Source organism: Anastrepha ludens, chromosome 2 (genome assembly GCF_028408465.1).
Source record: "Anastrepha ludens isolate Willacy chromosome 2, idAnaLude1.1, whole genome shotgun sequence".
NCBI classification, from domain to species: domain Eukaryota; kingdom Metazoa; phylum Arthropoda; class Insecta; order Diptera; family Tephritidae; genus Anastrepha; species Anastrepha ludens.
The window spans coordinates 55,267,018-55,339,106 of record NC_071498.1 but is presented as its reverse complement, the minus strand read 5'-3'; the positions used below and the strand labels follow the sequence as shown (position 1 = coordinate 55,339,106).

The 72,089-nt window shown below is 38.2% G+C and overlaps 1 protein-coding gene across 1 annotated transcript; it reads left to right on the top strand.

The window, feature by feature from the left end:
• Window positions 1-30,874: 30,874 nt before the first annotated feature.
• On the top strand, window positions 30,875-38,944 carry LOC128857688 (uncharacterized). Its single transcript, XM_054093437.1, has 2 exons — window positions 30,875-30,964; window positions 38,029-38,944. The coding sequence occupies exons 1-2, from the start codon at window positions 30,950-30,952 to the stop codon at window positions 38,848-38,850; spliced, it is 837 nt and encodes a 278-aa protein (XP_053949412.1). The 5' UTR covers window positions 30,875-30,949; the 3' UTR covers window positions 38,851-38,944.
• The last annotated feature ends 33,145 nt before the right edge of the window (window positions 38,945-72,089 follow it).

Here is a 72,089-nt window from a genome sequence, read left to right as displayed (position 1 = left end):
CCGGCATAATTTCAAAATCAATAAATTTTTGTTTCAACGTTCCAAAGAATACAAGGTGAAGTTCCAAATAATCAAGACAGGCGTCATAAAATTGTTTTTAATGGCGCCATCTTTTTAATGAGTTAATGCGTTGAAAATTACATCCCTAGCTGACTTCCAGTGAAAGCTTGAATACATTGAGTGAAAGCGAAGTTATTGGGTCTAAAGTGTCAGTATGTTTGAGTCATTGGGATAAAAATGAGTTTCGAACAAAGAGCTAATATCAAATTTTGTTTTACAATCGGCAAAACGTTTACCAAAATAAATATTTGAATTGATAAAAAAAGTTTACGGCGATGATTGTCTATCTCGTGACAGGGTTCATGAGAGGCTGACACATTTCAGAAATGGTTGTGAGGACATAAGTCCGAGTTGAATATCTCCAAAACAACGATTTTTCGCATTTCAACTGATCATTTGGGCTTACGAAAGGTCTGTGCACGTTTCATGTTTCATTCCGCACGAGTTAAGAGAGGACCAAAAATTGATCAGAATTCAACATTCGCAGGACCTCATAAAAAGGCGATATAGGACGAGAACTTCCTTTACAACATTGCAACTGATGGTGGAACATGAACCTGAAACTAAGCGTCAAACTGCCGAATGGAACGCCCAAGATGAGCCGCTGCCCAAAAAATTGCGTTTGTAGAAGTCAAAAACCAAGTCGATGCTCATTAGTTTTTACGATTCCAAGGGAATCGTTCACAAGGAGTTCGTGCCAGCGCGCCAAAGTGTCAATGCAATTTTTTATCTTGGCATTTTGAAGCCCTGAATACCGCGAAGGAGGAAGCTGGCGCTTATTGCATGATAATGCACCATCTTATGGATCCACTCTTTTGACTGATTATTTGACTAGAAATCGCATTTTGACCATCAATCACTCACCGTATTCCCCTGATATGACCCCCTGTGACTTCTACTCATTCGGAAAATTCCATTTGGCCATGAAAGAAAAACATTTTGCGTCCGTAGAGGCCATCGGAAAGGCTTGTATCGACATCTTGGAGGGCACTCCGGTCAATGATCTGAAACACTCTTTCGAAAAGCTTTTACTGGAACTTATCACAACAAAGCTTCTGTCGTTTCCGTGTTAGCTCAGTCTAGTTTATTTTGGACTTCACCTTGTATGTTATACTTTTTCTTCATACCCTCTGGTGCACCGCGTGACTTGTGCCCTTGGGCAAAACTTTTCCTCAGCCTTAACTTTGCTTGTTTCAACAGTACTTATATAATCGACGCCGTAGGCAGCTCTCACTGCCGCTATGTTCTTCAACAGCAAGGGCTCTTGATGACTTAAAAAAATAGATCTTGATAAGAATCAGAATAAAATTTTCAGTGGTGGAAGTTTCTTCTTGCCACCACATCGTTCTGTGGATTTTTAAAGGTATTTACAACAATTTTTTTTGAATTTTTTTATATCAAAATGCTTAGAATGATAGGAAGAGTCGATTTAGCCATGCCTGTGCGACCGTTCGTCTTCCTGGACGCTCTATAAAATTAATATAATATATTTCAATGGGATGCATGGGGTTGTATATATTTTACTGTTTTTTCAAAATAATTTGGTATTGAAAAGGGACGAAATCAACCAGTAATTACGCCCTGTATCCGACGAAAATATTATTGATATCGGATAAAATCATGCGCACTTTTTTTAAGTTAACACTAACGTTCCGTGATACCATCTGGTTTTAAGCTATAAGTCTCACTAAATATGACTTTGTTTGATTCCAAAAATTAATAGGTAGCACATATTAAATTTTAAAATGTGAGTGAGTATAGGTATCAAATTCGATTTGGAATGAATTTAGCACTTCTTTCATATTCGGATTTTTTGTTCTAGCCCTAGTGTTGTATATATGGTGGCCTGCTAAAAATGGTGTTAGAATGATCACAGAAATGCACATTGCAGAGTGACGTATCATTTTAAAAAAGTGTGAATATACTCCAATGGAACTTGTACATTCTGGCATCGCGCCCAGCATTGAGGCATAAGCAGCACTAACGCCCGAACAAACATATTTTATCAGGGACGAAAATAAAACTCCAAAAAATAAGACAAACACTATTACTTATTAAGCAAGTTGGGCTAAAAGAAATGTTCTGAATCCACAAAAGAGGGGAGCACAATAGATCTGTCAGATGGCTATGGTAAATCACCTCATAACAATAATATGCTGAAAAAATTAATGCTTATTACTTGGACTCATGAAAGGGTGTCAATATGAAAAATAACTTTCCTATGCATCACTGGGCAATCAAATCATAATGCGCAGTAGGAACTCTGAAATTTAACATTCCTGCCCCACTGATAAATCATTCATCAAAGTAACAGCATTTCAACAGCTTAAGGGGGTAGTATGGTTAATTCGGTGTAAAACAAGCATATTTTTCGAAATTTTTTTTGTCGACACAGTTGATTTATTCAAAATTTTAAAATTACTTCATTATAAAGTCATATTTAAAGAATATTGTGTGAAATTTTCATTGATTTGTATGAAGAAATGAGTTGGTGGCAGCGAATCTTCGCGGACGTCTCATAAAAAAGTTTTATTGCGGTGTCCCTCAGAACTCATTACTGGATCAACTAAAATCAAAAAACCAAATTGATTTCATCAGCTAATAAAGTTTCGCAGGTAACAACGTCGAATTTTTTTTTTTTTTTTTTTTTTTTAAATTTTTTAAAGCGCTATGAAGTCAAAACACCGATATTTCATAAAAAAAACTTGAAAACTTTGTTGTTTTAAAATATGACAAAATTAAAAAAAAAAAAAAAAACTCGACGTTGTTACCTGCGAAACTTTATTAGCTGATGAAATCAATTTGGTTTTTTGATTTTAGTTGATCCAGTAATGAGTTCTGAGGGACACCGCAATAAAACTTTTTTATGAGACGTCCGCGAAGATTCGCTGCCACCAACTCATTTCTTCATAAAAATCAATGAAAATTTCACACAATATTCTTTAAATATGACTTTATAATGAAGTAATTTTAAAATTTTGAATAAATCAACTGTGTCGACAAAAAAAATTTCGAAAAATATGCTTGTTTTACACCGAATTAACCATACTACCCCCTTAAGTGCAGACAACCACAGTGAAACAGCAGGCTACCAATTACGTGAATGCAAATCTTAAGACACATTCAAGTATCAACTACATTTGGTACGAACTTAAATCAGCTAATAAAGAGTAATCAATTTCGAAATTTAAATTGAAATAAAACAAGGAAAATCCAAATTGATTGGGCAATCTTTGTTATTTTTTTGTAGAGCCATTCATGACATTTATTTTTTAAAGATAGTCCCTTTCAAATATTGGCTGCAGCTGCACCAAAATTCGGCCATCTGTAAACACCAATGGCCTCAGGTTGCTCTTCACGCCATAGCTTCCTTTGGCTACTCCAATATGACAAAAATGGCCCTCCTACTAAGTACTAAAACAAGTTATGTATTTATCAGGCCAGTCCATAATTTCACTTTTGTACAATTTTGGTATACAAAAAATTATTCGCGGAATATAACGGAACTATTTATATTTTCTTTGATATATTGTGCATTCAACAAGGGATTTTAATCGCAGGTAGAAGCACGTGTTGTTAAAAAATAAAATGAAATATTCAAAGGCGTATAAGAGGCATATTTTGTATTTTTTTATAAAAGTGGTAAAAATGCAACAACTGCTGCTGCACAAATAAACACTGTTCACGGAGAGTGGTAACTGCGACGTGGAGGATGCCCCGAGCGCTGGTCGTCCTGAAGTCTTTAACTCCGACGCCTTGCTCGAACTCGTGGAAGTTGAGCCAAATTTGAAAGTCGATATGATAGCTCAGAGGTTAAATTGTGGCATGGTAAAGTTCACAGGCATTTGGTTCAGTTGGGAGAGGTTTAAAAGCTGGGAAAATGGGTTCCGCATAGACTTTCCGTCGCCAACCTTCAGCAGAGAGTGAATGTGTGTTCTCAGCTGCTGCAACGACTTGAAAATGAAAGGTTTTTGAACCGTATCGATACTGGTGATGAGAACTGGATCCTTTACAATAATTCTGTTCGCAAACGCCAATGGTTAAATAAAGATGAAAGACCAGAACCGACCCCTAGAGACGGCCTTCACCCCAAGAAGATTCTCCTGTCTATTTGGTGGGATATGGCCGGTATTGTTTATTATGAACTTTTGGAACCAAACCAGACGATAACTGCTGATTATTATTCCCATCAGCTATCAAACCTGGATGAGGCACTTAACAAAAACCGACCGTCTTTAGTGAATAGACGCAGAGTTTTGTTTCACCACGACAACGCAAGACCTCATACCGCAAGGCAAACATTAGGCAAGCTGAACGAGCTCAGATGGGAGCTAATGCCGCGTCCACCATACTTTCCGGAGATTGCACCTTGTAATTATCACCTTTTTCGTGGACTTCAATCCCATATGAGTAAGAAGAACTACTTCTCAAAAGAAGCTATAAAAAGGGATATCGAAGCGTATTTTGGCTCCAAGGACAAACAATTTTTTGTGCGGGGCATTAAAAATGTGCCTAAACGTTGGGAAGGCATTGTAAATAATGAAGGAAAATTTATTATTGATTAATAAATACTTAAAACATCTTTTTTATTAATTTTAAAACCACCTTTAAAAAACTTGTGGACTGACTTGATAGTTTGACAGTAGTCACGCGTGATTTTACAAAAAATAATAATAAAAAGTACTTCCAATCTGATCAGCATTTATTTACTTATCACATTTAAAGAATTTTGATTAAATTTTGTGTATAAATCAGTTTGACTACTATATGTCTTTGTTATGGCTGTCATGCGGGTTGAATCTTATATATAAAAATGGAGACGTTTTTTTGTGTTCGTTAGTCGCCGATTCACGCCTAAACGCATTTACCGATTTCAATCAAACTTTCAAAAGGAACTTACGTATACGGAATGAGAATACACGCAAATGAATAGAATATACACAGGCATGAATAACATTGTATAGATGTCGAGTGACGTATGCGACTGTATTATTCGTAACGCAATAGTTGTCCTCTCTTTTCTTTCCTTTTTATGCATGCGTGACACGGCATCAAAGCACATTGTTTCTTTTAAACTGGAAAAATATTTTGAGCTTCATTTGAACGTTTTATGATTTAGATAAAATAAAAATTCGTTAAATATATTATATTTGATTCCATTAATAACCATAAGCCTGTATTTTTCGAAGTTCAAAGTTTTTGGAAAAATATTGAAACGTTTACTTAAATTAAATGTTAAATACATATATATAAATGCGCAAATGTAAAAGTTCAGATGGATTTAAAATATACGAAATTATTCAGCGGTTGAATCCATACATTTTTTGAAATCCATCAATATGGATCGACAGTCGCCATAAATGTTCTTTTAAAAAATAAAATGTGTTAATTTGATGGTAGCTCGAGTATTAAGATCAAGTTTCTATTAGTATAACTTTGTTCATGGGTTTGAGTAATTTTTTTGTGGTGAAAGTCTAAAACCAAGAAAAGAAAACGCGAAAGCCGACGAGCAAATTAATTGTGTGGGATGAATGTACAATGGGGCATAAAAAATCAGTAGAAGCATTGGATAGAACTTTGAAAGGTTTACGTAATAATCAAGAAATATTTGGTGGCGCTTTAATATTATTATCTGGTAATTTTCTTCAAACTTTGCCAGTAATTCCCCGTTCAACACCAGCAGATGAATTAAAAGCATGTTTAAAGACATCCCATTTATGGAGGCACGTAAAAACTTTGACTTTGAAAACAAATCTGCGAGTTTATTTGCAAAATTATGCATCGGCTGACGAATTTTCAAGACAACTTCTGAAGATAGGAAATGGACAAATTCCTATTGATGGCTAATCTCTTTGCCAGATAATTTTTGTAATTTCGCACACACAAAACAAGAATTAGTTTTAAGTGTTTTTCCAAATATTGCGCAAAATTATCAAAATCACAATTGGTTAGCTGAAAGGCAATACTGGCTGCGAAAAATAAGGATGTTGGTCAATTGAATGCGAATATTTTAAATGATGTGCTGGTGAGATTGTAACATTTAAACCAATTGATACAGTTAAAAATCAAGATGACGCTGTAAATTATCCAACAGAATTTTTAAATTTCTTGAATTTACCTGGACTGCCCGCTCATCGCTTACAATTGAAAGTTGGTGCACCAATTATTTTACTTAGAAATTTAAATCAGCCTCGATTGTGTAACGGAACAAGATTAGCAGTCAAAAAGGTCATGAAGAATCTTATTGAAGCAACAATTTTAAAAGGAAAATTCAAAGGTGAAGACGTATTGATTCCGCGTATTCCGCTGACTCCACCAGATTTAGCTTTTGACTTCAAAAGATTGCAATTTCCAATACGTCTTGCATTTGCAATGACAATAAACAAAACACAAGGAATTGACTTAGAATATCCGTGCTTCTCCCACGGACAATTATATGTATCATGTTCACGCGTAGGTAAGCCATCAGTTCTGTTTATTTATACCACAACTCAGGGCAAAACAAAAAATGTAGTTTACGCAAAGGCTTTGTGTTAGTTTGAGTTTAAAATTGACATTAATTTTATATTGTAAAAAAAGAATAAATACACATAGAGTGAATTTAAATCGAGTGTGCATTATTCATTTCTAATTTTGAAATGCCTAGCGAAGCAGGCAGAGGGTCCGCTAGTGTAGTATAAAATGCTTTCACATAAGAAGTTTACTAATTTGCATTTGCTCAATTTACATAACTTTAATATGGGGATATACCAATTTCACTACGATTAATCGCTGATGTTAGTTGAAGCATTTGGTTTTTACTTTTTTACCACGGGTTTGCCAAGCTTTTTCTTTAATTACAATAATTAAATGTTTTCTTTATAAAGTAAGCTTGGCCTTCTGAAAATTAACCAGCGCGAAAAAGCCATTACGACATGCGCCAGTTAATTTAAGCCCGCACTGATGTGAACTTTATATCGCAGCCTAAGTTGAATGTCATGCTTTCGAGAAAGCTAGCATAGCATAACATAATATAACTTAACAAACATAATATTAATACAATATAGCTTAACATAATGTGACATAACATGATATAAAATAACATAAAAAAAGATAACATATTTATATATTTAATTATTTAATTATTTGGAACAACATCAAGACGCACACCACAAATAGGAGGAGGAGCTCGGCCAAACACCTAACAGAAGTGTACGCGCCAATTATTATTTTTTTTTTTTTTAATTATAAATTATTATAAATAAATAAATAAAAGATAACATATAACATAGTATAAACATAATATTAATATAATATGACTTAACTTAACTTAACATAGTATAAAGCAACATAACCTAACATAACATAGCATAACATAACATAACATAACATAACATAACATAACATTACCTAACATAACATAACATAACATAACATAACATAACATAACATAACATAACATAACATAACATAACATAACATAACATAACATAACATAACATAACATAACATAACATAACATAACATAACATAACATAACATAACATAACATAACATAACAAAACATAACATAACATAACATAACATAACATAACATAACATAACAACATAACATAACATAACATAACATAACATAACATAACATAACATAACACAACACAACACAACACAACACAACACAACACAACATAACATAACATAACATAACATAACATAACATAACATAACATAACATAACATAACATAACATAAAATAACAAAACTTAACACAAGATAGCATATCATATAATCACGTAATGTTATATATAATAACATAACAAGCATTATATATTACGTGGGAGTCATTTATGGTATTTACATATTTATGTATTGTATTTAATTATTGAACCTAAAAATTACAATCTATATTATATAAGTATATACACATATTATAATATCTACAGAAACCTGTACGACAAGGCTTTACAATTCTATTAGTACCTACCAAAAAAAGTATTGGCAGAACTTAGAAATTTCACGCGAATATCTATTTTGTGACTGGAATAAGGTAGCATATACATATATTTATATATATTTACAAATACATCACTGAATATTTTCCTAAATCGACTTAAACGGTTGTTGCTTTCGGCGGTAGATTTTATATTAAGAAGCCAACCAGTCCGAATTGTTGTGAACGATATAATATTTAATTAAAATACTTAACTACTAAATAAATAATAGAAAAACTAGCCAAAAATCCGAACATTTACACCAACAAATGTGGGTAAATAATTGGAATGTTCGCGTATATCCAGAGCTACGAGCATCAGCTTTGCAATTTGCAAACACTGCTGCTGATATCTACTTGTAGCAGAATAAGTTGAAATCAGTGAGTGACTTCAGAGGAGCTGTTGAAGAGAATAGTGTGCACAAGTGCGCCAGTCTATCAATCAACTTACCTTGGTAGTAATTATAAAAACAATCAGCACTTGTGATTTGGATTGTGCTTTCAAATTTAGTTTACAGATGCGAAATGACTTTGAAAGGGATTTTTAATTAAATTAAATTAAAAGTGGCGAAGAACATCTCTATTTTTCGCTGGTTTTAAAATTAAATAACGTCATTTTGAATTACCCTCTAGGCTTGTCTCTCTGTATTCATTTAAATGTTTGCAATCGCTGTGATATCAAAAAAACTTCGCGAGGGTCACATGCGAAAAAATATCATTCACCAATGCACTCGAATATCTAAATTCCACTCACTATGCTCCATATCACCAGTAGTATTTAGTATGTAGCTTAAAAAGTATGGAAATACACCAACAATATAAGCTTTAAGCATTCTAGCTGGAATACAAGCTGGTGCTGATAATCAAACGATCGATGACGTGATTGTCAACCGAAAGAGGTTTGGTAGGTGTCCGCTTAGAAAGAAATTTCATCTTTCGCTTCACTCCAACACTATTTGTTGTTGTAGGCTTGCGTGTTCTTGTATTCGTATAATGAATTTGATTGCTGTTTCATTTATTTTTTATTTCCGTTCTCTACGTTCTGCATACAATTAATTTTCTATTAGGCCTCGGCGTGCCTGCTGGAAAAAAAAAATACTCCGTGTGGCTGGTAGGTTTGTCATTGCCAGATTTCAAATCATTTTCATGAAAATTTTTCATTAAACTCTGAATGTGTTTTCAACATAAAATTAAACATGCAAAATTGATTAAAATTAATTACGGAATACTAACGCCCACCATCCAGCAGCTGACTGAGCCCCATCGGCGTGGTTTCATACCTGGAAAATCAAGCATCAGCCAGGTATTGCCTTGACACACGCACCATCAATTTGTCAACTTTGAAGCCGCCTTTGGTAGCAATGAATTTAATATCCCCGCAGAACTAATAATTTCTATAAATGGCGCAAAAGCTTGAACGACGACTCTTGGAATATTTAAAAAGGAAAACTAATAGACTTTTTGAAGAATTAGCTGTACGAGCTTTACGGCGACATCGACATAGTGCATAATAATAAAGTCCAGTAGCTCTCTGACTAGGTTATGTTCTTTGGAATTGATACAGCCTGAAGACTTCCTTTGCGTTGGAAAGGTCAGGGGGAGAAGTACTTGATTTCAATTAGTGTATCCAACTGGCGTCGGTTAGCAGAAGGAAGAAATGACTGACGCGCTTTGTTAAGCTCGAACATTTTCGTTACTATAGGGCCATTCATGTAATAAAAGAATTCACTACATAGTAAATACATAGATCCAACATTAACAACTCGTCTCAAAGAACTTCTCTCTATCTCTTTAATTCCGATTTTTCTACTTAGCTAAACAAAACTAAAAACAAAATTAAATGACCTTTTTGAGTCTAAAAATATAGTTAAATAACTACTGGCTATCCAAAAGTTCACTGGCATTCTAATCTGAGGCAATCATTACTCACATATTTATTTAGAACGTATTAAATAGTTTTACTTAAAAACCCAAAATCTAAGCAAATGTGTGTGCGTTTAACCTAAAAAGATTAGTTTAAATAAATAAAATGATAAAATATACCACAATTTGCATTTTCCTACAGCTGCTGCTTTATGCTTTGGCTATTAAATTTTGTTATTGCCTTAGTTTTGTTTGTTTCGCCTTTCATTATCTCTTCATTTGCATTGTGTTGCCTGAGAATTATTTTGGGAAAGTTTTTTGTATCTTAAGTGTTTTTTTTTATTTATGGCTTCCATTTGCTCGCTTTGGCATTTTAACAGTCTTTTGTTGTTGTGTTATGCATGCATATATAAGTAATAATGGAAATGGCAAATAAAATGTTTGAACGTTGGCGAATGCAGATTGGGAGTTTCCGCTCTATCCAAACAAAAACTAGAATATTCAATTCTATCATTAAATCCATTTGTTCTTCTTTTCTTATTCTTTTGTGCCGATTTGCGGCATTTAAGGTAAAATGCTGTAGAATCAAACCAAAGAAATTGGGCTGTTAAAAAACCGGTCAATAAACTTAAAATAGGTGGCATATTTTCAATCCATATTTTTAACACAATTGCTAAATTTTCAAAAATACTGCATAAAAAACATTTACATTTCGTCAGCTACAAGTGAATAAATAAAACAAATTAAATCCTAATAATCCAGTTCCTCCCAAGCAAGTGTTAGTTTCCGCTAAAATCGTTCAATATTTATTTTTAAACTGTTAGTTGCTTAAATTATTGTTTTTTCCTATTCTAGACTTGAAAAACCAGTCGTTTTAACAGGTATGGGCCGAAACACCGGAACTCTGACGTATTTCATTAAAATGCAAACAATTTTGAAACAGTTGGCGTAACCATCAACCAAACTGGCCATTTACTTTAACACAACCAAATATTGTGGGGTAAGAATTCACCCAGCACTGAAAATTATTGTAAAAGAAAATTTTGTATGCGCAATCGAGAAATAAATTATTTTTCTATATCTACAGGTGTATACCTATGAAATGAGACCCTTTTTTCACTTTCAAACGTTTATTAACAAAAAATGTTTACAAATTTCATCTTCAAAATAAAAGCCATCGCTAGCGACTCATTTTTCCCATCTCTCAGGCAATTTGTGGATGCCGCGAAAATAAGTTGGCCGTCTTTGGCTGCAAACCAATCATCGAGCCATTTTTGGCTTCTTCGTGAGAATTGAAGCGCTGCTCGGAAAGTGCGTGGCCCATCGAAGCAAACAAGTGATAATCGAAAGGCGCCAAGTCTGCACTAGCGGATGCCAATCGTACGTCTCCACCAATTCCCGGGTCGCTCTTGTTCGATGTGGCGGTGCATTGTCATCAAGAAAAATTACTTTGTGACGCCGATCGGCATATTCTGGGGATTTTCGGTGTATAGCGCTGTTCAAATCGGCCAACTGTCGTTGGTAGCGTGCACCGTCAACTGCTTCACCTGGTTTTAATAGCTCGTACCAAATCACACCACGCTGGTCCCAGAAACACACACAGCATTGCATTGCGCCCGAAGCGATTTGGCTTAGCCGTGGTTTTTGACTTGTGGCCGGGCGGACCATACGATCGTTTACGCTTGGGATTGGAGAAATACACCAATTTTTCATCACCCGTAGCGATTCGATGCAACAAAAACAGCATCTCACAAGTGGTTTCACGATGTCGGCAAATCGTAGTTTGAAGGCACGAAATTCGACATTTTTAAGAACGACAAAAATGTATTGTTGTATGAAACGTAACAAACAATGAACTGAATATTGTTGACAGATGACAGACGAAAAAACAAGTCATTTGGGAATGTTTAAAAATACTCCTAGCAACATCTATGGACTAATAGCTGAAAGTCCCACTTCATAGGTATATACCGGTAATTTCATAGTAGTGCAATCGAGTGTCGCTAAATGGCGTTGAAAAATTAAAATTTTGCTTTGAGAAAATTTCTGGCATTTGTACCAAAATTTACAGCATTGAATAAACCTGAAAATGACTAACTTTTTTTTTAATTTTTTTCAGTTTACTTGTTTCTATACTCAAGCCAACAAACAAGCCAATGTCCAAAATACTTGGCTCCCTTAACAAGTAATCGCTCATGGTAGTCCACACCATAGTTTTTGGCTACGGCGGTGACCCAAAGAGCTATCAATAATGCGTTTTTTATTTATTTTGTAAATCAAAAACATAAATTCGTTTTGAATCGACACAATTTTTTGAAATATCATTTGAATTTAAATTACAAGATTTTTATTATCAGCAAATCTAGCCTTCGGCATTTTTGGAGGGAAGTGTTGTAATTTCTTTAATTTATTCGGACTACTTGAATATCATTAAGAATTTAGAACAAAGCGTCAAGAGAAGCCGCAATTCTTAATGTTATTTTTATGCTTTCAAACCTTTTACGCCCTCCATACATTCAATTCATATGTGGCTGAAGATCGCCCACTGCTTGTAAACAAGATTAGATGATAGCAACAGCATAGATGTATACTCGTATAAATAATTTATTTTGTCGCCTTGCTCGCTCTGCCCTTGAATTTCTTCTTCGTTACACAAGGTATCATCTAAAATGAATGAGGTGAAACCTTTTCAAAGCAAAACAATGACGTCAATATTACAAAAAATTATAATAAAAAGAGTTTGAGAGATAATCCGAAGTCAACGTATGATTGATTATTGTAGCGTAACTGTAATTTAATGCAGCTGCTGTAATTTAGTACGTAAACAAAACTCCAAAGCCAAAGAACTGGAATCGGAACCACTAACCTCATGACTAGCGACAGCCAAGATATGCACAGCGAAAAATTGAGAGCTCAAATACTAAACACTAAATAAAATTAAGATAATTTTACTAAAGTTAACTCTTAACTATACAAAATGAATAATTAAATATTCACTGGAGCTTATGAGACTTTATTATGATTAGTAGCTGACTTCGAGTGAAAGCTTGGTGACACTCAGTTCAGTGGAAGCGAAGTTATTGCGTCTAAAGGGTCAGTATATTTGTGTCATCGGTACAAAAATGAGTTTCGCATAAAGAGCTTATATACAATTTTGTTTCAATCACCGAAAACTCCATCAAAATTGTTCGTAAATTTATCAATAATGAACCGAAATCATCGTTGAAAGTCATGGAATCGGAGTTGAATATTTTCAAAACATAGAATTATAGCATTTTAACCAATCATTTGGCTTACGAAAGGTCTGCGCACGTTTCATGATTCATTCCGCACGAGTTAAGTGAGGACCAAAACTTGCTCAGAACTCAACATTTGAAAGACCTCATTAAAGAGGCGAGAAAAGACGAGAACTTCCTTTACAACGTTGCAAATGGTGATGAAACGTAGTGTTTCCAACATGAACCTGAAACTATGCGTCGAATTGCCGCATGGAAGGCTCCAGATGAGTCACCACCCAAAAAATCGCGTTTGGAGAAGTCAAAAATCAAGTCGATGCTCATTTGTTTATACGATTCCAAAGGAATCATACACAAGGAATTCGTGCCAGCGCGCCAAAGTGTCAATGCAATTTTTTATCTTGGCATTTTGAAGCCCTGAATACCGCGAAGGAGGAAGCTGGCGCTTATTGCATGATAATGCACCATCTCATCGATCCACTCTTTTGGGTGATTATTTGACTAGAAATCGCATTTTGACCATCAATCACTCACCGTATTCCCCTAATATGACCCCTGTGACTTGTACTCATTCGGAAAATTGCATTTGGCCATGAAAGAAAAATATTTAGGGTCCGTAGAGGCCATCGAAAAGGCTTGTATCGACATCTTGAAGGACATTCCGGTTAATGACCTGAAACACTCTTTCGAAAAGCTTTTACATCGCGCAAAATAGTGTATCGAGGCCAGAGGGAACTATTTTGAATAAATAAACTCGTAGCTATTGGAACAAAGCTTCTGTCGTTTCCGTTTTAGCTCAGTCTTGCTTATTTTGGACTTCACCTTGTAGTATATATATAATTGGCACCTACACCCTTTTTGGGTGTTTGACCGAGCTTTTCCTCTTATTTGTGCCGTGCGCCTTGATGTTGTTCAAGCAGACTCCGCACCGAGGATATTTTTTATGAGGAGCTTTTTCATGGCAGAAATTCACTCGGAGGTTTGCCATTGCCTGCCGAGGGGTGGCCGCTGATTCGAATCTACGTTCTCTCTGAATTCCGAATGATAGTCACCATTCGGCTACGGTGGCCGCCGTACATAAATACATAAATAAATAAAACTGGTCACTGACTCCGAAAATCTATACAATTTTGTTTCTGTGATGTATTTTTTGAAATATCGCCAAATAAGGGGTTTGGATTCAAGAAAAAAAGCTAGATCACAAAAATGTCTCTTGGATGTCCGACTTTAATATTTTTTTTACTGTAAATTAGTACAGCCCTTTTATTGGTATCACATCCACAATGTTTTCGCAATATGATATTTCTTCACATCAGGGATTGTCAATTGCTTATGATGCGAAATAGAATTGTTTATTTTCCATTAGTACAGAAATGTATTTCAGTGATATCTTCTCTTGTTTCGAAAAAATTGCTATTTTATTTTCTTGCACGGTTAAAAAGAAACTACTATTTGGACCACATTGCATTTCATAATAAAAATAAAATAAATGTGAAACTATTTTGAATCTCAATACTAATACAGAGCTTTAAAGATTGCATGAGTTTATCAAATGACAGTTCTTCTGTGCTGACATTGCGTGCTGAACTGTCTTGAAACAAACTTTAAATTTATTATTGCGAAATCTGCATATTCTTTCGAGTAGGGAACGCAATTAGAATACTTGAAGGCCTATTATCAATTCCGGCGTAATCGCGAAACTCAGCTCTGACAGTTTTGCGTGACAAGTTCATGCGAATGCTGCAGTTTGTCGAAGGAAGATATATTTACAAGAAAAATAAATCAGAATAATTAAAACGTGTTATTCTCTAAAGTGAACAAAATGTAAAGAAATTGATTTACTGGCAAATGGTGCATACTTTCCAAGCCATTTTTTTATAAACCCCGACTAGCTGCACCAAGCGGCAATACCAGATGATTGATTAATATGCTGACAGGAGAGCCAGAATGAACTAAAATTCATTTATTTACGTATTCTCATAAAACTAAATGAATTTATTTACAGATTCTTATGAAAAAGAAATTATGAGAATGATAATCATTTCCACTAGAAGTCGCAGAATATTCACTACGAGGGCAAGCGCCGTGAATCTGCATTTATCCCCTACCACCACAAGTTTTTAATGAAACTTAAACCAAAAAATATGAACTCGATATTATTATTTTTTTCTCCGTAAACAACTTACGCTCGATTGCCCAAAATTAAAGGGATTACGGGCATATTTTAACATTTTGCCTTCTACTCGTAAACGCCTGTTTTCTTTGTCTTCCTCTTCTTCCAATAAAATTGCTGTTGCAATGGAATCCGTTTTAATTGTAAATATCACTGTCATATGTAATTATCTCTTTTGAAACAGTACTTTTTATGTCAATAATTATTTGACCATTCCCCAATAATAATGATATATCAGAGCTCATACACGAAGGAATCCTCGAGTAGAAACATATATAACAATAAAACTTGCTGGGATACATTTAGAGAAATAGTCATCCGTCTACTTGGCAATAAAATAAGCTTAAAGACCTTTGACGAAATCGGCAGTGCGATAGCCTATTTTATGAAATAATAATGAATACCACTGTAAAATCCACTCCACAAGAAACTATCTGTTTCTCGAGCTACAACATACTTGCACACATCCAAGAAAAAATTAAAAACCGCTTACGTAAACCCTGGCAAATAACAAAGCTGGCACTTGACAAAAGCAAGCTGAACGCAGCTACAAAGGAAATAAACCAAATACTATTCGACCATAAAAATAAGAAACTTAAGAGAAGCATCGAAAATCTTGTACCCGGTACAACGACAAACTATTTACTACGGAAAGCTACAAACAGTATCGAAAATAAAATTTTATACAAACCACCTATCAGAAAACTTGATGATAGCTGAACTAGAACAAATCTTGACAAAGCTGAACTTCTCGCAAAACACTTCATGAATAAAATAATACCTTGCCACCAATTCAGATTCAGGCAAAAATATTTCACCATTCAGCAAACTCACAGAGTTACAAACAAAATTCTTGAAGGCATCGATAAAAAACGAACGTGTGAAACAGTATATCTCGACGTAGCCAAAGCCATTGACACTGTATGGCATGCAGAACTCCTACAAAAACTCTTAACTTCTTTACCAACAGACTAGTATATACAAATTAATGAAAAGCTATATAACTGGAAGATAATTTTATGTAAAATTCGAAGATAAGTAATCTGAAATACTAAGAATGGAAGCAGGTGTACCGCAAGATAGTGTCCTTGGCTGCTTCTTTACCTTCTTTATACAGCTGATATCCCTACACCGGTAACGAAGAACTCTTTAGTCGCAACATTTACAGACGACACTGTCTTGTTAGCATCAGACAGAAATCCAAGGACGGTTGCTCGTAAACTTCAGGAATTACTTAACAACACCATTCAATGGTTCGCGAAATGTGGAATTAAAAAAATTCAAGATAAAACCGCCCACGTTTAGGACACACAAAGCGACCACTAGAAAATTCTAACAGGGAAATTCGATAACTTCCGTTAAAAGAGGAAACCGAGACGAGGAGACTTAAGCGCAAACGACCAATGACAACAGATATAAATGGTGTCAGACTTTTGTGAATAAGAATGAATAAGTATGCAATTGAATAACGAGTTAATTTTTTTAAATCTAGGTATACAGTGGTACTGGCTTCTAAATATAGGGTTGGCCATGTAAAATTTGCTTTTTGATTCGGCTATAAAAAAAAACTTATCAATATTTTTTCAAACCTTTATTTTATTTTGAAGATTGAACATTGTCATTTATGAATGAAAAATAATACAATATCTTTCAAATGACTGCCACGACTGGCTTTACAGTAGGCCATTCGATCAACCCAATTTTTAAGCACATTTTCGATTGTTTAGGCTCCAATTTCATGAATGGCAACTTCGATTTCGAGTTTTAAAGCATCAATCGTCTCTGGATGGTTCGCATAGCATTTGTCCTTAACGGCTCCCCACAAAAAATAGTCCAACGGGCTTAAATCACAGCTCCGAGGCGGCCAATTGATATCGAAATTCAAAAACGGTAGCCAAAAGTTCGAGTGTAACTGTGGCAGTGTGACAAGTTGCACCGTCCTGTTGAAACCAAATGTCGTCCATGTCATCCTCTTCAACAACAAAAACAAAATTCGTTGAGCATGTCACGGTAACGCTCCCCATTTACTGTAACCGCGGAAGAAGAAGAAGACTCACCACTTTGGAAATAGGTTTTCAATATTTCCCAATTTTATTCAAGCGTATAGCTTCCCATTTCGTAAATGTCAAACCTTTAAGTAAATTATGAACACATTTGACATGTCATTTCTGTTACCATTCTCAAAAAAATAGGTGGTTCAAAAAGCAAACGCTATATGGCCCACCCGTTACTATTGAAACCCAAAAAGAAAGAAAAACTGTAAATATTTTAAGTTTAAATAGAAACAATAAAGGGTTAAAAAAAAATTGTCAACGAAATATTGGATTTGAATTTGTTCTCTAACCTATGAACGCTAGGCGAATACGGTAACGGAATTCAATACAGGTTAAATATTGCTCTACGACATTGTTACAAGTGAGTCCATATACATGGAGGAGAAAATATGTATTCTAATGGGTACTAAAATGAATTATTTAGGTACGTCTTGGGGATACATATTCATCTATCGGGTGTTTTTTTTAGCTGCATGAGAACTACCGATATCCATAACTATGGGTGGGCAGTTGAGAATGGCAAACTGCGTTGAGGAAATGAGGAAGTAGCTGTCGTAACGGTGAATGACGAGCGCCATGCTGACTGAATGTTTTTTTCCAAAGTTAATCAGCTAAATATCGACGACATTTGGTTGGTGCAACTTGCCATACAGTGCGCCTAACCTACGATTTATTGCAGCTGTCAAGCCACCACTGACGACATACGGCCAGATTTAATGGAACAAGTAATCAAAGATTGTACCGATCGAATGGACCATATAACTCGTAGGCGTGGCGGACATACCCTATGATTTGAAAATACCGGCAATGTTTAAATAAAACAAAAAAAGTTAAATTTCACGCAAATTTATTTTATATCCTTCAAAATATGACCCGTCTGAAGCAACACATATGTGCCAACGTTTAACCCAGTTCTCCGTGCCCCCCTGGTAGGCCGACTCTTTGATCTCGTCTATCGACAGAAATCTCCTTCCATGAAGTGTTAACTTCAACTTGGGAAACAAAAATAAGTCGCACAGGGCCATATCAGGTGAATACGGTGCTTGCACGATGGTATTTACTTGGTGTTTGGTCAAATAATCCAGCACAATTTGGACTCTCGAATAAGCATCTCTCGAACACTTCAATAGGGATAAATAATATTCTTTATTGACTCTCTGGCGCGATGGAAGTACGAATAAATAATATTCTTTATTGACTGTCTGGCCCGATGGAAGGTATTCTGGTGCACTACGCCTTCGCAATCGAAGAAAACAGTTAACATCACCTTGACTTTTGAGCGGTTTTGGCGCGATTTTTTCGGTTTCCGCTCGTCTTTGAAGCGCCACTCAGACGATTGCTGCTTGATTTCTATATCAAACTCATATACCTATGTCTCGTCGCCAGTAATTACCCGTTTCATGAAGGTTGGATCACTTTGAGTTTTAGAAATCATCTCCTCAGCAACTGTCTTTCGGTGGTGTTTTTGCACGAAATTCAGCTCCTTCGGAACGAGCCTCGCTGTAACGCGTCCCATACATCAAAACATCAACCACAATGTATTGTGCCGTTCCATATGAAATGCCAAGTTCACTAGAAATCTCTCTTAAACTGGTATGACGATTTTCAAGCACGATTTCTTTCACTTTCTTCACGTTTTCATTGGTGTTTGACGTCGATGGGCGTCCGGAACGAGGCAAATCTTCTACCACTGTATGACATCTTTAAAACTTAAACTTTATACCACTTCTATGCTCTTGTTCTTGATAGAGCAGATTCGCCAAATGCTTTTAGCAATAATTTCAGTGCATCGGAACACGAAATTTCGTTCGCAACACACAATTTCAAACAAACTCTTTGGTCAACAAAATTATCCATGGTAAAATTCGACAAATTGAAAAAAGCTGACTGATGTAAAAAAACGCCAGGCAGACACTAATGATCCGATGGCCCTAAAAAAGGACAGATGTATGTTTTACAGTCCTACCAACATAAGAAAAAAGTATCGACCGGTTCCCAAGTGCGTGGTTCGTTTAAATTATATATTCCCGGTACTTTCTGGTCACAGGGTATGCCAGCTATTATATTAAAAAAATAAATGCCATGAAATTATCTAGCAGATTGTAATAAGAGAAAATTCATTCCAAAAATATTCCAATATTATCTTTTTAAGCTCTCGAGCTCTTAAAAACAATCGATACTTAGAAATAAAGAAAATTAAGAATAACTTGGAACAATTCAATGATTATTTACGAATACGCAACAGACGGCACGATGAATTGGGGTCCATATTAAGGTTTCTCTCGAAAGTGGAATTAAATAGCATTCGCTAAATTTTTGAAGGCACACAATAAATCTCTGAGTTGCAGTGCTCTACGCCCAGCAATAATTAATTAATACTTATAATGTTCTCCGAAAATATTTCATTTCCGTCAGGCAAACATTGTGAACGAGTTGAAGTAAAAAAAAAAAACAAAAAATAATAAAATAAAAACGTCATAAACTTCATGTGCTTACCACTTCCGCATACGCAATAAATGTCACACTTTTCTTTTTTCCAAAACTAAAATTATCGCTCCAGCGTCCACGCTTTAAGTCTATTGAGACCATAAAACAAAAATAGCTGACAGCCTGAAGGCAATACGGGAAGTTGATACAAAAAAAATATTTCAATAGATGGGAAAAATCTTGGAAAATATGTATTGAATTTAAAGAGGAGTATTTTGAAAGCAATAAAACAAATTCTGATAGTTGAATGAAAAATGTGTGTTTTATTGTGTTACATACAGACATACGAAAGTATTCATATTGGGCGAAAATTTTAAACTCTGACCGAAAGGCAGTTTAGATTACTATTGTGGGTTGTTTTTTTTTTTTAATTTTCATTATATATGTATTAACGCATAGCAAACAACATATAAATCTAATAATAAAATATTAGTTGAAGGAAAAGAAACACATTAGTTTCTCGGTAGATAGTTGAAGTAAAGTATCGATCGTCGATTTCGTTCAGACACTTATGATGTTAAAAATGCAACTCGCACAGGAAAGCCCGTCGTCGAAAATGTCGATAAAATCACAGAAATAATCGAAGTTGACGGACATGTTAGTAGTCGTAGCATCGCCCGGGAGCTAAAGATCGACCATAAAATAGTTTAAAATCAGTTGTGCAAAGCTGGATTCAAAAAGATGCTCGATGTTTGGATGCCCCACCAATCAACACCATAAAACATGATGGATCGAATTTCCATCAGCGAAGCCTGCGGAATGAAATCGGTTGATTTCTTATGCGGATGGTGACTGGGGAGGAGAATTAGAGAATAAAAGAATTGGACAATATTGTGTGAAAACGATCGTAGTCAAAGGGGGATGAAGCAGCTCAACGGTGACCAAACCAGGGCTAATGGCCGGAAAAGTTCTATTTGGTGGCAATTGAAAGAGATTATTTCTTATGAGTTGCTTTGGTATGGCCAAACACTAAATTCAGATCTCTATTGTTAACAATTCGACCGTTTGAAGCTAGCGAATGACCAGAAATGGCCATAATTGGCCAAGAAAATAGGTGTTGTGTTCCACCAATACAACGTAAAGCCACATACGTGTGTAGTGACTCGCCAAAAACTCCGAGAGCTTGGTTGGGAATTTCTAATTCCTCCACCTTGCACCAAGCGATTACCATCTTTTTCTCTCAATGCAAAACTTCCTGAGTGATAAAATATTATTATCAAGAGCAAATTTGAAAACCGATTAGTTGAGTTTTTGCAAATAAGGATCACGACTTCTATGAGAAAGGCTACTTCTAAAACGGCCACAAATTATACAACACAACGGTGAATATTTAACCCAAATCAGACAATTTGAAACATATTTTAAACTTTTGAATTTTACGCAAAAATAATGGTTTTCTTTTTCTAGTCCTCTGTGTATTTGAAAAATGCATGATCCCTTGAACGTATATTTAAAAAAGAAGTGGACGTACAAGCAAGATCTGGCTGATCTGATGATCCCTCATATTATAGATGCCACAAGGATCTGTAGTGTTACCAGTGTTGTTGGAGTTGTGTTAAACATAGTTCGTGATACATATTTTAACGAGTTTTAATAAACAATTTCAAGTTTTTCAGGAATATCCTTCAGAGATGAAAAGTATACCAAACCCAGACAGTTCTTACCTGTTCTGCTAAGAGCAAGACAGTAGCAAAAGAGGTGTTCTAACGTATAAGCAAAAAAAAAATTATTTTTTAAGTATTTAAGCAGCCTCGGTGGTTAAGCGTAAGTGCACTAACCTCCCATCCCAGAGGTTGTGGGCTCGAGTCCCACGTAAAGCACGGTCCTCGCACTTTTCCAAATTTACCTACTTTCCCTGTTTCTAAAACCAAAAACAAAAAAAAAGTCCTCCAATTTCATTCTTCAACCCCAAAAACTTATCCTTTCCTTTGTGGTTGCTAAAACAAGCAAAAAAAAAAACAAAGAAAAACATACAGTTACACATTGCATCAGTGGCGTCAGCAAGAGGAAGCGAGCGACCGCGGTAATAGCGAAGACACACGAAATTTAGCGAAGTCCTCAACCATCTGTGCGATCCTTCTGCCAGAAAAATGTGAGACACAGATGGCGCTCCAAGCAGTAAGAAGAAGTCTTAAGCAACTACAGGTGGGCATTCCCACTACTTAGGACTGGTAGCGGCAAGCTAATCACCTACCCTGTTAGAAATAAAAACAGATTAAACAAAGTCTTGTCGAGGCCCTATACTCCCCCGAGGAGTATCCAAGGGGAAAAAAATGTAATATCTCGAAAGCGCGTAATTTCTAGGCATTATGCCATGTAACCAAATTAAGAAGAAATCACCTAAATAATAATTTCCCTAAGCTACTAAGATGGCTTTACAAATAACACTGTATATTTGCCATGACAATTTGGAAATTACCTGACTGCAGGCAAGGCTGATGACATCATGAATTGCCTTCATTTTTCTGAGTTCTAATAGGTGTGAAATAGTAAAATACAAAGTCTGCGCTGCATTTGTGTCTCTGATAATACGCTATATAATTTAAAAACTATTTTCGGATTCATTTTTTTTTCTGTACCAAATTTATCAACGTTTACATATATGAGTGTAATTATAAGATACAACAATTAAAGGTATCAATTACATAATTAATTTTTTTTTTTCATTTCCTTTTAATTCACCAGGTTATGACCTTACGTGTTAACATGGATTGACTCGTGAAAAATTACTTATTCGTGCCGTCTGCGCTTTCGGTAGTCAATAATATTTGTATTTAATTATGCATGCTAATGAAGCGAACAATTTTATTTACTAATACACAATCTTATATATAATATATACCTATGAGAGGTACACCTCTTGCCCAAACAAACTTGATGCTTTATTAAATTCAATTCTCTTACAGCCTCGCTGCCGGCATTTATGTCTTGGCGCCTCGTACCCCTTGGCGATGCTAAGATTAATGCTCATACTAATTGTTCCAGCTAATTAATGTATGGCTACAGCGTCACCACTCGCCTAGCTGCTGGTTCAACCAGTCAATTGTTGCTGCATTTCATTTGTTTGCTTCGGCTTTTGCTTGATACTCACCTTAATCCGGTTATTAAACTTTTGTACTTGATTTACTGAAGCGAGCGGCGAAAAAAAGTATGGCCAGCTAGTAGCTGCTGAAAGGTGTGTGGTAAGGTGTTGCTACAGTTAACTTCTTGCATTGTTGGTTTTTATACTTACATATACACGAGTTTATATTTGACATAATTTTATTTTTCAGTTGGCTTACTTCGCCGATCAACGGGTGTCTTTTTATACTAGAATTATTTTTTCAAATTAAAAAAAATATAAGTTATTTGCTACTCAGTATTTTTCTATCATTAGTTCTAAATTTCACGACACTTAGAACCGTTTTCTTAAGCTCCTCTTAAAATTTATTTGCTCTTTAATCTAGCTGTTATTTCATCGCTTGTCTATTAGCGGAGTCAGCCAGCTGTATACAAAATAGCTGACTGAAAAGTTTATGAAAAAACAAATTGAATCTCTGGGGTTTCAAAATTTAACCAACATTCAGACCCAGAAACCAGACTATATATTTCCGAAGGTTTATGATGCGCTGAATCCAAATCTGGCCTCATTCTATGTTATCTCAATCGATTTTCAGGTGTAGGAAAATTTAGAAACATGAAAATTTCAAAAAGCGATATCTCAGCGAAAAAAAAGAATATTTGACCAAACTCAATGCCATTTGAAAAAAGAAGGCTTGTATTTAAAGATGCCATCCTTTAATTTTGGTGAAAGAAAACATCTGCAAGGCTACATAACCTCAAATATGGGCAAAAACGGTGTTTTTTGCACTTTTAGGTTAGGATGTCTCGAAAGCCAGATCTGATAGAGCAATTTTGAGGCCAGATTTCGATTAATCGCATCAAAATCCTTCGAAAATACAATATATAGTCCGGTTTCTGGGTCTGAGATGCTGTCGGCCTGTGTAATTTTTTCCTTTTGTGCCGCAAAATAGTTTGCGCATCTCATTTTATATGGAATGCAGAGACTTTATACAAAATTCATATCTGATATCATCCAAAACTAACTTAAATATTTATAAATCTTATTTTTAAATCTTGCTTCATAACAGTTATCAAATGAGAGATAATTCTTCCGCGGCCTAAAATTGTTATTGGCCACGTTTATTTTTTACATTGCCTGATAGCCAATATATACGAAAATTTTGTTTTTCCTTAGCATTTAATTTTTCTGTGCACGTGGCGCGATAACTGCTAACGCGATTTGGCCGAGTTTAACAAAGTGCGCCAGTGGTTGCTTTCTCGTGCTAACCGGCGCCAGTTGGACACACCAAGTGAAGCCAAGTCCTTCTCCACCTGATCTTTCCAACGCAGAGGAGGCCTCCCTCTTCCTCTGCTACCACCAGCTGGTACCGCATCGAATACTTTCAGAGCCGGAGCGTTTGTATCCATTCGGACGACATGACCCAGCCAACGTAGCCGCTGGATCTTTATTCTTTGCACTATGTCTATGTCGTCGTAAAGCTCGTTTTTACCAGCTGGGCAATGAAATATCAGAGCACATCCTTTGCGAACATGCAGCTCTCGCAAAACGAAGACTCACTCACCTTGGTTATGTGACTATTGATCCATTAGTAATAGGGAAGAAAAGGCTCTGGGAAAGTCTCAAACTCATTGGAATCCTTCAATTATGCGGTCGCGGCTGTGCATAGTGCCCTATGGTCCAATAAAGTCATAATTCTAATAAAATGTGCACCCATTTTTACGCCTGGGTGCGGCAGGTTATGTAAGCCAGTAGTATAAACCCTAGTTGAAAAGAATCAATGGATCGCTAGAAGGCCGATTTTGTATCACTTTAAGAGTAAATTTAGTTTGCTATCTCTATTATGTTGCTACCAATGTGTCAGACCAGAGTTTCGGAGTCCTGAATCGTAGCTGGTTCGTCCGCTTAAAAGGGTATTCTAGTGTGGAAGCATGAATTTGAGGTGTTTTTTCAGGTGCTATAAATAAAAAATAAAAAATATTTTTACTATCCATTTTTTAATAAGATATTTATTAATGTTTTAAAAATACATAAAAAAATTTAAATAAAAAAAATAAAAAAAAGAACGAAAAACTCAAAACGTTATAAATTGTAAGTGGGGGGTTAACAAAAAATGGCGACGATTGCAAGCGTTCTAATAATTTGAAACAAAGAAATAAAAAAGATTATTAGTCTTGATGAATGCTGCTATTGTACTTACTACAAAAAAGTTAAAAAAAAATTATTTTGGCCAAATTACGGCTACCCGAAAAAATGATAAACTTATTTACAACTTTTTGTTACTTTTCGAAATTTTTTAAAAATAGTAAAAATTTTTATTTTGTGTATAATAATAATAAGTACGATAGATATACATATATATTGAGAAGGCTCACCCCAAATTTCAAGTAAATCGGTTAAGTAGAACCTGAGAAATCAAGATAAACATTTTGAAGGTTATAGTTTCGAGAAAAACGCACTTAAAGTTTTGGGTGCAATTACGCCTTGTGGCGTTCCAGCCGTGCCAGTTTAGAAGTCTTGGCACTAAAATAGCTATATCTCTGGAAATATTTAAAATTTTAACAAATCCTTTTAAGCACATATTCTTGAAAGGTTAAGCTTTGCGAATATCAAAAAAAAAAACGATTTTTTCCAATTTCTACACTAGAATACCCCCTTAAACTAGTGATTTGGCGCTGTCAACTGCAGGTTGTACTCAAAAAGAATTCTAACTACATAACCTATGCAAGAATTAAAAGTTGCTTCTAGAAAAACGGAAATATCTCTTCGTTTTGTAGGCTATAGCTTTTTGGTCAAAAATTTAATTTAGAACATTTTTTTAGAAACTTAACTTTTTAAGGACTTAGTGCCGTATTCCATTCACTAGCCTCACTTCATCTTTCCATATCAGCGTCATCTGATGATGCCATTTTTCCATAAATACCGCGCTTCCATTTTTCAAGAGCTCGTCTTCTCCTGGAGGTTTAAAGTTTTTTATTTGGTTTACCCCATCTTCTATCTTAGTTAATGTTGAGGGGTTCTGATCTTCTTCTATCATGCACGGACAACGACTGTCCACATGCGAACCGACTTCATTTTCAGGTGTAACTGTTTCTCCGGCATTGAGCAGCTCCTTAAAGTGCTCCACCCATGTATCCATTATTTTTTGTGAGTGTAAGTATTTCAACCTTCTTATTTTCTGTATATGTGGACGCGGTGTGGAAAACCTCTCTTTGCTATAAATTTGCGAGTTTCTTTTGTTCCAAAATTATCACAAATAGTTTGTAGGTTTTTCTTTTCATTGCAATTGTTAGTGATGCAGCAGACGTGAGTGAGTTTTTCAGAATCATCCACCCTTTCTCTATGTTGTTGGATACCTTATTTTTGTTTATTATTTTCTCGATTTCCTCTTATAATACTAATTTAGTATTGGTATCCTTTTGATTATCAGTATTCCATTTCTTCCTTTTCAAACCTCTGGGTTTTGCCACGTTTGAGAGTTTCTGGCGAAAGTTAGCTTTTACCAAGAAGTGGTCGCTGTCGTAATTTCAATGCTTGCACAAAGAATCGTCACGGTGCGAGCAAAGGAAGCTCTGCTGTTATCATACGGGTTAATAGAGGCCGCGCCTAATGCGGTGTGCGGTCTCCATTGCTCTGGTGCGTGGTGATTGATCCTCTACTCACCACCTTAAATGATGCGGGAGTCTATGCACAAGCATATGCGGACGACATTGCCTGTTTGTTAACAGGTCCTCGCTTGTGAATATCTGTAGAAAAGTGCAGAAAACTCCGGATATGACTGCCATTTGGTGCTGTGCGAATGAGCTATCGGCAAACCCTACCAAGACTAGTATTGCCCCTTCAACAGAAGGAGGAAGCTTGATGGACACATTCTGCTTAAGTTAAAAGGAGTCACAATCCAGCTATCCAAAGAAATCAAATATCTTGCAGTAATCCTCGATAGTAAACTCCTTTGGGAGTCACACGTTGAAACAAAGACATCCAAAGCACTAACAGCCTTCTGGTTTATAACCAATGAATTAGTGGTCTGGATGAGTAGACTCTCTCTGGTGTTAGTCAGGAAGACTTTATCGAGACTACCACGCATTGTGGCTTCTGTTGTACCTGAGCTTTTCAAGCTATTTCAGGCCCGGCATTAGATGCTCTGATTGGTTTACCACCACTTGATGTTTTCATACAAGGAGAGACCTCGAAGGCTCTCTGCAGGCTGAAACACAATGGAAATTGGTACGGCCCCTGTCCGGCATTGGACAACAGGGAAGGCTTGGACTTCGATCCAACGATTCTCTCCATGCCATCAGGAGTCATACTTGAAAAGATATACAGTGTGGTCCTGCCAGAGGTTCATTTGTGGTCAAACTATGAAAATGAGCCCGGCAAACATTGTTTCGCATTTTTACTGATAGTTGCAGAACCGAGCGCGGGTCCTACTTTGGTGTCTACGTGGAATCAAGCAAGGCAAAACTATAATTTGCTCTTGAAATGTACGCACCTCTATTTCAAGCGGAGGTGTATGCTGCTCAAGAAGCAACTAGCTTTGTTGTGGAAACAGATGGAGAGGCAGGAATATATGTGTGTCTGCAGCAACTGCAAAACTGCAAAAAACTCATGACCTTAGGCAACCCTCCAACCACTTCAAGGGTAGTTGAGTCCTGTAAATCTCGGTTGAATTATGTCGGTAGACATAATATCCGGATGCTAACATGGGTCTCGGGACACGTAAGTATCGCGGGGAATGAGATCTCTGACTCTTTAGCTAGGATGGGCTTTGAGGCCAACTTCTTTGGCACGGAGCCCGTTGTGTCACTTCCCGCTGCAGCCAACAAAGCCACGGTTAGCACATGGGTTACTTCAACCCAAAAGCGAGTTTGGTAGAGAACCCGAGTGCAGTACAATGGACTTAATGTTGTCTGAGTGCTGTACTTGCTAGTTTGTCCCTACAAATTACAACAACAAAAATATACAGTTAGTAACATAAATAAGTATACCTATACTTTATACGATTTTTACATCTGACATACCCGAAACCGAAAATGTCCTAATGGCTACATACGCTGATGACACCGCTATACCAGCTTCAAGTCCGTCCCCAATTGATGCAACCAATCTAGTTCAGATGGAACTAAACGAGATACAGACGTGGCTGGACCGATGGAAATTAAAAGTTAACACAAACAAATCTGTGCATGTTTTGTTTTCATTGAGACGGAAAGAATGCCCTTCACTCTATCTAAATGGTAATATAATTCCCAAACATGATACGGTCAAATACCTTGGCATACATTTGGACAAACGGCTAACCTGGAAATGCCATATTCAAGCAAAAAAAACCCAGTTAAAGATAAAAACAAACAAACTTTACTGGCTACTAGGACCAAAATCAACACTTAATCTAAATAACAAAATATTAATATATAAGGCTATACTAAAGCCAGTATGGACCTACGCAGTACAACTGTGGGGAACTGCTTGCAATTCTAACATAGAAATTCTGCAAAGATATCAGTCAAAAACTTTAAGGCTTATCACAAGTGCACCCTGGTTCGTCACAAATAAAGCCATACATACTGATCTAAAAATTCCCTTTATAAAAGATGAATTTAAAAAAATTACCACAAAATATTTACAGAGATTAAGTTATCACGATAACCCGCTAGCAATTGCATTACTTGATGAAACTAATGAAATTAATAGACTTAAAAGACATCATGTATTAGACATTCCATTCAGAACCTAATAGATAAATCTAATATTAAAATGTATTAAAATCTAACACATAAGTCTGAATATAAGTGTACATTAATCGTAGTATACATATATATCATTATTGACCTCAATGAAGCTCAATAATATAAGTCAAATTGTTAATAGTTAGATAATTTGCTTATTATTTTAAAAATAGATTGCAAATAAACGACAAAAAAAAAAAATTTATGGAATTGTTTGAGCTAACGCTTTCCTTAATATGTACTTAAAATATTTTACATATGGTAATTGTGTACTGGGATACGCTTTAGCTGTAAATTTTAGGTACCGTTATCCATGCTTTGCTTTGTCTTTGATGTCAGCCAATTTATGTCACAAAAGTTAGTATACAGCAAACGATTGTTCAGTTAGTATACGCATTGATTAAAAAGGTTATAACTATTAAAACGAAAAAATTAAAGTGAGTATAAAAACTTATGGAAGTACGTTTTGTATTAATTTTTGCGACACTTTTAGTAATGGCACCAAAAGGAAAAGAGCTTTCTGATGGTTTAAAGAATTATAAAATATCACAAGGAACATAAATCATTGGGAGAAATTGGTCGTTTGATAGATAGGAGTTTTGCTACAGTTCAGAAGATTGTGAATAAATATAAAAGTCCGGGAAGCACCACTAATAAAGAGCGTTGTGGGCGTCCGCCGCTCTTAAGTCCCAGAGAAAAAAGCTTAGCAAATTGAAATCTGAAGTTGAAAATGAGCCTGAAAAGCAATTTAGCACCCAAACTATTGGCTGGGGTTTGCATAGTGCTAGTTATCATGGGAGCAATGTTAGGAAAAAGCCCTTCGGGAGTAGTGTCAATCGGAGTAAACGGATTTCATTCGCAAAAGATCATGAAAAATATGACCAAACGGTTTGGAACCAAATCATGCTTTCTGATGAGTGTAAGTTCAGTATCTGTGGATCTGATGGCCGTGAAAAAGTTTGGAGAAAAGGTAACGTGGGATTGGATCCAAACAATATGACCGGCACTATGAAGCATGGAGGGGGATCTGTGATGGTTTGGGGATGTATGGCTGCAAACAGGGTTGGAAACTTGGTATTTATCGAGAATATAATATAAATAACTATAAATATTTTGAAAAATAATTTAAAAGAAAGCGCTACGAAATTAGGCCTTGGAGGAACGTTTATCTTCCAGCAGGATAATGACCCGAAGCACACATCCAACATTGTAGAGAGTAGCTGTTATATAATGTGTGAAAACAGCTGAAAACACCGCCACAGTACCCGGACACCAACCCAATCGAACATTTATGGGAACATTTAAAGCGGCAAATACGTAAACATCCGATTAGAAATAAGGAACAACTGAAAAACGTCCTTCAAGAGGAATGGAATAAAATACCACCAGCTGTAACTGAAAACTTGGTGAAATCAATGCCATCACGACTGAAAGCGATTGTGAAGTCTAATGGTTATCCTACCAAATACCAGGATTTGATTTTAATTATGTTTTTGATTTCACAAATTAATAATATGATGAACTGTATAGTTACTTTTGGGACATGCATTTTTATAAAGTTTAATATAATTTGTTCCTTTTTAAAATTTTGTCATTACTTGGATTAAATATGATTTTTGTATTTCATTCATGTAAATAAAACACAATTTTGTTATAACTTAGGTTGTTTGAAGGAATCGATTGGGGGAAAATTGAAAACGTGTCCGGTGTATACTTACTTCTGTTACTAACTGTATGTGTTCTCAAGATTTACATAAACCAACGAAAGATGTAGGCACTGCAAAGGACGGGATTTACAGTCGTGGCAAAAATTGGAACAGTCCCCACACGCAAACATACTCGTCTAAAGTTGTTAGTATAGTATACTGAAGAGGCACATCCAAATAAGTGTTTAAATTTACATCCGATTTGAGAGCAATTCCTTATAAAAACTTATCCATTAAAAAAACACCCATTACATTTTATTTGAAATATTTCAAATTTGCCAAAACTAATTTTCCATTACTCCCATCGCTTTGATTTACCATCCACACTATCGTCAACAAACAATCTAAACATGTTGCTGGTCGAACCATCTTTTCGATCATTTGCCTACCCACCAGCTGATCTGCCGTTATAAAAGCAACTGTTGTCGTCGCGCAACATTTTAGTTGCTTAAAAAATTTGCATACGCGCTAGTCGATAGCAGGACGTGGTTTGACTGGGTGATTGAACAGCACAAGCCAACGATTTGAGAACGATTCAAAAGCGATACCACCAAAAGAACAAAAACCAAAAAACAATCGAAACAACAACGCTAAAAGATTTGTCTGACATCATGAAATATCCAAAAGTGAGCTATGATTTGTGAATTCTCGTTATGTGCTCGAAGAGCTGACGGACATTGAAACATGTTTAATCAAAAATCGTGTTTTTTCGTTATAAGGAAGTGCGTTTTCTCGTTTGCCCCAAATGCAAAAAAGTGAATGAAAAACAAACAAAAAAAAAAGGCAATGAAAACTGAGAATCAAAATCTTTAATTTCCTTTTCATCAGTACATGTAAAATCTTTGCCTTACTGAGCTTGGCACTCACTTTCTTTGTACACTTTGTTTGGCATTTCAACGCCGCCACACTCCATAAATCACAGTTGTCTGCCAAAAATGTTACAAAAACAGAAATTTTACTCCAGTAAAGCATAGGCGAACACTCATTCATGTTAACAAGTACTATGTTTGCAGATGTGTGTGTGTGCCTGTACATGCAGAGCTTCAGTTGCAAGCGTCCAGCGTGCTTGTAATTAAAACGTTGCCATAACTCACTTAGCATTCAGACAGTAGGCGTAGTGCCCTGCAGGAAATGAAAATTTAAGAAACGAGGTGCATTGGCTAGGCAACTGACTTGAAGCCGTTTACTGAAATAAATTTCTAAAAATAAGAATAATATTAATTTGTGGATAAAGAAATCTATCATTTTTCAGTATCGGCACCATAAACACCATTCACAATTTCAGCGGCCTGGCTTGCATTTTCGCCTTTGACAAAGAATCACTATAAACTGCGCCGCATTTTCTCATGGTGAACTTCCATTGTTAACACCCTTTAGCTCACAACTGAATGGGACGAACAAAAAACAGCAAAAGAATTTTGTTTAGTGTGAAATGTCACCTTCACAACGAGGATAAACTTTTTCGTTTAGTATTGACCACTACAGCCATCTACCGAGAAAATAATGCACATAAAAATGCATTGATTAGTTGACGGGCGTTTAAGCTGAATTCCCAATTATTTGTGGTGTGCATTACGACATTGAAGTGTGAAATACAGTAGGTTCTGTTTTTATGCGGTAGATACGTTCTGCAAGAAACAGCATAAAAAAAACAGTATAAAAAAAGCTACTAGTTCTATAGTAAAACTATAGATACTTTTCAAAAGTGCTAAAACCGCATAAATCTGAAATAATGTAATAAAATCGCATAAAAAAAGGGTACTAGGGTAATATTATAACTATAGATACGTTCCATAGACCGCATGAATCTGAAATAATTAAATAAAATCGCATAAACAAAATATTGTATTTTTGAAACGTCAGAATCGAAAAATAAATTTAAGTCAGAAATAGAATCAGACAATACCCACATGTTGCGCGTTCGTTTAGGATTTGGCGTAAAATCACTTTCGTCACTTGAGGAAATGTACACGTCTGATCTAGATAGTTATGCAGGCGGTTCCATACTTGTAGGGTTAGCATTTCTGATGTAATCTGTGATGAGTTTTTGCTTAGCTGGTTTAGAATCTTGTTTATATGTACCATTCCCGATAGGTCGACATACATTTTGTAATTTAAAAAAAAACCGCACTATTTCAAAACCGCATAAAAAAAAAGCCGCATAAAAACAGAACCTACTGTATTTCAAAACGACGCTAGCGATATTTTTACTATAATTCAACAACAATTTGGACTATTTTGTAACCTAATTTTTAATTCACAATTTTTATTTAATGTAGGTTTAATGAGATAGTAGGAGGAGGAGCTCGGCCAAACACTCAAAAAAGGGTGCACTCGCCAATTATATGAATTCCACTGAGGAATCTTACTCAATGTCCTTTCTTAATATGTCTATATATATATATATATACATATTACTTCTAGTTACAATTTAAGAACGGACATTAAGTAAGATTCCTCAGTGGAATTCATTACATAATTCTGAACATTCTTTAAGGAGTTAGGGGTAGTCAGAGGCCCGAAAAAATCATGATTTTCAATCATTTTTTTTTTTGCTAGTCAATGGCTTTTTTTATAAATATAAAAACATTGCATTAATACATCACGTTTCCACTTGACTTTAGAAAAAATTTCAAAAATAATAATTCTAAAAGTTATCGCTGCTTGAGTGGAGCTCATTTCTCCAGAAGTTCCTTGTGTCGATCATCCCAAGCCCTTGGAGTTTCATCTCAAATCAATCGGTCAAGAGAAATTATTTTTATTAATAGATAATCTTGCGCCTGATTGAAGCTTTTTTTTTTTTCAAAGTCAACAATATGGCGGCCTTAATATTCAGATTACAGATTTTCGAGAAAAATACCGACAATTAATTAACAAAAAAAAAACAAAATTAAAAAAAAAAATCCTTCGATCAGGCACGAGTTTTTTATGTTTTCCAAAGCAGTATACATTTTATTGAAATTTAACAAGCGGTTTCTAAGTTACAGTGATCACCAGTTCAAAAAACCGAGTTTTGAGAAAAACGCATTTAAAGTTTAGCTGCTTGCTCTGAAACGCTCCGGATCGCCCGAACGTCCTTTGTTAATCGTTGAATAACTCGAAAAGTATATGTTGGATTCACTTCAAAATTTTCACACAATATTTTTAAGATATCATACTTTATGAAATATAATTTGAGAATTTTTTGAAAATTCTGACTACTCCTAATCCCTTAACAAGAAAAATATTTTTTTTTTTTTACTTTTATTCATTTTACACCTTAAAAAGTTATACTAAATTGAAAGGCATGCAATTTTATAATCTTTGCGAAGCCAAATTATTCTCTAAAAAATTATTAGCTTGAGGATTTGGATGAGGGGCAAGGCGATTGCTGTATCTCTAACTGATATTGCCGATTTCTTCATATACATATTATTGAAACTTCCTGGTCCCGGTGTAAAACCTCGTTGCTAACAAACCAAGGCGCATTGACACACATGCGTAGCACTTTAGACTGAAATCTCTGCAGGACTTCCAAGTTCGATTTTGAAGCTGAACCCTATACTTGAACACTGTAGGTCCATATTGATTTGAGTAATGCTTGGTAGACAAACCCTTTATTCTCCAATTTTTGTCCCAAAATAACCAATACAATGCGCATAGTTTAAGTCCGAGTTGCTTCCACTTTTAAAATATGTGAAATCGCTATGTAAGACTCCTGTCTAGTAGAATGCCTATGTATTTAATATTATCTGTTTGGCGAATTTGCGTGTTGTTTAAAGTTACAGGAGGGCAGGATCCGTTGCGAAGGCTGAGAGTTAATTGAATGGATTTGCTTTTATATGCAATTTTTTCAACTAGGCGCAGACATTATCGAGGTTTCCTTGTAGTTTAAAAGAAGCAGACATGATTTTTTTTTCTTTGTTTTGTCAGGACAGACTAGCAAATATAGCACTCAGACACAATTAAGTCCATTGTACTGCACTCGTATTCCCTTTTTAATTTTCTTTAAATCTACTCGACCTCCGAAGAAATCCGAGTCTAGTGGTGCCAAGCAGCCAAGGTGGTCGCTGCTTAACACATCAGACCTCAAGCTCGATTCGAGGAAGCCTGGGCACAGAAAGTGGTCCGCCATTTCGTCCTTTTCTCCATATGCTGGGTAGAGTGCACTGTCTGAGATGCCCATCTTTTCCATGTGCTTTGACCATAGAAAGTGGTTCGTCATCAGTCCAACCAGCCTCCTCCCTCTGCTTAGTGACAGGAGGAACTGCGACAGTTGGTCGGACCTGACAGGTAACATCAGTTTTGTCCATCTGCAGCCTCTCTCAGCCTGCCAAGCTTGTTTGTGGGTTAGAGTAACCCGTTTGCTAACCGTGGCTTTGATGGCTGCAGAAGAGAGTTACATTTGTATCATCTGCATATGCGGCGGTGTCGTGTTAGTCGATAAGGAAGATCGGTTGTAAACAGAGTGTATAATACAGGTCCTAGGACGCTTCCATGTGCTACACCTTGCTTCTTCGTTTATTTTGGCAAGAAAATTTCTGTTCTGGAGATATGATTTATTTCGTTTTAGATTTATTTTAGATTTATTTAGTAACTATGTGGTCAGGTATAAGAATCCTCTGTGCAATTAATGGACTAAACATTTTCAGCAACAGTTTTTCGAAAAGGTTTGAAATTACAGGCAATAGACTTATCGGTCTATAAGAAGATACAATGTTCACAGGTTTCCCTGGCTTGGGTATTAGAGTAATCTGCGCAACTTTCCATTGATTGGGAAAGTATTCTTTCTGAATCATCGCATTATATACAATATAAAAGTAATGAACTTGTAGCCGCATGTGGGTACTTGTTTTAATACTTTATTTGTTATTATGCCATTTTCTGGAGCTTTGTTTTTTGAGGATTTTACTCACTGTGTGTGTAATATCTTTCCAAGTGCATTCTGCTATCGGTAAATCCATTTTAAAATGGGACCGAGAGAAATTTGTGTATTGGGTAGTCTTCTTCCGTATTTTGACTGGGCAAAGGTGCGAAAACATTTGAAAGATGTTTGGCGAACTCAAGAGCTTCTTCTTTATGGCGTTTGGACCATGATCCGTGTGATGTTTTTATAGGCGCAATATAGGATTTTGGTTGTTCATTTTTCGTGTTGCCTTCTACAATGAGCATGTGGCCTATCTTTTGCCCCTTTCTGTGTTTGTTTTGCCATGGGTACCTCATTCGTTGATCTCCACAGCGCGGAGATGTACTCTTAAAGCCCTATGTTTGGGGTCATTGTCTTGTTGAAAGCAGTATTCAATTGTTAATATCAGCATTGCACTGCCTTGCTTTAAATTTAGCTTTTTTGCTTTTTGTTAAATTAATAAACTGCAACTTTCCCACGCCACCATCTTTCAAACATTCCGCACCATCACTCCACCACCACCATGTTTCACTGTTGGCTAACAACTTTCTTTATTCAGCGCTGTACTAGATTTACCCCATACATTTTTTACGATTTTGATACCAAAAGAGCGAAACTGGCTGGCATTCCAAAAAATAACCTTTTCCCGAAATTCTGGAGGTCTGCGTATACGATGTGCTCATTTGCGAAAGCAATGCCTTTTGCCTATTTATTAGTGCTAAAACTCGCTTCTTCCTACGAACTCTTCAATAATTGCGGGCTTTTTTTAAGAATTTTCATTCAGTTGAAGGTTAGGTTAGGTTATGGGGGTACTCGGTCTGTGCGTCGAACTCACTTATACCTTACAGGTAAGTTGTGATACCACTGTGCCACGGCGGAGCCATATTTATATTTCTTCCTGAAACCATTTTGCGGCTCTTATGAAGCGCAGGGTTGGTCCAATCTCTCTGTCGGACAGTTCCGTAAGAGATATGAAAAAGTATTTACCAGATAACCTGGTACCTAGATAATCTGCTCTGAGCTAAGGCTGCTCACTTACAAAAGAAATGCTCAACGGTTTCTTACTCTTCTTCATGGCAGAAAACTCCTAGTTTCGAGGCTTCCAAATAGCCAATGAGCAGTTACATAAGCCACGAGCAGTTACATAAGCCACGATCTTCGAGATATCTTCTTTTCAAAGGCTAAGCAGTTGTCCTTTTCTTTTTTATTTGTAGCCACAGTAGCCTAGTTGTTACGCATGTGCCTTCGGCTCTCTATGCCCTATTGAGCTCTTGAATAAAGTTATTTTTAATCATTAATTTGCTCGTGACTATAAATATCCCAATGGTACTTCTATCACTAAGCATTTGAAGAGTACTACTTTTTCTGGCTAGCTCGTCGGCTTTACACAATATCTCTGCGCCCCGGAACCCAATTAAGGCATTCCTGTGAAACCTTTGATTTTAGTTTAGCCGCATTCATTGATTTAATGTCCGCTTAGCTATCCGAGAATATATTTATAGTCGTTTTTGTTACGGCATTTAAAGACGTAGTCACTTCTTTTATGGCCAGAACTCCTACCTGATAAATGCTGCAGTAGTCTGGTAGTAGAATGGATAATTCCAATCCAAATTCCTTCGAAAATACTCCATAGCCAACCCTTTCATCTAGTTTGGAACCATAATTCCCGCTCTTCTATGACTTTCGCTTTTGCCACTCTCTTTTTGACGGTATGTTCGTCTTGAAGAGTCTGTTATTGTGAGTCTAGGAATAGAGTAGTCCATTTCTTGTTTGTGACTATTTAGAGTATGCAAAATAGAGGCGTGGCCAAACCGCCGTTCTTTCCATAGCGCCATACTTTTAAGTCTAAGCGTCGTGGCGGCTCTGGTAGTTGAAGCAGTAAATTATTTTTTAAACTTATCCCTTATTTCATATTTCACTTTCGGATCAGTTATCTTTGCATTTTTCTTCGCAAGCCCCGTAATACTGCGCCTTTCCCTTTCTCCCAAGAACACCCTCTGCTCTTAACTTTCAAGTTATAATTCCGGTTCCTATTAAATAATTCCTAAGAAAATCTTAGGTTTTCATTATCGCCCTAACTGTTGTTCATCCCCTGCCTCTTGTTCTCCCTATTTGTCGACAAATTTTGCCCTCTTCTAACAATGTTATTATAATTTTCTCTCGTCAATGGCAATTTCTTTTAACTTTGTTTTCATTTAAAGGCTCCGCATAGAATTCTAATTCAGATTAGCTAAACACTTATTAAATACAAATAATAATTTTGCTTAACAAAAAATAGGCACAACAACACAAAAAGCGAGCTTACAAATGATGAGCGTACCCTTTTGGCACTCGCCTGACTACGTATTTTCGAAAATAGGTACCGTTAGAATCAGCACCGCGGCATTGCGTCGCCAGCATGACTCCCACCATAGTAAACAACGAGGACAATGAATTTGAATTTGTACCGATCTAAGCGTTAGCATTTTTGGCAAATATTTAAAAGAAGGAGTAGCGTGGAACTATGACTTCTAATGCATATATTTTTGAACCCCTCTACCAGAATCCTTCCTCGGAACCATATCAGTTTGGAACAAGTCTGATTTCTTCATACTATGTTATGAATTTTCATAAAATCTGGTGGATTCGGTTGATGTAACGGAAATGTAAGTTTCTGTGTATGCTCTTGCATTCCAGTTGGCCTTATGAAGATATTTAAATTCAACCATATTGAACCGGGCCACTCTCAACTATGTATACTGTTAGCCATTATCTCCGCACAGTGCACTCGTGTAATGTAATATTGTCTTGTTTGCTTTGTTGCAGATATTAAGGCCATCAGTTGCCGTTGCTGTTGCTGTCGGCTGTTTTGCATTGTTTCTTGCCCCATGTTGTCTGGCTGCTGCAATAGATGCTGAAGGGCTGCCACAAGAACTATTGGTACCATTCAATGATTTATTACCACCCCTGTCTGATGCTGAGTTCGAGCAGGGAAAAACAACGTCGACTACAACAAAACCAACGGCAACGACTACAACTACAAAAACCACTACCACCACCACTACAACCACCACCACCACCACCAAGGCACCAACTACAAAAACCAGCACATCAACACCGAGAGCAACATTGGCGCCACCAAAACCAACAAAAGCAGCAACAGCACAACAACTTAAAAAGATACAGTATCAACAGCAGCAAAGCCAACAACTGGCAGTGCCAGCATTAGATTTGAACCCAGAAGTGCCACCTCTTTTGCCTGAGACGGAAACACCAGCAGCACCGGTCAAGGTGATAGAGCCCAAACAAGCCGCTTCAACGCAGCATTTGCAACATGTGCAGGCTGCGCAAACTCAATACCAGACATTGCAACAACACCTGCAGCCACAAAAGGTGCAACAACAGAAGCAACAGTTTGCCAAGCAATTGCTGCAACAACCACAAATACAGCATAAACTGCAGCCACAAGCTGCCGCCACTATCAACAAAGTAGCATCTAAGCCACAGCAATCATCATCGCAAGCACAGCGGCAAGTTGGCGTCGAACAACTACAACAATACCTAGAATATATTTACCACCCGACGACGCGTCGACCATCACGCGGTGCGCTTCCCACGCTGACGCCATTCCCGCGGCATTTTAAGTGAAGTGCCGTGCGTTGAATGCGAGTTTCCGTCTCGCTCACCACACTTCAGGAAGACTTAATTTATTCTCGCAATACCTTATACAGATTTAACTCATTTTCAGTGATTAACTAGTTATACGAAAAATAAAATGAAACTAAATGACAACGAAGTGAAATGTTGAATTTCAATTTGGACAAATACAGCAAAACATAAAAGATTAAACAAATTTGTAAAAAAGTATTTAAAATTTATACAGCCATTGCTACGGGTTGCTGGTTAGCACAAGCAAAACACAGTTTGAAGCTCCAATAAAGTGAATGTAGATAGGCGGAAGTTTTAGTGAATGTTCCAGGGTATGTTTTGGAAACAAATTAATCACTATTAGTCGCATTAAAATTTTACGTTTATATTTATGTAGGAGTATATCTCTGAATGATGAATGGCATTTTATGGCGGCAAAAAATGCAAAACGGAGAGTAAATAACTCAGATTTAGATAAAATGGTTCAATATTTTTGCTATTATTATAATAAGCTGCCCGCTGCTACAGCGGCGCTAACTATAACGAAACTTGGTTTTATACGAGGGGCGCCTTTTATATGTCGGGATTAGAGAACAAAAACAAATTTTAATAATCGAAAATCACTTTATTGTTTTTCAAAATATTCTCCATGAAGATCTATACACTTTTGCATGCGTTTGAACCAATTGTCGAAGCACTTTTGCCACTCTGAATGAGGTACCTCAAAAACATGCATTCCGAATGTCGCAACCGCTTCTTCAGGTGTCGAAAAACGTTGACCTCTCAGTTTGTTTTTTACGTACGGGAATAAAAAGAAGTCATTCGGTGCCAAGTCAGGACTATACGGCGGATGACCCATTAATTCGATGTTTTGGGTGCTCAAAAATGCAGTTGTTTGAGCCGATGTGTGAGAGCTCGCATTGTCCTGGTGAAGAGTGATCCGTCTTTGGCGACTGGTTTTCCTAATTTCTTGGAAGACAACTGGCAAACAAATGGTTGTGTACCACTCAGAATTTGCTGCTCTGCGTTGTTCTAGTGGTAGGGTTGCGACATGTCCACTTTTTCTGAAAAAACAGGCGCCCATTTGCATGGAAGTGCTTCGTGCGCGAACAACTTTTGTTGGATTTGGCTCATCTTGAAACACCCATACAGTCGACTGCTGTTTACTTTCGGTATCATACGCGTAAATCCATGATTCATCACCTGTCACGATGTCATAGACGTGTTTCGAAGCCCCGCGATCGTATTTTTTGAGCATTTCCTTCGACCAATCGACACGAGCCTGTTTTTGAGCGATTGACAAATTGTGTGGGATCCAACGCGAACAAATTTTTTTGACAGTCAAATGTTTATGCAATATTGAATGTATGCTGGTCCCACTAATGCCTAAGATTGTCTCAAACTTACGATAGGTCACATGACGATCTTGCAATATCAGTTCGCGCACAGCATCAATGGTTTTCGGAACAACAACTGATTTTGGACGACCTTCCCGAAATTGGTCTTGGAGTGAACTACGACCACGATTGAATTCACCATGCCATCGATAAACACTGGTCCTTGATGGAGCTTCATCGCCAAAAAATGAATTAAGTTCATCCATGCAATGTTGCTGAGTTAATCCACGTCGAAAGTTGTAAAAAATAATCGCACGAAAATGTTCACGATTTAATTCCATTTTTGGACCGAGATGAATCTTTTAAGTTACTGTAAACAACACAAATATCGCTGGTATTTCAAAACGTTCTGAGTACGTAAAAGCCAAAAAATGTCAAACTTTGCGATACAGCTGTCAGTTGCGAGATTGCAACACCAGGGTTGCCAAATCTCGAAATATAAAAGGCACCCCTCGTACGACACTGTCCTTTGAACACCAGCACAGGTCATTAATAAATATTGGGTGAAGTAAAAGGTTCTGAATATTTTCCGCTGAATGCCTTCAGGGAATCATAACCCACGATGTATGTAAAGATGTAGCTGACAGCCCACGGAAGTACAAAAGAAGTGGTAAAAGAATTAGGGGAACTTCAAGCAGCAGAAGTTGTGGCAATAGGAAAGATTCGGAGCAAAAGTTGAATTAAGCATCGTGCGTTTGGGGGTATTTTAATATGGCGGTCGCGAATCAGTTGGGCTGTATGGCTCGTCGGTCAATTTGTCAAGTAGCTAAAATACTGTGGTATTGGTCCGTCAAAAAGTCACTGAAGTTGCTTAGGTCATGAATGGCCAAGCCATAAAGCCGTCGGACTGTTCAAGCCGTTGCTAAACATTCAGCTTTCTTTCCAACATTTAATAAAATTATATCTCATAACTTTCAGTTTTACATTAAAGAATGAAGTAATTCCAACTTACACACATATGAGTCACGCAATATCATACGGTTATTTAAAGTTGACCTTCCTATTCTTCTTTCCAACTCAGAGGAGGCCTTTCTCTTCCTCTGCTACCACCAGCTGGTACCGCATCGAATACCTTCAGAGTCGGAGCGTTTGTATCTACTCGGACGACCAACGTAGCCCGCGGGCCTTTATACTTCACCTTCAACAGTTGTACTCCGTTGGACCCGAAGAGATGCGCGAGCTATTTCAGCTAACTTTTTATATTGCATCCTCCGATCGACAGGGCCAAGCGTCGTGCCTCCAGAAGGCTGCACAAACTGACGTACGACAGTGCGCCACTTACTTTCTCCAGCGATGATGTTCAGGGGGCCCTCAATAAAGCAAAATCATCAAATGCCATTGGCCCTGACGGACTGAGCACGCTGATCCCGAAGCACCTGGGCCCATTGGGAGTAAGATTGCTCACAAGGTCTTCAATCTGTCCTTGGCCACTCTCATTATCCCTGACAAGGGGAAAGCAAGGAGAGTGGTCCCACTACTGAGGCCTGGGAAACCCGCCAACCAAGGGGAATCTTATCGTCCGATAACTCTCCTTTCCCCAGTAGTGAAGACAGTTGAAGCCCTCCTACTCCCACTCCTTACGAAACATCTGGCCCCAGCCCCACATCAGCATGGTTTGCGACGAGTGGATAGCACCACCACTGCACTGACCGTCATGAATGCCCAGATAAACCGCGGGCTTAACCAAAACGGTCCCTGCGAGAGGACTGTCCTAGTAGCGTTGGACTTGAAGAAGGCTTTCGACACAGTCAGCCATTCTACGCTACTAGATGACATTTATCAGTCGACACTCCCGCCAGGGCTGAAGAGGTAGTCCGCCAATTATCTGAGCGGTCGTCACTGATTTTTCGTGACCATACATCTAAACAGAGGAGGATCAAGCAAGGTGTTCCCTTGCTGTTCAACTTCTACATCTCGAAACTCCCCTAGCCACCAGAGGAAGTCTCCCTGGTCTCATACGCTGACGACTGCACGATAATGGCGTCGGACAATGACATCGATGGCCTGTGCTCCAAAGTGAACGTCTACCTCACCGACCTTTCTCGTCGATTCACTACGAGGAATCTTCCACTTTCCCCCACTAAGTCCACGGCGCCCCTTTTTACCACCTGGACAAAGGAGGTTAAACTGCCCAACAAGGTAAAAGTCGATGACACACCAATTCCGACGGTAAACAATCCCAAAATTTTGTGTGTAACCTACGACAGTTTGCTCTCCTTTTCTGCTCATACAACCGCAACTGCCACTAAAGTCCAAAATCGCAACAAGGTCCTCAAATCGCTTGCCGGCAACACTTGGGGCAAAGATAAAGAATTGTTGCTATCGACATTTAAGGCTATTGGCCGGCCGGTTCTAAACTATGCTGCGCCTGTCTGGTCGCCTGGAACCAGTGACACGCGGTGGATAAAGCTCCAGACTTGCCAAAACACTGCCATTTGGACAGCGACGGGTTGCCTCCTGATGTCCCCAATACAACATCTTCACGACGAGGCCAATATGCTACCTGGTAAGGAGCATAACAAACTCAGCAAGCAGTTCCTGTTATGGTGTTACCGTAGGTTTCATCCTTGCAAACACCGGCTTGAGCCAGGAATGTCAGGAGACACCTACTACACTACGCCGACGAGATCCAGGACAAAACAAACAGACATCTACTGGACCTGACAGTGTTTAGACAGACATTAAACGACATTCAGCGGATGACAAAGCCAAAGCAAGACAATCTACCGAGTTTATCGCAATCAAAATCAATAATAGGTAGCTTTAGCCTTACCCGATTTAAAGATTGCATGGAATTAAATAAAAATAATTTTAAAATCATTGCAAGATTTCTAACAAGTAATTCTAATGAAACTTGCGAGTTCTGTAGAGAAGAAGATAAGACTGCATCGGGACCAACACTGATGCATAAACAGCACATCTCCTGGGTAAACCTTTTCTACAAGAGAATGAAATAAAACTCAATCAGATCGGAAATATACTAAAATTTATTGAGGAAGTTCTCTACCCTACTTCTCTACTCTGAGCCCATGAAAGCGACACAAAAAGTTTAATAGATCGCAGTGCTGTATCCCCTCATAATAATAACACTACACCGCAAAATCAACTTATTTTCTGGCCATAGGGCCAAATCAATTTTTTTTGAATCGTAAGTAAAATTTAGCCAAATTGAGTCGTAAGTAAAAAAGAAATTTCTCCGATTTTCGAAGTGAGTCTTCGTTTGTAATCCAATGTTTTTCGGAAAATCTTGTCATGTCGCAATTGTGCGACTAGAGACACTTAAAACAGTAAATTCTGAGTGATAACCGTACACAACCATTTTTTTGCCAGAAGTTTTAGGATATTTAAGGAAAACCACCAACCGGAGACGAATCATCCTTCAGCAAGACAAAGGGAGCTCTCCCATATCGGCTCACGCAAAAGAGTTTTTGAGCACTCAAAAGATCAAATTAATGGGTCCTCCGAATCGCAGGCCTAATGATTTCTTTTTATTCCCAAACATCAAAACTTATTTGGGGGGAGGTCAACGTTTTTCAACACCTGATGGAGCTATTGAAATTTTTGAACAGCTCGTTTTGGAGGTATCCACTTCTGAGTGACAAAAGTGCTTTGAAAATTGTTTCAAACGAACGCAGAAATTTACTGAGTTTCAAGGAAAATATTTGAATATTTGCTTTATTGGGCGCAACATATATGTAAAAGGCAAGACTCCTATAGCAAGTCAAAATTTTTCGGATTTTCACTTCAAAATTTCGCATGACTGACCTTTCATTGTATATCAGAAATATGAATTTTATATACATTTACCGATATGTGTTAAATCTTTTACTAGAGGCAAACGATATCATTAACTACATTAAACATTTTGAAAAAATATATTCAGCAGTTCAGCAGAATCATTTTTTGTTTTTAAATAACAGAGAACAAAAAAATTAAAAACATTAAATAACTCTGATGAAAGTTGCAACATTTTAACAGTACAAAATAAATTCCATTTTATTGAAATAAAATGAAAAGTTTTCCTTCGCATTCACACAAGAAAAACTTAAATGCAAATAAATATAATTGACTTCAAAACAATGGTTCGACAGGCCTTTGTTTGCTTTCAGGCAAATGTAAGCGTCAGCAACAAATTAAATTTAATATGCAATTAATGCGACTGCAATGTGCAGAAAATTGATATTTCCGCAAGTATATCGCATATCCTTCCTTCCGCCTTTGACCTCTGTTTGTAACAGCTGTGCAACTCTGCCAACTGGCAATGCCATCGTCATGTTGACCATTTTTTCTTTACCATACACACACATACACAGTTACAATATCTTCTTTCAGCGCCACATGTCGCTCACGCAAAAGCAATGACAATTTAATTTTTAATAAGCAAACACAGGCACAAAGCTTTCCATATATATAGAGTAGCCAACGCTACGTCGCATGGTGGGAGCAGTTTGCAATAAAAAGAGTCATAATTAGCGAGAGTTAATCTGAAAGTTGATAATTTGATTATGAAGGGATTTTTAATAAAAATATCTTTATAATAAATTTAACGAAATTTCGAGATGAGGGTTGGAGTGGAACGGAATGGAATATTAGATGGTAGGAAGTTTTTTTCAAAGCACTGTAGCAATTTTTCCTATTACACTTAAAGTCAAGGGGGTATGATTCAAGGCATAAAGGACAGGTGGGATTTCTCATCTCCAAACTTCGCCAACTAATTAACGAATCTTAGCAGTTTGTCGAGGGAAAGAGAATGTAACTCGCCCATTATCAATACATCTAAAAATATAGTCTGGCAAAACCCGAACAGCGATCGACAAAATCGACTGTACCTTCCTCATCCTCCAAACAAGATGTATACAATGGATCACAGTTGATACCTAAGATGGTCATATGCCGTCAAAATGGATTGCGCCCGATAATTAGTCCCATCAGGGCTGTTGACTCACTTCTTCTCTGTCTGAGAAAGAATCTTACTATCAGGCTGTCAATCATTTTCAAGAAACCCTTGGTTGTTTTGCAGGTGCCAGTACTGCACCAAAAGTTATTTAGAAATTTATTACGAAGGGTCTTGATATACTTGACCATTTCCGCGACACATATCCCTAAAATTGGCTCTGGTCCAATTTAACACTCGCCAATTCATCAGTCAGTTTGTTGTTCCTGAAGAGGGCTTCGAGCTCGCAAAGGTCATCGACGTCGTCGCCACACCAGATAACCTTGTAACACAAATTTTGAACTTGAAAGAGAAATAGGAAGTAGTAAAAAAATTTGCAGTAAGGATAGTAATAAAACTCCGAAAGTTAGAATGGGACCGCAAAGCAGAAGCAAAGCAAATGAAAATGCGACCGATCTAGAACACCCAACAGATGCGTCATTCAAAGAAGCCATTTTGAAACAGATCTCCAGTGGAGGTGACTGTATTCACAAACACATGACAAGCACGTTAGGTAAAACCTCCAGACGAGCCCAAAGAGACGACAAGTTGATATCGAATAACGATATTGCAACTTTCCGATGCCCCATTGGCCACGAAGTAATGGAGGCTACCGATAGCGTATAACCCCAATACTCAATTCAGATAGGAACCTGGGCGCAGGTACCTGGTGTGTTTAAAAGGCATAAACACGGCTTGACCTTGACGAAATCCTTTATCAGTCCCAGGTTGGAATCAGCCGAGAGGGGAGGAATGTTGTAGGGTTAGTGGTAGCATGCCCTACATATCACTGGTGTAACAGTACCTTTGGTGATACTTCTGACATTTTCGATTTTAACCTCCTTTAAAAAAAAAAAACAAAAAAAAAGAAGAAAAGTTTGTTGTTCCTGACATCGACATAAGTTCAGGCTCATTCCATTTTGCAATGGAGTTTAGTCTCAACTTAAAGTCCTGAACAACTTTTGAAAAGATTTGAGTGGCATCTAAGGTTTTCAGAGTATTCAATCTACCACTTTAAGTATTGCAGAGACTTCCGGCTGGAAAAAAAATTGTCATTTTACCTAAAGCAGTTAAGCATGGTTCCATGTGTGGAGGATGGTTCCATGTGTAGAAGTCCACGCAAGTGGGGAAAGTTACTGATCGCCATTCACTTGGGAGTGGCCAGGACGATTCTTCTACATATGGTTCAAGCAGCTCACAACGTCCGGGATTAGCCCACGTATCCTCTGGTTAGCTTCCGAACACCCGTTCGGGAGTGAGCTAACGTGAGAAGGCGAAGCATCCCAGCATAGCTGGTTGTGCGCTGGGTTTGGGACCCGCCACTTAAAAAGCCCCCCCAATGAAAACAGCAACAAAGCCTCGGATGAGAACTTCCAACACTGATGACGACCTCTGCAAACGAAATAAGGAATACGATTTGAGGGCATGCACCTGGAATGTCCGGTCCCTTAATGGGGAAGGTGCCTCTGCCCGGCTGGTTGATTCCTCGTGAGAGTAAAGGCTGACATCACTGCCATCCAAGAGATGCGATGGACGGGGCAAGGTAAGAAAAACCTAGGACCTTGCGACGTCTACTACAGCTGCCATGTAAAGGAGCGCAAATTCGGTGTCGGATTTGTTGTGGGAGAGAGATTTCGTCGCCAAGTACTGTCGTTCACTCCGGTGGACGAGCGTCTCGCAATAATCCGCATCAAAGCGCGATTTTTTAACATCTCGCTAATTTGCGCCCACGCCCCGACGGAAGAGAAGGACGATGCGACCAAGGATTCTTTCTATGAGCGCTTGGAACGTTCCTATGAGCGCTGCCCCCTCCACGACATAAAAATCGTGCTTGGCGACTTCAACGCCAGGGTGGGCAAGGAGGGAATTTTTGGTCCCACAGTCGGAAAATTCAGCCTGCCCAACGAAACATCCGGCAACGGACAGAGGCTGATCGACTTCGCCGGGGCCCGAAACATGGTAGTCTGCAGCACCAGATTCCAGCATAAAAAGATACACCAAGCTACCTGGCTGTCCCCTGATCGAAAAACGCGAAACCAGATCGATCATGTTGTGATAGATGGAAGACACGCTTCTAGTGTATTAGATGTACGTACGATCCGAGGAGCCAACATCGACTCGGATCATTACCTTGTTGCAGCCAAATTGCGCACACGCCTCTGTGCAGCAAAAAACGTGCATCTACCTACGCAAAGAATGTTCGACATCGAAAAGCTGCAATCACAACAGACAGCCAGAAGATTCGCCACTCGACTCTCACTCCTGCTCTCGGAGAGCACTGCCCAACACACCGGCATGCGCGAGCAATGGAGCAACATTTCTCGTTCCCTACGTACCGCCGCCGAAGAAGAAATCGGATTCCGGCGAGCCCGAAAAAACAATTGGTACGACGAGGAATGTAACGCTGCCGCCGAAAGAAAAGATGCCGCCTATAGAGCCACGCTGCGATCGGGCGCAACGCGAGTCATGTGGGATCGCCACAGAGAGCTGAAAAAGGAAGAGAGACGTATTATCCGATAGAAGAAACGTGAGGCCGAAATACGTGAGTGCGAGGAGCTTGAGATGCTGGCCAATAGGAACAACGCCCGAAAATTCTACCAGAAAGTTCGGCGGCTTACAGAAGGTTTTAAGACCGGGGCGTTTTCCTGTAAGAACAAAGACGGTGATCTGGTGACTGACGTACAGAGCAATCTTAAATTATGGAGGGAACACTTCTCGAACCTGTTAAACAGTGACAGCTGCGCATGTCACCGAGAAAGTGAAGATCCCGATACCCCAATCGTTGACGACGGAATTATCGTTCCGTTACCCGACCATGACGAGGTGAGAATAGCAATATCACGGCTAAAGAACAACAAAGCCGCGGGCGCCGACGGACTGCCGGCTGAGCTATTCAAACATGGTGGCGAGGAGCTGGTAAGGTGCATGCATCAGCTCCTATGCAAAATATGGTCGGATGAAAGCATGCCTGCCGATTGGAATTTAAGTGTGCTCTGCCCAATCCATAAGAAGGGCGATCCTGCAATTTGTGCCAATTACCGCGGGATTAGTCTTCTAAATATCGCCTATAAGGTTCTAGCGAGCGTATTGTGTGAAAGGCTGAAGCCCACCGTCAACCAACTGATTGGGCCTTATCAGTGTGGCTTCAGACCTGGAAGGTCTACCATCGACCAAATATTCTCAATACGCCAAATCTTGGAAAAGACCCATGAAAGGAGAATCGACACACACCATCTTTTCGTCGACTTCAAAGCTGCATTCGACAGTACGGAAAGGAGTTACCTGTATGCCGCTATGTCTGAATTTGGTATCCCCGCAAAACTAATACGGCTATGTAAGATGACGTTGCTCAACACCAGCAGCGCCGTCAGAATTGGGAAGGACCTCTCCGAGCCGTTTGATACCAAACGAGGTTTCAGACAGGGTGACTCGCTGTCGTGTGACTTCTTTAACCTGATGTTGGAGAGCATCGTACGAGCCGCAGAACTTAATCGCTCAGGCACAATATTTTATAAGAGCGTACAATTGTTGGCGTATGCCGATGATATTGATATCATCGGCCTTAACAACCGCGCTGTTAGATCTGCCTTCTCCAAACTGGATAAAGAGGCAAAGCGAATGGGTTTGGTGGTGAACGAGGACAAAACGAAGTACCTCCTGTCTTCAAACAAACAGTCGGCGCACTCGCGTATCGGCACTCACGTCACTGTAGACAGTTATAATTTCGAGGTTGTAAAAGACTTCGTTTATTTAGGAACCAGCATTAACACCGATAACAATGTCAGCCTTGAAATCCAACGTAGAATCTCTCTTGCCAACAAGTGCTACTTTGGACTAAGTAGGCAACTGAGCAGTAAAGTCCTCTCTCGACGAACAAAACTAACACTCTACAAGACTCTCATCATGCCCGTCCTAACGTATGGCGCAGAAGCGTGGACGATGACAACATCCGATGAAGCGACGCTTGGAGTGTTCGAGAGAAAGATTTTGCGTAAGATTTTTGGACCTTTGCACGTTGGCAATGGCGAATATCGCAGGCGATGGAACGATGAGCTGTATGAGCTTTACGGCGACATAGACATAGCGCAGCGAATAAAGATCCAGCGGCTTCGTTGGCTGGGTCATGTCGTCCGAATGGATACAAACGCTCCGGCTTTGAAAGTATTCGATGCGGTACCAGCTGGTGGTAGCAGAGGAAGAGGAAGGCCTCCTCTGCGTTGGAAAGATCAGGTGGAGAAGGACTTGGCTTCACTTGGTGTGTCCAACTGGCGCCGGTTAGCACGAGAAAGAAACGACTGGCGCGCTTTGTTAAGCTCGGCCAAAATCGCGTAAGCGGTTATCGCGCCAATTAAGAAGAAGTTAATCATCTGAAGTTACAGTCCAAATGCCATTCGACACCAGTACTGACATTTCAGCCTTCCAACCATCCGAATAAAATTTTTTTACCGACCTTTATAGGATGACGTTCTATGACTCATTAGGAGTTAAACAAAGGAGGAAAACAAGTATATTTCTAGGATCTCTTCATTGCCCTAGAGAACTAACGAAATGCTTTCTTGCAAAAGAGACGTCAGGTATCAGTTTGTCATTAGGTTCTAAAAATAGAGGATACTGCTCTGGCAATATTTTAAGCAACTCCCTGTGTTTGGAACTCTGATCGTCGTGCCCCAAGTTAGCAGCCGACACTTCACCTTCATTGTGTTCTCTTGACTCGCTAAGAGTAAAGGTTAATTCTTTTCTTCTTTGAGATCTCATATTCATTGTCTCCTTTGACATGAGGTCTGGAGGGAAGATATTTAATTATCGGTAACACTTTGTATTGTGTTTTTTTAATAACATGCAAAATAATGAGTTTCACTAAATCAAAGAAACAATTGAGTGAATGATTGATCGATCAGATTATCGGTAAATCTTCATACTAAGTAATACCCCCATTAAATATTATTTCATTCCACTTCTCTCTTCTGACATCCTAAGCTTTCAATGATTCCCGAATAGTTCAGATGTCATTTAACTTAATATCCAAGCCGTCTTTAGATTATTTACATAACAGCGATCTTTAAACCATCACCAAAACGGCTGTCACCATCAGAGCGTAACTCCAAGACGACCGTTCATCAAAGTCAGGTCAGGTGATAATATATACAGTAGATTCTGTTTTTATGCGGTTTTTTTATGCGGTTTTGAAATAGTACGGTTTTTTTTAAAATTAAAAAATGTATATTATGTCGACCTATCGGAAAATGTACATATAAACAAGATTCTAAACCAGCTAAGCAAAAACTCATCACAGATTATATCAAAAATGCTAACCCTACAAGTATGGAACCGCCTGCATCACCATCCAGATCAGACGTGTACATTTCCTCAAGTGACGGAAGTGATTTTACGCCAAATCCTAAACGAATGCGCAACATGCGGGTATTGTCTGATTCCATTTCTGACGATGTAAATGTATTTTTCGATTCTGACGTTTCTTAAATAAAGATATAATTTTCAAAAATACAATTTTTTGTTTATGCGATTTTATTTAATTATTTCAGATTCATGCGGTCTATAGTTATAATATTACCCTAGTACCCTTTTTTTATGCGATTTTATTACATTATTTCAGATTTATGCGGTTCTTAGCTCTTTTGAAACGTATCTATAATTTTACTATAGAACTGGTAGCTTTTTTATGCTGTTTCTTGCGGAACGTATATACCGCATAAAAATAGAATCTACTGTATATATATATATAATTGGCGCGTACACTCTTTTTGGGTGTTTGGCCGAGCTCCTCCTCCTATTGGTGGTGTGCGTCTTGATGTTGTTCCACAAATGGAGAGATCTACAATTTTAAGCCGACTCCGAACAGCAGATATTTTTATGAGGGGCTTTTTTCATGGCAGAAATGCACTCGGAGGTTTGCCATTGCCTGCCGAGGAGCGACCGCTATTAGAAAAATGTTTTTCTTAATTTTGGTGTTTCACCGAGATTCGAACCTAAGTTCTCTCTGTGAATTCCGAATGGGTGCTAAATATGCCTTCTAATCGATAGATCCTTTTATGAGGTGTGTGATATTGTGCGGCTTCCTGCTGAAACCAAAGCTAGTCTAAATTCAATTATCAATTACAGCCTAGAAAAGGTAGCTCATTATGGCTCTGTTATGAAATCTTGGCCCTTTCAGTGAAATAAGGGAATAGGGCAAAAGAAGATTCAATCTAAAGAAATCGACTGACAAATTAAATTCTCTTTCTCTACGCAGCTTTTAGACCAGTGAAAGCAGGACAGCTACGGGGAAGGAACTGATTCCATTTCTATCCTCTAGATAGCTGAGGCCAAAAGGTCCCAAAAGGCCTCGTGGATAATGTCCTTTAAAGTACCCACGAACTGTAGAAGCGGGCTCGAGTGATTCTGATCCACACGTGGCCAGTAGGGTCACGCGACGTTAGAAGTATTTGCCCAGCGCTCGCTGAAATGAGGCCCAGTTTCCTAAGCTTTTCCTTTCTTCACCGAACATGTTTAAGAGGGCAATTCATTAAGTATCCGTGTTTGATGACAGATTACGTTCCTGAGGGTAGTTGGTGCTAGAATGGAGTGCTACCATCTATCGAACGACGGCAAACAAATTTCGGACTGATTGACGGGTTAGCTTGGATTTCGCAGCTATTCGAGTAAGACGTGTGCTTTTCGCTGAGTTAGAAAAAAAGTAACGGTTATTCGCTTTTTGTTTTTGGATGGGAAAAAATGCGAGGATGAGGGGCATCCTGGTCTCCCGGCAGACGTGGTTACTGAGGAAATCATTCAAAAAGTCCACGACATGATTATCGCTGATCGACAATCGAAGCGCGCGAAGTAACAGAGGCCATACGTGTGTGCACAGGAACGGGAATTAATATTCATAAAACATGATATCAAGGAGGACAACAAGTGGATGCAGCTGTTAACTTCGAAGCGAAGTGTTTGGAGCAATTTAGCGAGAGGCGAAGGAATTTTGGCATCGAGTTATCACGTTGTTGAAACCTTGATTCCTCATTACACACCAGAAACTAAGCAACAATCAAAACAATTCTCTGCTCCAAAGAAGACGAAGTCAGCCCCAACGGTCCGAGAGGTCATGGCGACAATTTTTTGGGATGCGAACGGCTTCATCCCAAAGGATTTTTTAGAAAAGGATAAACGATCACTGGACAATACTACAGTGAGTTATTCGACCGCTTTCAAAAAAATTGGAGTAGATAATAGACAGCACTTTTATTTGGAGTTGTTGCCGCCAAACTACATGCATTTCGTTTGCGTTGCTGCCGCAACCCCATATTCACTCGATCTGGTTCCCTGCGATTTTTTCTTGTTCCCTTTCCCAAACAATTTAGTTCAAACGGAAAAGTCATAGCTGAAGCAGAAGCGTATTTTCGAGAGTTCGGCAAATGGAGTTTTGGAGGGGTTAAAAAAATGGCCGGAACGTTGGGAGAAGTGTGTCTTTCTAAAAGGAGACTATGGTGAAAAATAAAAAGAATGTTTTAAAAAAATGGTGTCTTCATTTCTAACACGGGTACTTATTGAACTTCCTCGTATGATTAAAAAATATTGTGTTTTAACTTTTGTCTTTTCCCAGAGAAACTCAAATTTTAATTTTTGTGTGCATGGCTAGCGTGCTTGTCACACTGTGCCGCTCACGTTTGTGTATGTGCCTTTCATCTGCATCGGCGCTGATGAGTTAATGAGCAGTAAATGCAGAAAATATCACATGAAAATAAATTATAAGGTATGCCCAATGGCCAGTACATGGTTTGATAAAACAAGGGTTGTTGTTTTTTTATTTGTTTATTTACGAGGAGAACTTATTTCACTCTGCACTGCTGCAGAGTTTGCAGTTACACGTCTACGAAAAGGCCGTGTAAATATTATGGAGTTGAGGTTAAGTGCGTTCTTCTTTTGGGCGTTGAATCAAGAATCAACAATCAATCAGCCCTGCGTGCCTGGATAACTGTAATTTAAAAATTTAAACAAAATTAAATATTGGAAATTAAAAATTTTCATTCTTAATTTGCAACCATGCTTTAGTGTTCCTCGGAGATAATCAATTAACTCATAAAGCGTTTTAGAACAGATCTAATAATTGTTGAAATATTGCAAATATCGCAAGCAAATATTAAATGATAAGAAATCAAGATGAATAAAGAAGCGCCTAGTATTATTACGATTTATCGAATTTACTTGGAGCTGTTGACTGGGCTGGCCTGTCGATGGAGATCCACAACGGATTTTCTCAGAATACGAGGCTCGTTTGAAAAGTCCGTGTGAAAACCATTTCTCAGCAGGCAATGGCAAATCTCCGAGCCATGAAAAAGCTCCTCATAAAAAAAAACTGTAGGTGAAACTGTAGGTCCCTCCATTTGAGGAACAACATCAAGACGCACGCCAAAAATAGGTGGAGCAGCTCGGCCAAGCAACCGAAAAGGGTGTACGCGCCATTTATATATAAACCTTTTTTATTTCTCTACATGATTGGTTGGTTGGTTGAATTGGTGATTCATCCAAAATCCAATTTGTTGCCACATCCAACCAACTACCAACTCGTTTAGCGGTTATTTACAGCATGGCTATATTCAGTCTGTGTGGTTTAAGAACCTTATTGGGTTGTTGACGTCTAAACCAGACAGTTGTTCGAGACTCGACACTCTCGGCGAGCAGTTTGTCCAGGGTTGGCCATCTCTTCTTCCATAAGGCAGATCATTCAAAGAGGAAATGGAGAATCGGTTCCTTTTTCTCTGGCTTGTGGCTGCATGTTCTCCGATAGTTAGTCTCCAGGCATCCCGTCGTTGCATGCTTATTATTGTCGACGATTGCTTGAGGTTGTAAGTAGGCCATAACGTTCCGCTAGTTCTGCATTTCGTCTGGTCTCTCCATCTAAAACCCGCGGTTTGGAGGTATTCTAGGGAAATTGTGTTCTTGACCGCACCTAGTGGAGTGAATACTGGTACTGCAAGAGCGCTATTCATGGCAGATCCCCCTCTTGCCAGTTCATCAGCTTTTTCGTTACCTTCTATGTTCCGGTATCCCGGGACCCAAATCAAGGTTACTCTATGGTTTTCACTCAAGTTGGTGAGGCTATTCCTACTTTGCTCCACCACTTTAGAGGTTGTTATAGTCGCGTCCAGCGCCTGGATTGCGGCTTGGCTATCCGAAAGAATAGCGATAATGCCCTTAAAACAGAAATCTGCGATTAGTGGCCTTCAAGCTTCCCCATTGCAAGTACTTCCGCTTGGAAGACACTGCAGGCATTGAGGAGGCGCATAGATTTTTCAATTTTAAGTCTATGAGAATATATACTAGCTCCAACACCACAATCGATTTTAGAGTCATCTGTATAGACTGTAGTGTCGAAGTTGTTTAGTGAGAATCCCTTATTCCATTCCTCACTAAATGGAAAAGGAGTGGCAAAATTGGTATATTACCGTCGGGACGATTTAATCAGTCCTCTCTGAAGTGTACTGAGTTCATCGCATTAAAATTTTCTTCCTTGCAGCGACGCGCTTCATTTAACCTATATGCACTCCTGATTGCCATCTTCTTGATATGGAGATCTTCTGGAATTCAATAACATATGCCAGTGCATTGAGAGCCTCATTAAGGATATGATCTACTTGCACCGACCATTATTTCCCAAGCCGATCTTCGTATTCTGGCAAGTAATTTGATATTGCAATCTCTTCAAAAAACTTTCCACCAAACTACCGAACCGTATAAAAAAAATTGGTGGTATAACCGCCTTATACAACCATAAAGTATGCTTAGGTGGAAAACCCCACCTTCTTCCAGCTAAATTTGGACTCCAGAATTACCCCTAAGTAATTTGCACTGGATGAAAATGGGAGAATTTGTCCACTAACATTCGGTATGGTAAAAATTCGTATCTTGTATCTGGTGGGAAAAAGCATAAGATCTGTTTTACGCGGTTGTATTTGCGGACTTTCCGACATAGTCTCTTTTAGGCTTATTCACTCCCTCAAACTCCGTTCTAGTTTGTTGATCCCTTCCAAATAATAGGATTTGCCCAAGTCTGGGAAAAAGGCATTCGTTTCTGCAAACACCTCCTCGTTTGAATAAAACCTATCGCACGCTAGCCACTTCTTCAAGTTGGGGAGCAAATAGTAGTTCCAAAGATCCGAGGAGACCAACTCTGGAGAGGGGAAATGAAACAAGTTGAAACCATATTTCCATTAACTTTGCGACCACAACTGCTGAGGCATTAGCTGGTGCATTGCGGTGATGGAAACGGAAAATCACTCCACTTCCTCGCTTCAAACGAATGCCAAATTAAAAAAAATTAAAAAAATAGACCGAGTTGGCTTAAATTTGGCGTCCGTTCTTCCAAGAGATGCTACTAACTAAACTTTAGCTTGGTACGCGCCAATAGTCAGATCTCTCTGACTTTGCACAGACTTTTCAAACAACTCTCGTAACTGAGGCATACGCGAAAAAGAAATATTTTCCTGATTGATTGCTTAAAAGGAAATGGCAATAAAAAAAATTAACAAAAAAGGCCGAGATATGTTTGTAAAGAGAATGGAAAGCAATGGTACTTTGCTGCTTAAACTTGAATGTGTGTATGTAGGTATTTTGATTTTTGTATACACTATATGCATATGTATGACTCCATGTGCCAAGTACCCAACAGTGAAAAACCAAAGTGCTCAGCAAAAAGTCTAGTCCAAGAATTACCATTTCATTGAAAAAGTGATACTAGTTCGAGAGTGACTATACGGTAATACATACGCTGACAATGGACATTTCCTAGGACATCACCGACAATAACAATTATTATTATCTTTATTGAGCCATAATGGTCCGCGACCTCTGTTATGGTCCATTGTGTTTGAGCGGAGGCCTAAAAGTGGAGGCTTCTGAAGTATTTGTTTCATATCGCTAATGGACCTACAGTCGCGTCACCTAAACTTACGAGTTTTCATATTGCGAGAGTTGCGCATTCGCAAGGAGTTTTACCATTTAACACTAACAGCACCCATTTCTTTCCTGAAATGCTAACGAAGTGTACAACGTTCCAGAGAGAGTTCTTAAGCTCTCTAAGGTTTAAAACGATAAACTGCCTTCCCTGTCTCTGTTCTGGAACTTCCATCTAGTATTGTGTGAATTTTCTGTTCTCCAGTCTTTGATAAATTTCTTTATATGAGACTTTTGAGATAGTGCCTAATTTAGCCTAGCAGTCCACCTTTTCTTACTGCCATAACCTTCGAACCCTGGACCTAACTTAATAGAACGGCGTTCCGTGCTTCCAAGGGTTTTGTTGAATAAAATTTAACAAATTCTTCTATTATTCAACCAATTTGTTTTTGAAAAGCTTTTTTACTAAATAATAAAAAATGATTTTGAGCAAAGAAAATCATTATTTTGACCCTTACGTGTTCCATTGCTCACAAGTGTCAAATGTGATTGACGTACGACGCCATTTGCAAAAATTACAAATCTTTGCGCTACCTTGTACGATGTGTTTTCCCAATAAAAATCTGGCATCCTTATAGCAGCTGTTTAGACTATTTCGAGAATCAAAAGGGTGGTGAAAAAGTTTGGCTTCATTCCACATTTTTTCATAAGAAAGCGAATCGAAAAACCCTTTCATTTACAGGACGAGAATTGACCTCCTATTAATAAGTTTCCTCAGAACACCCAGGTTCGACTGCGGAAAGTATACTTTTTTATGCTTGTAAATATGTGCGTATTTTTGTCAGCACGTCCAATTTCAATTATGCTACTACATACAAACATACTCTCGCACTTATCGAAGTACGAGGGTTGCCTTTTATATTTTTTCCGATCAATAACACTGTGTGACAAAAAAAAAATTAAATAAACTTTTATGGAGACCTAGCACAACTTATGGCTACAGAAAAACTAAACAAAATGGTTTAGGAGAAATTTCCAATACACACCCAAAATCTCATTTTATGGCCATAAAACCGTTTTTCAGTAGGTTGATGTGAAGAATCACTCCTAACTTCGCCAATTTCCATCCGATTTCGAATTTGTTTTTTTAGTTCGAAAGAACTTTCTGACAGTGTGTTGACAATTTTTCTGAAATGACAACTGCCGAGACTGTAGACGGAAGCATTTGGAATTTTTTTATTTTTTCTCAATTTTTTCAACTTTGACATAATTTTTACGATATTATCCGATATTGAGGATTTTTTTTAGTATACTACTGTTATAGTAAATTTACTTTTGCGTCGAATGAGTTATATTTGACTGTAATTGAATTAAAATTAAAAGAGTTGTGTGAGTTTTAAGATTTTATTTTAAAAAGTTTATTTGATTTTTTTTTTTGTCACACAGTGTAATTTGTCTGTTTTTCAAAATATTCTACTTAAATATCTTCTGTATGGGTTTGAACCAATTTTCTAAGCACTTTTCCCACTCAGAAATGGATACCTCAAAAATGAGCTATTAAAGGCTTGAACAGCTTTTTCAGACGTTGAAAAACGTTAATCTTGCATTTTATTTTTCCGGTTTGGGAACAAAAAGAAATCACTATGTGCTAAATCAGGGATGTAAGGCGGATGACTCATTAATTACATATTTAGAGTGCTGAAAAACTCACTTGTGTGAGCCGATACGTGAAAATTCGCATTGCCTTGGTGAAGGATGATTGGTCTTCGGAGGTTGGTTTTCCTTATTTCTCCGAAACTTCTAGCAAACAAACGGTTCTGCTCGAGTACCACTCATAATTTAGTCTTATAAGTCTCTCTAGTTAGGAACCAGCATTAACACCGATAAAAATGTCAGCCTTGAAATCCAACGCAGAATCTGTCTTGCCAACAAGTGCTACTTTGGACTAAGTGGGCAATTCAGTAGTAAAGTCCTCTCCCGACGAACAAAACTAACACTCTACAAGTCTCTCATCATGCCCGTCCTAACATATGGCGCAGAAGCGTGGACGATGACAACATCCGATGAAGTGACGCTTGGAGTGTTTGAGAGAAAGATTCTGCGGAAAATTTTTGGACCTTTGCACGTTGGCAATGGCGAATATCGCAGGCGATGGAACGATGAGCTGTAAGAGCTTTACGACTCCATATAAATAGTGCAGCGAATAAAGATCCAGCGGCTACGTTGGCTGGGTCATGTCGTCCGAATTGATACAAACGCTCCGGCTCTGAAAGTATTTGATGCGGTACCAGCTGGTGGTAGCAGAGGAAGAGGAAGGCCTCCTCTGCGTTGGAAAGATCAGGTGGAGAAGGACTTGGTTTCACTTGGTGTGTCCAAATGGCGCCGGTTAGCACGAGAAAGAAACGACTGGCATGCTTTGTTAAGCTTGGCAAAAATCGCGTATGCGGTTATAGTGCTAATTAAGAAGAAGAAGAAACCTCTCTAGTGGTACATGACCAGATTTTCTGAGAAAACAGACAATCATTTGCTTTTAGGGGCTTCTGCCGCGAACAACTTTTAGGCCACCAGTATGGGTGGATTGGTTGATTACTGTTTGCTTCCGTCACAAATGTATCATATGCATATGTCTAAGATTCATCAAGACGTTATCATAGACGTGCTTTGAATCACGCAGCTGAATTTCTTCAATATTTCTTTGCACCAATTGACACGAGTCTTTTTTGGACAGTTGTCAAACGGTATCCAACGAGAAGAAATCTTCTTGACAACTAAATTTTCATGCGGTATTGAATGTCTGTTGGTCCCACTAATGCCCAAGGAAGCCTTTGTCTCGTAATGTGCCACATGGCGAGCTTGCATTATCAGTTGACGCACAGCATCGACAGTTTCTGGCACAACAACCGTTGTTGGATAGCCTACACGAAATTTGTTTTACAAGAATCAACGCCTATGTTGGAACTCGTTGTATGAGCGTTTCACAGTAGATAAGTGTTATGGTTAACGCCAAACTCCGAAGTAAGTTGATCAATGTACTCGCGTCTCGATAATCCAGGTCGAAAGTTGTACGAAAATTTTCTCGAGTTAATTCCATCTTTTGGGCGAGACGAATTTTTCAATTCAATGAAAGAAGAACAAATAAAACTCGTAAGTGAAAACGCTGTAAGCAAGTTTATTTAAAAAATACCAAACTTTCATTAAAAATACCGTATTATAGCGTCTCAAACTGAAAAACTTGTTGCACATTTAAGGGAGAGCTACAGTGCCGCAAGTTGCTACGTCCTTCTTAAAGGAAAACTGTCCGACACTTTTCACGTGCTAAGTGATATACGACCAGACCGCATCCTGCCACCAATTCTCTTACTTATTGCCAAGAAAGTCGTCTTGAGCGCTGCCTTTAGCAACAGGGAGGCATCCAATGACAGACAAACAACACGGAAATACTTGGCATTCGTTGATAACATCTGTTTGCTCGCATAGAAGCTGTGTGACCTCAATTCGCTGACACAAGCCAGGAGAATTTAAAACCAACCGGCCTCAAAGTCAATGTCGGAAAAACGGAAGAACTGCATCTCAGTGACCCCATATCGGAACCGCTGATGTGGGTGTGCAACAGTTCGAAACCGTTTACAAATTCTGCTACTCTGGCTGCATGGCCACCACGGATGACGTTTCTGAGGTGGACGTTGAATATAGAATTAGCAAAGCTATATTAAATCATCTTTCGGCATCCTCGCGGCATTATGGCAAAACAATAGTGTCAGCCTTCACACCAATCTGCGCATCTTGAACTCGAACGTCAAATCCGTCCTATTATATGGTTGCACCGCCTAGAAAGTAGCTGCGAAAATCATGAAGCGCCTGCAAACGTTCATAAATCGCTGCCTGCGTCGGGTTTTGCGAATTTTCTGCCCCCGGACAATGACCAACGTCGAGTTGTTGGTGCAAGTTAAGCAGGTCGATATTGCATCAGAAATCAAAAAAAAAAAAAAAAACAAATGGCAATGGGTTGGAAACACACTAAGGGAAAATGCCGACGTAGCGCATGTACCCTAGAATCCATTTGAACAAACTGCTGGAGGAATTGGCAGACCACTACAACTTGGCGCGCTCTAACGAAGCTGAAATGAAGTCTCTTGAATTATCGTGGAACGAACTAAGATCCGTAGCACAAAACGCTGTCCAACCCTGGCGAAGAGGTGTGGTTGAAAGGATCACATTTATATAAATCTAGTGTCTCTAAGCTGCAAAATGTAAAAGGCAACCCTCGTACAAGTATGGGAGTTACAGCATCTTTGTACTTTTCAGGCCACTCTTGGTGCACTGCAATTGTTTGTTTTACGGAATGTCCCCTGAATTGTATTATTTCGCTATTTCTTTCTGTTGTTTTATTTTTGTGTGTGTATTTTGCATATCCGCTTTCTTTTCATTTCATCGCTGCTTTCCTGATTTAATGCATTGTTCTTATCGATTGTTACGCCATTGTCATTGAAGGGCTTTCAACTGCGTATAAACATATATAGGTATATGCGTATGTGTGCGTGTGTGTAGGTGATGCTTAATATTCGTATGCAGAAAAATTAAAAATTAAAGAAATGCAATTCGTATTGCCTGTGCTCGTTTATGATTTTAAGCGTTTGCAAACGGAAATGAGCTGAATTGTAATGGAAAAGCGCTTATTGGTAATTGCGTGCCATTAAAGCTGTTGATTTCGGCTTTCATTTCCAGCGAACATAAGTACGTGCCAGCTTAATTGTTGGCCTTAACATGGCAATAAAGTGATTTATAATTGCTTTATGCTCCTGTGGCTGCTATATGGCTGACGTACATTGATAGTTTTAAACGTAAATTATCATCACTTATGAAAACAACAAATTATTCATCACATCGCCGTGCTATGCGTAATGAAGGAAAGATGAAATATACCTACGTTTTGGTGTTATTTCTTGAATTTGCATGAAGTTATTATACATAAAAAATATAAACTACTTCTTAGGACTGCATCTGTGGTTGTATTCGGCAATTGAAGCAGAGTTGGGTATCAATTAGTTTTCGTACAGTCACGAGCGTAAATTAGATACAAGTCAATATGATTGTGATGTCAGTTGATGTGGATGCCACAGCATTCAAATTTTAAAGTTGATAAACATTTCGAAAAGCAAACTGTTTTTTAGTAATGACTAATCCATTTTGAAATTGTATTATTTATGTAATCGGTTGAGCTATTCAAACATGGCGGCGAGGAGCTGGTAAGGTGCATGCATCAACCCCTATGCAAAATATGGTCTGATGAAAGCATCCCTGTCGATTTGAATTTAAGTGCGCCTGCCCAATCTACAAGAGGGGTGAAATTGCAATTTGTGCCACTTATCGCGGCATTAGTTGTCTAAAGAGCGCCTATAAGGTTCTAGCGAGTGTATTGTGTGAAAGGCTGAAAACCGCCATCAACCAACTGATTGGACCTTATCAGCGTAGCCCTATACCTGAAGAATCCACAATAGAACAGATATCCCACTCAATTCTTTATAAGATCGTCAATTATTGGCGTATAACTATGATATTTTCGTCAACGGCCTTAAGAACCGTACTGTTAGTTCCGTCTTTTCGAAACTGGATAAAGAGGCAAAGCGAATGGGTCTGCTGATGAACGAGGACAAAACGAGGTACCTCCTGTCATCAAGCAAACAGTCGGCGCACTCGCATATCGGCACCCACGTCACTGTTGATAGTTATAATTTCGAGGTTGTAAAATACTTTGTATATTTAGGAACGAGCATTAACACCAATAACAATGTCAGCCTTGAAATCCAGCGTAGAGTTGCTCTTGCCAAAAAGTGCTACTTTCGACTAAGTAGGCAACTGAGCAGTAAAGTCTTTCTCTCTTTGAGATTTTTTTAAGATTTTTGGACCTTTGCATGTTGGCAACGGCGAATATCGCTGGCGATGGAACGATGAGCTTTACGACGACATAGACATAGTGTCGCGAATAAAGATCCAGCGGCTAAGTTGGCTGGGTCATGTCGTCCGAATGGATACAAACGCTCCGGCTCTGAAAGTATTCGAGAGGATGGCCACTTCTGCATTGGAAATATTAGGTGGAGAAGCATTTGGATTCACTTGGTGTGTTCCACTGGCGTCGGTTAGCACGACAAGGAAATGACTAATGCGATTTGTTAAACTAGGCCAAAATCGCTTAAACGGTCCTTAAGAAAAAGATGGCACAAAATTAATCATTTTTCATCGTTTTTTTTATTTAATAATTTTTTTTTTAATTTTGCGCCACCTTGTATTAGGCGTACAAATAAGTTTTCGTGCTTTACAAAAGAGGTCCCCAACAGAAATTTACGTTAAAATTGTCAGAGTAAATTAAAGTAAATACGCTATTGTTTGTTTGAGCATCTGTGAATAACAAAACCTTCACGTTTTAGTAGTTCTATAGAGTTAAATTTAAAATTAAATAAATTTTTGGATCAAAGTATCTAGTTTCTTGCCAAAGACACGCCGTTTGCGGGAACTGTGAGTTGATTTGCTCGAAACAAGCTCTCTATCAAGCACTGCAACGAAAGCTCGCCCATTACTACTCCACGCACCACAAAATATTCTTTGACACGGAAATACTCGTAAAAATGTTGCAGCGTCGATCAAAGTATATTTCATAACACTGAATCGGGAAGTCCTACCTCACCCGTCCTATTCATCTGATATTACATATTTCCATTATAATTTGCTCCGTTGAAGTCACAGATTTTTTCCGTTGTGGTATACTATACGAATATTACCAACAAGTCGGGGGAAAAGGAAAGGCATGAACTAAAACCCGGTAGGGGTTCCTTTCGGCCGCCGTAGCCGAGTGCGTTTGTGCGTGACTATCATTCGAAATTCAGAGAGAGCGTGGGATCGAATCGCGGTGAAACACCAAACTTATTAAAAAGTTTTTTCCAATAGCGGTCATCCCTCGGTAGGCAACGGCAAGCCTCCGAGTGTATTTCTGCGATGAAAAAGCTCGTCATAAAAAATATCTGCCTTTCGGAATCTGCTTGAAACTGTAGGTCCCTGCATTTGTGGAACAACATCAAGACTCACGCCACATATATATTTCTTTCGTAGCACTGTGCTACAAAATTGAACTATTCTTGTCACAAGCGAGAAGTATTAATTGAGTTACTATTAAGATTCAAATTTCTGGAATGTTCTTAAGTAAATTCCTAAGTATCAAATTGTAAAATTTTGATATTTAGCCTCTAATACGAAGGTTGCGTTTTACACATTGCGGCTTTGCAATACTACGTTTGATGAGCTGTTATTTGATATTTTTATCGCAAAGCTTGGTATTTTGTAGTATTTTCTTTTTTTTTCCTGCTTCACTTCTCTCGGCAGCATAGCGCCTCGACAAGACTCAGTCTGCGTTGGTTTCGTTAATCTGTTTTGATTTCTGACAGGATAGGTGATTTGCCTGCCGTGGCCAGTCTTAAGTAGTGCGAATGCCCACCTGTCGTTGCTTAGGAACAACGCCTTCAAGCTGCTGGGAGCGCCATCTGCGTTTTACATTTTTCTGGCAGAAGGATCGCACAGATGGTTGAGGACTTCGCTAAATTTGGTGTGTCTGCGATATTACTGCGATTGTCCGCTTCCTCTTGCTGGCGCCACTGAAGCAATGTTGTAACTGTGTGTTTTTATTTGTTTTTTCCTGGTTTTAGCAGCCACAATGCGAATAATGCGCAGACTATTGTGCGGGGTAGGGATGGAAAGGATACGATTTTAGTGTTCAGGAATGATTGTTTTTGTTTTTTTTTTATAGCATAAATTTACATTTAATTTTTTTACCTGAGAGCTGCACTTGTTCTTTTTTCAGTGAATTGAAAAATTCATCTCTCCAAAAAAAGGAATAACTCGTGAAAAATATCGTGCCTTGATTTATTATGATTTTGGTCAAGGATTATCGAGACAGGATTGCCTTATCAACTTATCAACTTATTTCGGATTTTGGCATTGAGGAACCCCATTTCTTCTTCTTCTTGTCTTTGGTGAACCACTGCTTCATTAACAACCTTGCATCATCTGTCTCTATGTAAGACTACCTCCTTCTATCACTACACGTTAAACTTTCAAGGCCAACTTCCACGTTTTCGAGCCATCTCTTTCTTGGTCGGCCCCTTCTTCGGTCTCCTTTAGGGCGTAATTCAACTGTCTTTAGGGTTTTTTCTCCTTGGGTATTCGATCTCATCCTCTGAGATTTTATAAAACTTAGAACCTCAGAAGAACTACACTTAGCCACTGTGAAACGTAGGTACATTGAATGCATTCCAACGTAGTTTTCTGTTCTTAGTACGCGGTGGTTCAAAGTACATCTTAACAGGTGAGAATCTTGGAGCCATATGCATGTGAGCCGGAAACAAAAAAGCAATTGGTGGTATGAAAGTTTCAAGATCAAAGAGTTTAATCCAACGAAAGTTGTTCGCGTAAGAAGCATCTCAAGTAAATGGTCGCCTGTTTTTTTCGCATACTCTGGAAAGTCTGATCATATCGCAACTGTGGCACTAGAGAAAATTAAAAGTGTCAGTAAATTCTGACTGGGAGATACTCGTATACAATCATTTAGTTGTCAGAAGTTTTGGGATACCTAATTAAGCAAAACCAAGCGCCGACGACGAATCATTCTTCAAGGCAATTAAATCTCTTCCATATAGGCTCACAAAAGAGGATTTTTTTACACTCAAAATATCGAATTGATCGGTAACCCGCCTAATAGCTCTAATTTGACACGCGGTTATTTCATTTAGTTGCGAAATATCATAAATAAAATGTTAGGTCAACGTTTTTCTGTGCGTGAAGAATCTGTTGAAGCCTTTAAACAGCTTTTTTTGGAGGTATGCACATCTGGGTGGCAAAAGTGTTTTGAAAATTAATTCAAACGATTGCAAAATTGTAGTGAGTTTCAAGTAGAATATTCAGAAAGGCAATAAAGCGATTTTCATTATTATTTTACCCCGGTCCGTTATTGGCAAAGAATGAAATGAAAATCTAAAGTAAAAGGCAAAGTGAAAAGGAATCAAACAGCAGCCAGTCATATTCTGCATGAATATAAAAAAGTCCTTATTAATCAATTTTACACATGAAACTAATGCATATTTGTACACATTTACATATACGGGTAAATAAAAAAGTTCTTCAAATACACAAAGCGAATAAATTCTCAAAATTAAAAAAAAATCTGAAAGAGAAAATATTTGTAGCAAAGTATTTTAAGCATCACACAAAGACGCCCACTTACACGACATAACTATATTAGTAATTAAATTTTCTGCTCATCTGCGTTAGGGAATTGAAAAGATTTTCGGAAAATAAATATATTATATACATAAATATTATAGCTCGCTCAAAGTAAATTCCAACGATGTTAGTTTTAATTAAATTCAATGAAAGCGCATTAAAATTGTCCAATTGTTGCACGTATAACAAATAGCAACAAAAGAAGAACAAAGAGTCCCAGAGCAAATAATGCGTTGCATTTCTCGAAACTTTGTCGAAGGCACTGCACAAAGGAAGGCGTCCACAAAATCATTTTCAGTGCTTAGTAGATATTTATGATTATGGAAGTGGGAAGTTCCATGCAAATGAGTTTGAAATGAATACAAGAAACCAATTCCTTGCGAGTTAGAACCTGTTTATTCAATATTGAGAAAACAACAACAAGCGCTGAAATCATTAAAGCACAGGTCAAATTTCTGCATCGGAGAAAAGCAATACGTAGTAGGCCGAGCTAATCACAGATTTGTTAGCCCAATACTAGCACAACAAAGTGAAATTGCAAGAAGTCGAACTGCTTAATGGGAGATTTCAAATGGGATTTAGAAAGCTGTGTGCCACTTATAATACTTCTTAGATATATTTTTAAAGATTAAAGGCCAAGTGGGGAAAATTACTGATGGCCATTCTATGCAAAATATGGTCGGATGAAAGCATGCCTGCCGATTACAATTTAAGTGTGCTCTGACCAATCCATAAGAAAGGCGATCCTGCAATCTGTGCCAATTACCGCGGGATTAGTCTTCTAAATATCGCCTATAAGGTTCTATCGAGCGTATTGTGTGATTGGACCTTATCAGTGTGGCTTTGGACCTGGAAAGTCTACCATCGACCAAATATTTACAATAGACCAAATCTTGGGAAAGACCCATGAAAGGAGAGTCGACACACACTATCTTTTCGTCGATTTCAAAGCTGCACTCGACAGTACGGAAAGGAGTTACTTGTATGCAGCGATGTCTGAATTTGGTATCCACGCAAAACTAATACGGCTATGCAAGATGTCGTTGCTCAACACCAGCAGCGTCGTCAGAATTGGGAAGGACCTCTCCGAGCCGTTTGATACCAAACGAGGTTTCAGACAGGGTGACTCGCTGTCGTGTGGCTTCTTTAACCTGATGTTGGAGAGCATCGTACGAGCCGCAGAACTTAATCGCTCAGGCACAATATTTTATAAGAACGTACAATTGTTGGCGTTGCCGATGATATTGACATCATCGGCCTTAACAACCGCGCTGTTAGTTCTGCCTTCTCCAAACTGGATAAAGAGGCAAAGCGAATGGGTCTGGTGGCGAACGAGGACAAAACGAAGTACCTCCTATCATCAAGCAAACAGTCGTCATTGTTGACAGTTATAATTTCGAGGTTGTAAAAGACTTTGTATATTTAGGAATCAGCATTAATACCGATAACAATGTCAGCTTGGAAATCCAACGTAGAATCGCTCAAAGTGCTACTTTGGACTAAGTAGGCAACTGAGTAGTAAAGTCCTCTCTCGACGAACAAAACTAACACTCTACGAGGCTCTCATCATGCCCCTAAAATATGGCGCAGCAGCGTGTGCGATGACAACATTCGATGAAGCGACGCTGGGAGTGTTTAAGAGAAAGATTCTGCGTAAGATTTTTGGACCTTTGCGCGTTGGCAACGGCGAATATCGAAGCCGATAGAACGATGAGCTGTATGAGCTTTACGACGACATAGACATAGCGCAGCGAATAAAGATCCAGCGGCTACGTTGGCTGGGTCATGTCGTCCGAATGGATACAAACGCTCCGGTTTTGAAAGTATTCGATGCTATACCAGCTGATGGTAGCAGAGGAAGAGGAAGGCCTCCTCTGCGTTGGAAAGATCAGTTGGATAAGGACTTGGCTTCACTTGGTGTATCCAATTGGCGCCGGTTAGCACGAGAAAGATACGACTGGCGCATTTTGTTAAACTCGGCCAAAATCGCGTAAGCGGTTACCGCGCCAATTAAGAAGAAGAAAGGCCATGCCTAGCGTTCCAAATATTTTGGATATTGACGAAAATTCGTATGAAAATTAATATATTTGTAAACTGGGTATTGCCAGAAGTAAACTGAAGAAAATTTCAAAACAATTTAAAAATTTTGAAATTTATGCAATGCAGAGAATCTTGGTATAATTAATAGTAATAATTTAAAGTGAAATGGCTTTGGCTCTTTTTAATATTTGTTTAGATCAAATATACTAAAAAAAATGTTAGAAATTAAAAATAAAAAACAATTTTATAATTTTCACAATTTATTCAACTATGAAAATTGTGGTACAGACCTTTTAGGAGCAAATATTCGGCTTTTTTCAACGTTTTTATATACATTTTTTATTAATTTTTTGGGACAAAATATTCTTAAAAAAATGTTTTTTGAAAAAATTACATAAATTTTTTTTAATTTTTGAAAAAAAAATCTTATTTGTAATTTATGAAAATCACATACCTTTTTTTTGCTTTTTTTTTTAATTCATGGTAGGATTTCCAAAATACAGGATGTACATTCTGTCAAAAACGTACCGGGAATTGTTCAAGGAAAAGCAAAATAATTTTTTAATTATCAAAATTTAGTTTGCCGCCCTCAAAATAGGCTCCATTCGAAGGAATTCAGTCATCAAAGCACATTTTAAACGCGTTTGAAGAGATCTTCTTCAGATCCTTCAGAGAATTCTTCTCAGCATTTATCGACTCAAAGCGGCGCCAGCGGAGTGGCAATGTAAATTTTGGCAAAAAAAAGAAAAAAGTCATAGCGGGCTGAATCCAGTGATTACAGTGGCTGTCCGATGGCATTTGCAATGGGGCAAAATTCATGAGTTTTCTTTCCGCAAATTGGGCCGTTTCCTACGCACATTCTCTCTCAAACGTTGCATAGCTTCCAAATAATATTCTTTATTTACCGTAGAACGATTTGGAACGAATTCCGAGTGCAATACACCAGGAAACATAATGAGTAGTATGACTTTCACTTTTGACCGACTTTGATTTGGTTTTTTGGATTTCGGCTCATGTGCATAGTGCCATTCTGCCACCTACTCGTATTGACTAGTTTGCATGCCAAACTCATATACCCACGTCTCATCACCTGTTAGGCTGCGCTGGATAAACGTTGGGTCCGAATTCATTTGCTCACGAATGGCCTCAGCCACCTTCTTCCGATGAATTTTTTGAAAGAAATTCAATTCTCTTGGAACGATCCGAACAGTCTCATGCCTCAAACGTCTCATGCCCAATTGATGGTGTGAAATGTTGCGAATTGTTTCGTAAGACACGTTATGGTCACGAGACACTTTCCTCAGACTTAAATGAAGATTTTCCAACACCATTTCCTTGGCCATGTTTTGATCCATTGAAGACGTTCATGGGCGACGAGATCGGGGCAAATCTTCCACTTCTTCTCGGCCCTCTACAAAAGCCTTATACCGCACACTTACCATGGGCTTTCTGCAACAGTTTCAATGATTCGGCACATGAAATCCCGTTCAATCTACAAAATTCAAGACAAATTCTGTGTTCGTTTATCCATAGAGAAATCCCAGGTTGACTAATATAATTAAATGCCAAAAACAAGGTGATTAACAGATCAGGCCCTGTGGTGTCACGGTGCCATTAACCTCGCGAACGATAGCCGCTCTTTTGCGCATAGACTGACCCGAATTCTCGTGCAAACTTATAGAGATAAGTTCAATAATTTCATTTGTTCTAGATGTTCGGTTGGGCCCCGGCAATAGAACAGAACAAATCATATGCATCATAAATATATGTCTATGGGCAATTCTTCTTCAAAGCGATATGAAATCTGTAAGACTAAAGTATTTATTAAGATTAAAAGTTTCCAAGATATTTACAATGCATAATACAACATTTTTTTTTTTGGGAAAAATATGAACATTTTCGGTTCATATAGCAAAAAAAAAAAAATACACAAGAAAACGATTTTCGATTGTTTACTCATTTCGCGAACCCAACGAATCTACAAACTTCTTAAATATAAAATAAAAAAAAACCTAAAATAGATTTAGAAGTTATTCGGATGACAAAAAGGAAACTAATGTTTTCTTGAAAAAAAAAAAATAAATAATTGGCGCGTACAATTCTGTTAGATGTTTGGCCGAGCTCCTCCTCCTATTTGTGGTGTGCGTCTTGATGTTGTTCCACAAATGGAGGGACCTACAGTTTCAAGCCGACTCCGAACGGCAGATATTTTTATGAGGAGCTTTTTCATGGCAGAAATACACTCGGAGGTTTGCCATTGCCTGCCGAGGGGCGACCGCTATTAGAAAAATGTTTTTTATTAATTTTGCTTTCACTGAGATTCGAACCAACGACCTCTCTGTGAATTCCGAATGGTAATCACGTACCAACCCATTCGGCTACGGCGGCCGTTTAACACGCGGTTAACACAGAATCGATTTTTGTGATTTGATTAGGAGTTGAAAGGTCTGTTTCTTAAATAAAAAAAACAATAATAATACAATGCTCGAATTTCCAACTTTTGGCAACTTTAAGCGAAAGTTTCGATAACTGATCTCGCTTAATTAAGGCCTTTTAAATTTAATAGCTCGTTTTGTCCGACTGGCTCCCATTTTAAAGACTATGGTATTTGGTGACATCACAATAGACCGGTAGAGCTCTCAGTGAGTCTACTTACCATGGGTAACCATAACCATACAAGTACAATTTCAAGTTTTATACGAAAATTACAAAGTTTCCACAAACTTTTCCTCATAATTTCATGACTTTTATTAGAATCTCTAGAAAGATGTTTTGTATGCAGTTGTATAGCTTTTTAATTTTAGTACAGCAAAATGTAAGTTTCGAATAGGTAGAAAATTTCTTTGATTTTTTATATATTTTTCCCCTTGACGGTGTAGCCCATTTTCTTCATACACATACCAGTTGCATCAGTAATACAGGGTTGCTAATATTCGACGGACTCATCTGGCAACCCTGTATCTTTTGACAGAGACGTCAGATTTGGAAGCGTCAGTCCAAGCAGATTTTTACCATGGAACAGGACACGCCACGCGAGCGCTCCCAAATTGTTGAAATTTACATTAAACAAAGAAGTAAATTGTGAAAACTTAATGCGCGTATAAAAAATTAAATAATGTGAAAAGTGCGCCTTCTAAGAACACCATTAAACGAAAGGTACGACCAAGTTTTGTACGACCAAGGTGATCGGATGAAAATATTGCTCTTGTACGGGCCGGTGTTGAGACGTCGTCAAGGACATCCCAAAATCGCCGTTCTCAACAGTTGGGCATTGCTCGGACCACTTTACAACAAATTATCCGCATTGATTTGCATTTATTCCCGTATAAGATTCACTTGACGCAAAGATTGTTGCCTGCGGACATGCCTCGTCGATTTGAATGGGCCAAAAAAACACATGGGTCCGTCGAATATGGGCAACCCTGTATCTCTCGGAAATTGTCAATGAAACAAACGCGGCCCCGCTGGAGTGCTGCAATCCAGTGGCATACAAATGCTGCCTCATTAGCAAGAGCAGCATGAAGCAGAATGAAGCCGATCGTTTCATTGCTTTTGAGTTACACCATATTGAAGGTTGTAAAAATCATCGCACGAAAATGCTCAACAGAAATTTTTATTAAAAAAAAAAATATTTTGAGATGCTACTAAAAGAGAAATACTTGACGGATTCTTGATGGGTCAATGCTGCTTACCATAAAAAAGTGAAATTTTACATTTGCAAAATGACGCAGGGCATATCTCATCAAATACTAGGTTCCAGAAACTTTTAGGGTTGCCCATTTGTGTGCAGGGTGGTTAAAAAGGCATACAGTCTGTGTCAGAAAAAAGGAACCGCGGTTATTCATGAAGTATAAAAGATGCATATCAACATTCTTTTTACATGAAAGTATGTACACAAATACAAGACGCAATTATTCAATAAGCCGTGTTGTCGAGTATAGCCTGGCATTTTCTCGGCATGCTTTGAACCAGCTTTTCTGCGTAGCTCGTTGACAAACAGGACTCGATTTCCGCACTGGCTTTCCGGCAAGATGCCTTTTCAAAGTTCTCCACACATTTTCAATCAGGTTGGCGTCCGGGCGCTGCGAAGGCCGGTCCATTACTGTGACACCATTTTCTTGTTTTGTTGTTTCTGAATGTGTTTTTCTGAGACCAGTGGTTTTGATGATGTGAGACGGTAGGATATGTTCGCCTGCTTCAGTCGACATTCAATGGTGCTGATACTCACATCTATTCTCCTTTTAGCAAGAACTGATCGTGCTTGGCGCAGTCACAAAGAAGGGTCGCGCTTAAAAAGTTGGACGATCACTTTATACTAATTTTTTGTCGTCACTCGCTTCAAGCCGCGCTGGGAAAAGTCATCAATATTTCTGTACACTTTATGCCACTGATTCCACATCACAACAGACTTTTTTGTTTTTTTAATTACTTTTGCAACCGCGGCGTAAAATAGTTTCGGCTCTTTAGAATGCGTGCCTACACCGCCTCGAAACATTTCGCGTCCTTCTCACTCATTTTTGTTTTGTCGCCATAACGGGAAAGTTTCGAACGTAGCTCTTGAGTGGGACTATTACGCAGCAAAAGCAGAACGAAATATATCTTGAAGTTACAAGGAAAAAACCAGTTATCCTGGAATTCTTCACCTTCTCGCGTTAGCTCACTCCTGAACGGGTGTTCGGAAGCTACCCAGAGGATACTTGGGCTAATCCCGG